Source organism: Oncorhynchus tshawytscha, linkage group LG11 (assembly GCF_018296145.1).
Source record: "Oncorhynchus tshawytscha isolate Ot180627B linkage group LG11, Otsh_v2.0, whole genome shotgun sequence".
NCBI lineage: Eukaryota > Metazoa > Chordata > Actinopteri > Salmoniformes > Salmonidae > Oncorhynchus > Oncorhynchus tshawytscha.
The window spans coordinates 56,468,816-56,540,904 of NC_056439.1; the positions used below are offsets into that span (position 1 = coordinate 56,468,816).

Here is a 72,089-nt window from a genome sequence, read left to right on the forward strand (position 1 = left end):
TTTTATCTATAAACTGCCATGGTAGGAAACTGAAGGCCCACTCTGGACACGAAGCATCTAATAACAAGCTAACTGTTATGTTGTAATCCATAAAGTTTCTTACACTAAACTTGATAGTAATGTTAAACGCATTTACGGTAACATAATGTACCTTTATTTACAGTAATTTACAGGTAACTGGCTGCCAGTAAATTATCGTAAAAACAATAGGATTTTTTTTACAGTGTATTATAACAAACTTTTGGGGCAATCTAATATTGACCACATAGTCCTAATCTAATCTCTAGAATAATATATATTCTAATCTATGGAATGACCAAATAGTTCTAATCTACATAATAATATATATTCTAATCTCTAGAATGACCTCATAGTTCTAATCTAATATTGACCACATAGTCCTAATCTAATCTCTAGAATAATATATATTCTAATCTATGGAATGACCAAATAGTTCTAATCTACATAATAATATATATTCTAATCTCTAGAATGACCTCATAGTTCTAATCTAATCTACAAGATAATATATAATCTAATCTCTAGAATAATATATAATACTTTTACACGTGTTAATATATCTATATATTCTAATCTATATAATGACCACATAGTTCTAATCTAATATTGACCACATAGTCCTAATCTAATCTCTAGAATAATATATATTCTAATCTATATAATGACCACATAGTTCTAATCTACATAATAATATATATTCTAATCTCTAGAATGACCTCATAGTTCTAATCTACATAATAATATATATTCTAATCTCTAGAATGACCTCATAGTTCTAATCTAATCTACAAGATAATATATAATCTAATCTCTAGAATAATATATAATACTTTTACACGTGTTAATATATCTATATATTCTAATCTATATAATGACCACATAGTTCTAATCTACATAATAATATATATTCTAATCTCTAGAATGACCTCATAGTTCTAATCTACATAATAATATATATTCTAATCTCTAGAATGACCTCATAGTTCTAATCTACATAATAATATATATTCTAATCTCTAGAATGACCTCATAGTTCTAATCTAATCTACAAGATAATATATAATCTAATCTCTAGAATAATATATAATACTTTTACACGTGTTAATATATCTATATATTCTAATCTATATAATGACCACATAGTTCTAATCTAATCTACAAAATAATATATATTCTAATCTCTAGAATGACCTCATAGTTCTAATCTAATCTGCAGAATAACATATATATATATATATATATATATATATATATTTACATGTGTTTATAATATATATATATATATATTCAAATCTATAAAATGACCAAATAGTCCTAATCTACATAATAATATATGTTCTAATCTATAGAATGACCACATATCTAATCTAATCTCTAGAATAATATATATTCTAATCTCTAAAATGACCTCATAGTTATTTCTATGTCCCATGCTAAAGAAGCAAAGGCCAGTCAATATATTAGATATATTACATTTGACTCATCTCAAGTCTATGGGACACTGCTGATAACAATTCCTAGATTTAATATGCACAATGATAAGCATTATAGTCTTCTAAATAAAGGAAACAAATTAAAGGATAAAATGAACAATTATCAGCATATGGTTTGAATAACCCTTTATTTTATCTAACTGACATGATAGCCTGCAACTACCCTTAGTGGGAGTTGTTTATAAGGGAATGAGCTAATTCAAATCTTCTTTTCCCATTGAAAACCAAATGTGGGAACTCCCACTCAGGCGTTTTGTTTTACGCCTCCTACGTAAGTTTAGCAACAGGCCTACACCAATTTGTTCAATCGGTTTTAGGCCCAAACTTTTACACGTGTTTTTATAGGATTTCTAACCGACAGCTGAATCACATAGCCTACCTGACTAATTAAAATCTATCTACACATGGCCCTAGATGTTACAAAGATAAAATAGAACAGGATCGGATAATACCTGGGTCGTCCTCATCGCGGGGGACCTTTTTAAAGCAGTCGTTGAGTGACAGGTTGTGTCGGATAGAGTTCTGCCACCCCGCCTTGCTCTTCTTGTAGAACGGGAAATTATCCGCGACATACTGGTAGATCTGACTCAGGGTCAACTTCTTTTCGTGTGCGTTCTGGATCGCCATGGCGATGAGCGCAGAGTAAGAGTATGGAGGACGGACCAGCTTTAGCAACTCTTCCTGACTGGCGATGGACAGCCAACCCAGGTCCGGACCCCCGAACCCGGGAGAGTTGGTAAGGAACTGCCGCTGGGTACCGTAGGAAGGTGGCATAAAGGATGCTGTGTTGTTTCCGTGCAGGTAGGGGGTGGAGGAGTTCACGGGGGGCCCGTTCAACCACAGGGATGACGCGTAATCTCCCAGGCCGTATCCAGACGGTCTCTGTGCGCTCTGGAGTCCAGGCTGGTGGTACATGCTGAAGTTATCGCAGTAGACAGCCATCTCCGGCGGCTCCTGGGTGCTCTTGGGCTGGGGTTGGAGAGAGCTTGCTGTTGAAGACGAGGTGTGATGTACTGAAGGGTCGATGGAGTTCATGCTCCACTCGGGAGGACAACCCCAACGGAATTAGAACACAACAGTAACGGTTCAAACGGACGACCTGATCCCAAGCGCGCAACGTCAGCAACAAGTGCCAGAATCCAAAATCTGAGTTTTAATTTTATAACTTCAGACCGACAGTTTCTCATCCAGACACTAGATCATCTCTAACAGCCAATAGACACTCACTAACTGGTTGGGGGTGTGGCCATTGCATTTAGTTGAGAATTGACAGGCAGAGGTGTGAAATAATAACTTCTCTATGTTTCATACTAACGGCAACATAAAACCCGACAGAAAGTGTTTACTTGAAATGTAATATTAATACAACAATTGAGTTTGTGAATTATTCAAATTTGCGCCAGTAGATAGGTCTAATAAAAAAAATACTTCCCACTTCCCCCTACTGTTCTCCAAAGGCTTTTAATATATCATATATTTTTTAAATTATGGTTGTTATAATTACTACCGTAAATACTATTATTATTATTATTATAATATACATTTACATATTAATCGTTTCTAATTATATGTATTCAATGCTAGTAAATTAGCTTTTTTAGGGTTGGGGGTGGGAGTAAATGGGAGATTAATGGGCCTATCTAATAAATATAAGGTAGCATATCTCTGTCTAAGACATTATTGTATTATTATATAAGGTAGCATATCTCTGTCTAAGACATTATTATATTATTATATAAGGTAGCATATCTCTGTCTAAATCATGATTATATTATTATATAAGGTAACATATCTCTGTCTAAATCATGATTATATTATTATATAAGGTAACATATCTCTGTCTAAATCATGATTATATTATTATATAAGGTAACATATCTCTGTCTAAATCATGATTATATTATTATATAAGGTAACATATCTCTGTCTAAATCATGATTATATTATTAAATAAGGTAACATATCTCTGTCTAAATCATGATTATATTATTATATAAGGTAGCATATCTCTGTCCAAATCATGATTATTGTTATCCATAATATTATGAATGTCATCCTTATTATTAGCAGTAGTAATATTGGTAACAGCAGAAGCCTAGATTCCCATTAGGCCTATTATAATGAGTAGCCTGCAAGTAGTAGTCCTATTCATTATTATATTAATTTCACTGGGCTTATGACAATAACTTATAAAAATAATAATATTAATAATTATTACATTTATACAAATATTTCTTATTTCATTATTCAATTAGATTTGCTTTGTGTGTGTGTGTGTGTGCGTGCGTGCGTGTGTGTGACTATACAAGTGTGTGGCCTAAACTAAGACCTGTGGGTGTATAATGCTATCAGCCTGTTGCCTCAGACTATCTATAAAATTAGAAAATACTTTAAATCTGATTTTATTGAGTACTGGATAAGACAGAATAAACAATGTGACCACATTCCTGTGTCAATTGAGTAAAAATCCTCATTAATCATAAACTAATAATCCAAACAATGGAAAACAACACAAACTGTTGATGTAGTGTAGCTCTTGTCCAGTTTCTAAAATAGCTTTTCTTCTTGTATAACAAGATCACATGAACAACTCTATGTGATGATCGATCATCATGTTCATATAGATGAGATAAAAAAAAGAAAGCAACTGCCTTGGAATCGTAAAAAGCAGCATGCTATTTTAACACCCCTACCAGTACAATCTCCTTCAGAAACACTGCTTGCAAATGACACCCGTCCATCACACAAGGTTCAGGTTTGGAAAAATGTCATGTATCAAATTCATAGACCTGCCCTACAAGCTCAGACTCTTTTTGTATCCCGCAATTTATAACATTGGCAAAGAATATTGGCCATTTTTTTAATCAATCATTTGTCGTTCACGTTTTAGAACGCTGCAAGTAATACATGTCCCAAACTCCTCTGATGGCCTACACCATCCGTGGGGCTATAGCGTCCTCTACTGTAGACAGACTGATATTGGAGAATATCAGTGACAGTGACGCAGTTCACAGATTAACCGAACGATAGCGCCGTGAGTTCAATTCAATTCAATTCAAGGGCTTTATTGGCATGGGAAACATGTGTTAACATTGCCAAAGCAAGTGAGGTAGATAATATATAAAGTGAAATAAACAATCAAAATTAACAGTAAACATTACACAGTGGCAAGAGAGTTCTCTCTCTCCTCCGCAACCAACACATCATGCAGTGTACGTAATAGCCACACGATGGCGACAAACGTCTGTGTTCCACTGGAGGAATTCATGAAACATGAAATTAGATGAAAAATGAAATGTTTTGCCAAAAATAACATACCCAAATCTAACTGCCTGTTGCTCAGGCCCTGAAGCAAGAATATGCATATTCCTGGTACCATTTGAAAGGAAAAACGTTGAAGTTTATGGAAATGTGAAAGGAATGTAGTAGAATATAACACAATGGATCTGGTCAAATATAATAGGACGAAAAAACCAACCGTTCTTTTGTACCATCATCTTTGAAATGCAAGAGAAAGGTCCTACAGGCCCTAGTTTCTACCTTCTTAACAGCACTATAAACAAGGCAGGTCCTACAGGTCCTAGTTTATACCTTCTTAACAACACTATAAACAAGGCAGGTCCTACGGGCCCTAGTTTCTACCTTCTTAACAACACTATCAACAAGGCAGGTCCTACAGGCCCTAGTTTCTACCTTCTTAACAACACTATCAACAAGGCAGGTCCTACAGGTCCTAGTTTATACCTTCTTAACAACACTATCAACAAGGCAGGTCCTACAGGCCCTAGTTTATACCTTCTTAACAACACTATAAACAAGGCAGGTCCTACAGGTCCTAGTTTATACCTTCTTAACAACACTATCAACAAGGCAGGTCCTACGGGCCCTAGTTTCTACCTTCTTAACACTATCAACAAGGCAGGTCCTACAGGCCCTAGTTTCTACCTTCTTAACAACACTATCAACAAGGCAGGTCCTACAGGCCCTAGTTTCTACCTTCTTAACAACACTATCAACAAGGCAGGTCCTACAGGCCCTAGTTTTGTCGCACCCTGACTACTGTTCAGTCATGTGGTCAGGTGCCACAAAAAATGACTTAGAAAAATTGCAATTGGCTCAGAACAGGGCAGCACGGCTGGCCCTTGGATGTACACAGAGAGCTAATATTAATAATATGCATGTCAATCTCTCCTGGTTGAAAGAGGAGGAGAGATTGACTTAATCACTACTTTTATTTATGAGAGGTATTGACATGTTGAATGCACCGAGCTCTCTGTCTAAAATACTGGCACACAGCTCGGACACCCATGCATAGGCCACAAGACATGCCACCAGAGGTCTCTTCACAGTCCCCAAGTCCAGAACAGACTATGGGAGGCACACACTACTACATAGAGCCATGACTACATGGAACTCTATTCCACATCAAGTAACTGATGCAAGCAGTAAAATTATATTTAAAAAAGAGATTAAAAAACACAATTTTATTTTTTTATTTAACCAGGTAGGCCAGTTTAGAACAAGTTCTCATTTGCAACTGCGATCTGGCCAAGATAAAGCGTAGCAATTCGACACATACAACAACACAGAGTTACACATGGAATAAACAAAACATACAGTCAATAATACAGTAGAACAAAAGAAAACAAAAAGTCTATATACAGTGAGTGCAAATGAGGTAAGTTAAGGAAATAAATAGGCCATGGTGGCGAAGTAATTACAATGTAGCAATTAAACACTGGAATGGTAGATCGGCAGAAGATGAATGTGCAAGTAGAGATACTGGGGTGCAAAGGAGCAAAATAAATAAATACCAGTATGGGGATGAGGTAGGTAGATAGATGGGCTGTTTACAGATAGGCTAAGTACAGGTGCAGTGATCTGTAAAATGCTCTGACAGCTGGTGCTTAAAGCTAGTGAGGGAGATGTGAGTCTCCAGCTCCAGAGATTTTTGAAATTCGTTCCAGTCATGGGCAGCAGAGAACTGGAAGGAAAGACGACCAAAGGAGGAATTGGCTTTGGGGGATGACCAGTGAGATATACCTGCTGGAGCGCGTGCTACGAGTGGGTGCTGCTATGGTGACCAGTGAGCTGAGATAAGGTGGGGCATTATCTAGCAGAGACTTGTAGATAACCTGTAGCCAGTGGGTTTGGCGACAAGTATAAAGCGAGGGCCAACCAACGAGAGCATACAGGTCGCAATGGTGGGTAGTGTATGGGGCTTTGGTGACAAAACGGATGGCACTGTGATAGACTGCATCCAGTTTGTTGAGTAGAGTGTTGGAGGCTATTTTATAGATGACATCACCAAAGTCGAGGATCGGTAGGATGGTCAGTTTTACGAGGGTATGTTTGGCAGCATGAGTGAAGGATGCTTTGTTGTGATATAGGAAGCCGATTCTAGATTTAATTTTGGATTGGAGATGCTTAATGTGAGTCTAGAAGGAGAGTTTACAGTCTAACCAGACACCCTGGTATTTGTAGTTGTCCAAGTCAGAGCCGTCCAGAGTAGTGATGCAAGCAGGGGCGGGCAGCGATCGATTGAAAAGCATGCATTTAGTTTTACTTGCGTTTAAGAGCAGTTGGAGGCCACGGAAGGAGAGTTGTATGGCATTGAAGCTTGTCTGGAGGTTAGTTAACACAGTGTCCAAGGAGGGGCCAGAAGTATACAGAATGGTGTCGTCTGCATAGAGGTGGATCAGAGAATCAACAGCAGCAAGAGCAACATCATTGATGTATACAGAAAAGAGAGTAGGCCCGAGATTTGAAACCCTGTGGCCCACCCATAGAGACTGTCAGAGGTCCAGACAATAGGCCCTCCGATTTGACACACTGAACTCTATCAGAGAAGTAGTTAGTAAACCAGGCGAGGCAATCATTTGACAAACCAAGGCTATTGAGTCTGCCAATAAGAATGTTGTGATTGACAGAGTCAAAAGCCTTGGCCAGGTCGATGAATATGGCTGCACAGTAATGTCTCTTATCGATGGCGGTTATGATGTCGTTTAGAACCTTGAGCGAGGCTGAGGTGCACCCATGACCAGCTCTGAAACCAGATTTCATAGCGGAGAAGTTACGGTGGGATTCGAAATGGTCGGTAATCTGTTTGTTAACTTGGCTTTCAAAGACCTTAAAAGACAAGGTAGGATAGATATAGGTCTGTGGCAGTTTGGGTCTAGAGTGTCACCCCCTTTGAAGAGGGGGATGACCGCGGCAGCTTTCCATTCTTTGGGAATCTCAGATGATACGAAAGAGGTTGAACAGGCTAGTAATAGGGGTTGCAACAATTTCGGCAGATAATTTTAGAAAGAGAGGGTCCAGATTGTCTAGCCCGGCTGATTTGTAGGGGTCCCGATTTTGCAGCTCTTTCAGAACACCGGCTATCTGGATTTGGGTAAATGAGAAATGGTGGGGGCTTTGGCGGGTTGCTGTGGACGGTGCCGGGCAGTTGACCGGGGTAGGGGTAGCGATGTGGAAAGCATGGCCAGCCGTAAAGAAATGCTTATTGAAATTCTCAATTATAGCGGATTTATCGGTGGTGACAATGTTTCCTAGCCTCAGAGCAGTGGGCAGCTGGGAGGAGGTGCTCTTATTCTCCATGGACTTTACAGTGTCCCAGAACTTTTTGGAGTTAGTACAACAGGATGCAAATTTCTGTTTGAAAAAGCTAGCCTTAGCTTTCCTAACTGCCTGTGTATATTTGTTCCTAACTTCCCTGAAAAGTTCCATATCACGGGGGCTATTCGATGCTAATGCAGAACGCCACAGGATGTTTTTGTGCTGGTCAAGGGCAGACAGGTCTGGAGTGAACCAAGGACTATACCTATTCCTAGTTCTAATTTTTTGAGAGGGGCATGCTTATTTAAGATGGTGAGGAAGGCACTTTTAAAGAATAGCCAGGCATCATCTACTGACGGGATGAGGTCAATGTCATTCCAGGATACCCCGGCCAGGTCGATTAGAAAGGCCTGCTTGCAGAAGTGTTTCAGGGAGCGTTTGACAGTGATGAGGGGTGGTTGTTTGGTCGCAGACCCATTACGGATGCAGGCAATGAGGCAGTGATCGCTGAGATCTTGATTGAAAACAGCAGAGGTGTATTTGGCGGGCGAATTAGTTAGGATGACATCTATGAGGGTGCCTGTGTTTACTGATTTGTGGTTGTACCTGGTAGGTTCATTGATAATTTGTGTGATATTGAGGGCATCATTCTGAACGTCTAGCACGTTCAGAACAGAGAGTAAAAGGGGCAGGTTTCTGGGCACGATAGCATAGATTCAAGGCATAGCGTACAGACAAAGGTAAGGTAGGATGTGAGTACATTGGAGGTAAACCTAGGCATTGAGTAATGAAGAGAGAGATATAGTCTCTAGAGATGTTTAAACCAGGTGATGTCATCGCATATGTAGAAGGTGGAACAACATGGTTGGTTAAGGCATATTGAGCAGGGCTAGAGGCTCTACAGTGAAATAAGACAGTAATCACTAACCAGGACAGTAATGGACAAGGCATATTGATATTAGAGAGAGGCATGCGTGGCCAAGTGAACATATGGGTCCAGTGAGTGGTTGGGCTGGCTGGGGACACGGGGACATTCAGACAGTTAGCAGGCTAACAAGCTAACAGTTAGTAGGCAGGAGCGAAACAAGCTAGCAGCTAGTAGACCAGGGCAAGCTAGCAGTTTGCAGGCCGGGTTAGCAAGCAAGCAGTTTGCATGGGCTAGCAGTTAGTAGACCAGGGCAAGCTAGCAGTTAGCAGACCAGGTTAGCAAGCAAGCAGTTAGCAAGAGCTAGCAGTTAGCATACCGTGCAGGCAAGCTAGCAGTTAGCAAGGGCTAGCAGTTAGCAGACCGGGTTAGCAAGCTAGCAGTTAGCAGACCAGGGCCCGGCAGTTTAGCCGTTAGCAGACCGGGTTAGCAAGCAAGCAGATAGCAGGGGCTAGAAAGTTAGCCTTTGGGGGCGTCGCGATGGGAGTAAGTCTGCTTTTGCCTCTTCGTGCGGTGACGTCGATAGACCAGTCGTGGAATTAGTAGGGTTTCAAGTAGCTCTAGGTAGCTAGCAGGCCGATTTTGTAGCCCAGGAGTATGCTTCAGTGGTAGCACAGGAGCCCTGGCTAGCTTCAAGCTAAATTGGTGCTTGCTTTGGGATGGAAACGCTAGCCAGGAGTAGTCATCCGGGATTGTGGTTAGCTAGTTGTGATGATCCAGATGAAAATGTTCAGTTTGCGGTAGGAATCCGGGGATAAAAATAACAGGTCCGTTATGCTCTGGTTAGAGTCACGTTGTTCGAACTGGCGAGAGCTTTCCGAGCTGAAGGTTAGCTGATGACCGCTGGCAATGGTTTGCTGACTGATATCTGGTAGTTAGCTGGCTAGCTTCAGTTGAGGGATTCCAGATCCAAAGTAAATATCAGAGAAATGACCGGACCAAAAGTGCAGCGTGTTGAGGGTACATTTTCTTTTAATGTTATAAATGCCACCAACAAAAACAACCGTGAAGCTTACTAGGGCTATACAGGCCACTAACACAGATAACTACCCACAACTAAGATGGCAAAACAGGCTGCCTAAGTATGATTCCCAATCAGAGACAACGATAGACAGCTGCCTCTGATTGGAACCACTCTCGGCCTGTCACGACTTCTGCCGAAGTCGTTGCCTCTCCTTGTTCGGGCGGTGCTCGGCGTTCGATGTCACCGGTCTTCTAGCCATCATTGATCCATTTTTCATTTTCCATTGGTTTTGTCTTGTCTTCCCACACACCTGTTTTCAATCCCATTCATTACCTGTTGTGTATTTAACCCTCTGTTTCCCCTCATGTCTTTGTCAGAGATTGTTTATTGTCAGTGTAGTGTTTTTGTTGTATAGGTGCGCAACGGGTCTTCGTACCCATATTTGTTTATGTTCTTTTTTCCTGTTTAGTGTTATGGAGCATGTTACTATGACATTATTAAAAGACTCCATTTTACACTCCGTTTGACTCTCCTGCGCCTGACTTCCCTGCCACCTAAACACATATGCCTGACACAGCCAAACACACAGAAATACAAAACATAGAATGCCCACCCCACAATTGACCCTGACCTAACCAAATAGAGAAATAAAATGGCTCTCTAAGGTCAGGGTGTGACAGCCTCATCACTCCTTTCTCATATAGATCCCCTACTGCATGCAGGCCTTGTCTAAGCCATACCTCCCAGAGAAATGAATGTTTTTCTATGTAAACCGATGGGTTGTGCCATACGGAAGAATAAAATCCAAACATCTAATGCATCTTAACCCATACCTCTTGGGAATGTTGTAGGATTGGGTTAGCCTCTTCAGTTGACTCTCTGAATACTTTTTTTGTGATAATGCCTCAGTAGGCTTAAACAGGGCTGTGCTAGACCTCTCAATCTGAGTCAATCCCAAATGGGAATCATAATTATCCCAGTGTCTGGATACAGGCATAGCCAATTAATCTTATAACCAGATATCTGTGAGAACATGTCAATTGTGTTCAAAACCAAAGAGATTGTTGTGGCCGGTTCCCTTAAGTAACAATATATTCTCAGCATATTATGCTGACAAGTTATGCTCTCTGGCACCTCCCATCACTCTTTTGAGTCCTGAATCAGCTCTGATTGCTGCTGCCAAGGGCTCGAAAAATACAGTAAAAAGTAGAGGTGAGAGAGGACTACCCTGCTGTGTTCCCCTCAACAGATTTTTAAAAAGGAAGAGATCATACCATTTGTGAGGACCGCTGCTCTTGGATTGGAGTATAATACCTTAACCCACCTGATAAATCCACCTTACAATCAACTCCAATTAAACTGAAAGGGCGAAAACTCCCTGGGTCAGTGGGGTCTCTATCCTTATTGAGAATTAATGAGATGAGTGCCTTATTAAGTGTAGCTGCTCCAGTTCCAGATCTCCTGCGTACACAGTTCCAGGTGTTGATAAAGGAGTTAATACATCACAATTCCTGTTACAGGACTCAACTGGAGAGCTGTCTAATCCTGGTGACTTTCTAGACTTCATTTAGGTGATGGCTGTTCTTATCTCAGATTCTAGTATAGGAGCATCCAACTGGGAAGCCTTCTAATCCAGTGTAAAGGGGTGAGTGACTGGTTGCCGGGAAGTCAGGCGCAGGAGAGCAGTGATGGGTGATAACAGGAGAACTTTAATATCCACCCTGGCCTAAAGGCACAGGAGAGCAGAGATGGGTGATAACAGCTTTATTATCCACCCTGGCCCAAAGGTACAGGAGAGCAGAGATGGGTGATAACAGCTTTAATATACACCCTGGCCCAAAGGTACAGGAGAGCAGAGATGGGTGGTAACAGCTTTAATATCCACCCTGGCCCAAAGGTACAGGAGAGCAGAGATGGGTGATAACAGGATAACTTTAATATCCACCCTGGCCCAAATGTACAGGAGAGCAGAGATGGGTGATAACAGGATAACTTTAATATCCACCCTGGCCCAAAGGCACAGGAGAGCAGAGATGGGTGATAACAGGATAACTTTAATATCCACCCTGGCCCAAAGGTACAGGAGAGCAGAGATGGGTGATAATAGCTTTAATATCCACCCTGGCCCAAAGGCACAGGAGAGCAGAGATGGGTGATAACAGCTTTATTATCCACCCTGGCCCAAAGGTACAGGAGAGCAGAGATGGGTGATAACAGCTTTAATATACACCCTGGCCCAAAGGTACAGGAGAGCAGAGATGGGTGGTAACACCTTTAATATCCACCCTGGCCCAAAGGTACAGGAGAGCAGAGATGGGTGATAACAGGATAACTTTAATATCCACCCTGGCCCAAATGTACAGGAGAGCAGAGATGGGTGATAACAGGATAACTTTAATATCCACCCTGGCCCAAAGGCACAGGAGAGCAGAGATGGGTGATAACAGGACAACTTTAAATATCCACCCTGGCCCAAAGGTACAGGAGAGCAGAGATGGGTGATAACAGCTTTAATATCCACCCTGGCCCAAAGGCACAGGAGAGCAGAGATGGGTGATAACAGGATAACTTTAATATCCACCCTGGCCCAAAGGCACAGGAGAGCAGAGATGGGTGATAACAGGAGAACTTTAATATCCACCCTGGCCCAAAGGCACAGGAGAGCAGAGATGGGTGATAACAGGAGAACTTTAATATCCACCCTGGCCCAAAGGCACAGGAGAGCAGAGATGGGTGGTAACAGCTTTAATATCCACCCTGGCCCAAAGGCACAGGCGAGGCAGCACAAAGCACAACCACGGTAACATGAAGCGGATTAAACAAAACAAACAAACCTAGGTTATAAACAAACCTAGCGCAAGTCAGCCTGTAGCGTAACACCCTACACAAAGAACAATTCCACACACAGACATGGGGGAAACAGAGGGTAATATACATTTAGTCTGATGAGGGAATGTAAACCAGGTGTGCGGGAAAACAAAACAATACAAATGGAAAATGAAAGGTGGAGTGGCGATGGCTATAAGACCGGTGACGTCGACCGCCGGTCTCTCTCCTTGCCCGAACAAGGAGAGGGACCGACTTCGGCGGAGGTCGTGACATCCAGGTGACTTTCCATACTTCATTTAGGTGATGGCTGTTGTCTCAGATTTTAGTAACAGAGCATCAAACTGGGAAGCCTAATAATCCTGGTGAGGGCTGTTCTTATCTCAGATTTTAGTATTGTAGCATCCACCTGGGTAGCTGTCTAATCCTGGTGAGGGCTGTTCTTATCTCAGATTTTAGTATAGTAGCATCCACCTCCTGTATTTGGCCCTCCGAAGCTATATCTTATAAAGAATGGCATTACATTTTGTAAGGGAACACCCCCCTGAAATGGACAAAAAATGAATGGGAAGTCATTGGCACTGGACAAACCATATACACGGTGTCCAATACCACTCAATTCGGCGTTGTTTCGTTCAAAGTTGATTGCAAATGCCATATGGCAAATGCCAGGCGTAACATTTTAAAAATCCAACAGGTGGCGAGCGCGCTCCGCTGTGGTTTTTCATATTGCAAATGCAACACAAGTCAACATCCAAAAGCAAAATTCTGAAAATGTGAAAATCTTTTCAAAAACTTATCACCCCCTTAAAAAAGTGCTTTCTGGACTGTTTTTCGAAATTCTTTAGATTTTTTTTGTCAATTACACATGTGTAAGAACTGTATGAATATACTTTTGTCCAATTTTATTATCATAATTCTTTTTAAATGTTTTACCTGCGCATATGTTTTGTCCATTTGCAATATGATTTCATAGGAAGTCAAAAGTCAAAGTCAAAAGTCACTTTTTTTTGGCCAAATGCCATAAGAAATGTCCAAATGCAATATGAAAGATTTGAAAGTGCTAAATCAGGATGTTATGTCCTTTTGCCATCTACCATCACGAATTTGACATGCTCAAAAATACTGCAGAAATGCAAAATTGACTGGCCTGATGAACACAGGATGGCCGGGCAGTGATAGTTGCTCCTTTCCATCACTTGTTGTGTTGATTTCATCATGTCCATTTGGTGATGTTTTTTTCACTATTGAATCATATTGCAAATGCACGTGCATTTAAAGGCACTTCCGGTTGGCACAGGAAGCTATAGGTAAACACATGTCTTGATTGAGATAGCCTCTTACATAATCCTGAGTTTTAAGTCTTTAAGTTAAGAATTGATTGATCTACACAGGGTTGAATGCAGTGATTTTCATAATGACAGGTTATGTGTTTCAAAACACTTTTAGGGTGAATTTAATCACCTTCCGGTTGCTCCAGGAAGCTTAGAATCAACACAGGTAGACCTCATAGTGGCCTGATGGACTGTCATCGAAGACAGGTTCATACGGCATTCATAACCCACATAGGCTTCAGGTTGAATTTAGGGGTGCAGGCAATGTATTCCTATGGGGAGAGAAGTCATTGTAATCTGCGAGAACAAAAAACCCTGTTTTACTGTTAAGGGTTAATGCCACATGGTCAATGTTAGGCTTGCACAGACCGGGAGGACCTCAGGAACGTACCTGAGGTCGAATTGTGCTTCTCATTCTAATGGTTCCCAAAAGCAAATGACATTTAGGGCCAGGCTTCATTTTGGGCCTTCTCCTTTTCAAGGTCGCTGCTATGGTGATGCCATTTTTAGTGTTGATTTCAGAATGCCATTTTGGTGATGGTCCATCTCTGTTTAAACATATTACAAATGTACAAAAGTCAACTAGCAAGTCAATGTCCATCAGTCAATTAGATGTCATTCTGACACCAAACTGATACCAATTAACACCAAACCCACTTTTTCCAACTAATTTAGAAGCCAACTATCACATATTTCAGAGCAGGCCCATAATTCACAGCGCCTTCAGTTTAAAACATAATAAAAACGTAACACATAGTTATGTTCTAGCTGCGGATCCAGTTCGGACATTATGTGTAGGCCTATGTGAGGCGACCCCAAATCCCGAGTTTCGGCTCGATAGGTCATTCGGTGCCCGAGCAAGACCCTAATTGGTGCTGAAAATCCTCTTTTTTCCATGCCTTGCTACGGGGTCCTTGAATGAGCTATCGGACAGAAACATTGGGGTCCGTTTTTATGGGCCGGGCCGGTTTCAATGCACCTAGTCTTGCGTCTCTGAGACTTTTCTAAATGTCGTCATTTTCGTAATGGTCCAAATGAATTGAAGTCATTGCAAATGTACGAGGCTGTTTCTCGGTCCGAGAACCTTCTAGAGCCAAGTAACTCACCACGCACTATCGACCTGAGGTCTAGAACAGGTTTCTAAAGTTTCAGAACTCTAGGTCTGACGGTTCTTTTTTTAGGTCTGACGGTTCTTTTTTAGCTCGAACAAAGCTAACTATTGCAGGCACTCTCTGTCTCTACACACCCCAATACATCCCTCCTTCCAAGCTGTGTGTGTGTGTGATGTAGTTGTTCTTAGAAATTTTATGGGAAAAATGACTGATTTACAGTTCATGGGGGTTGCCTAATCACACATATGAAGTTTTGGAAAGATCTGACTTTTTTAACCCTTCGAAACAGCCCCTGTGACTTCCGGTTGGCAGAGGAAGCTATAGGTAAACACATATCGTCATTGGGGTATGCCTTTACAGAATCCTGAGTTTTAAGTGTTTACGTTAAGAACTGACCGATTTACACAGGGTTGAATGCACTTTTTATCACAAACTGCTGGTTGGGTATGGAAAAACACTTTTAGGGTGATTAACCACTTCCGGTTGCTTCAGGAAGCTTAGAATCGACACAGGTAGACCTCATAGTGTCCTGATGGACTGTCATCGAAGACAGGTTCATAAGGCATGCATAACCCACATAGGCTTCAGGTTGACTTTAGAGGAGCAGGCAATGTATTCCTATGGGGAGAGATGTCATTGTAATCTGTGAGATCAAAAAAACCTGTTTTACTGTTAAGGGTTAATGCCACATGGTCAATGTTAGGCTTGCACAGATCGGGAGGACCTCAGGATCGTACCTGAGGTCGAATTGTGCTTCTCACCCTAACGGTTCTCTAACTGTCACCCAAAAGAAAATGACATTTAGGACCAGGCTTCATTTTGGGCCTACTTTTTTCCACGGTCGCTGCACTCAGAGCGAGCTACGGTCAAGCGGGGCATCTCGTTGAACTTGGCATGGCCTAGAGATTATGGAAATGCCATTGCAGGCTCTTTGTGTCTTTAAGCACCGCACTTTGTCACTCCATCCTTGCTGTGTGTGTGTGTGTGTGTGTGTGTGTGTGTGTGTGTGTGTGTGTGTGTGTGTGTGTGTGTGTGTGTGTGTGTGTGTGTGTGTGTGTGTGTGTGTGTGTGTGAGAGAGAGCTTTTCTTTGACATCTGTTGGGAGAAATGACTGACTTACAGTTCATGGGGTTTGCCTAATCACACATATGAAGTTTTGAAAGGATCTGACCTTTTTAACCCTTGGAAACAGCACCTACGACACCATTTTAAGGCGCTTCCGGTTTACACAGGAAGCTGAAAGTGAACACATATCCTCCTTGGGGTAGACAATTATAGAATTTTGAGTTTTAAGTCTTTATGTTAAGAACTGACTTATTTACGGAGGGTTTAGTGAGTGTGTGATATTTCAGAAAATCACAGAAAATCACAGAAATCCCACAGAGCTCCGAAGCACACTTTAAAAAGATTCGTATGAACACGCTGCAACTGGATCTGTAACTTTTTTTTTTTTTAAACACCTATTTTTGAACATCACCAATTTGACATTGTACGATTTCTCTTAAATGACGATAGATAAATGGCTGGTTCTTTTTTTATTGACACCGGAGGCTCCTTGACTTTGACGTGAAGCAGAAAAATTATTGCTCTATTTTCATTTTGGACCTTTAATCCTAGAAAAATGGTCATAACTCAAAAACCGTTGAGGCCTAGACGCCATCTTGTTCGGGGCCAACTGCCCATTATGCCAAACCTATGCTCACCAAGTTTCGTCTTCAAAGTCTTTTCCGTTTTGGAGATAAGGCCACGTCGTGATTCGTGATGTTTTGTACATTTGCAATATGATTCCATTCGCCCTCTTGTGGGATTTATCGGGACAGAGGAAAAATGACCAAAATTTGATTATTTTATAAAGAAAGAAAAAGTTTGTTTGATGACTTCCCGGTAGATCCGGCCCTGCCGCACGGCCTGAAGCTGTCCGCGAATTTTACAAACGTTTTCGGACGTCTGGTAAGGGACCGTACATTTGCAATATGGACTTTCTCACTAACCATATGGCGAATGTCAAAATGTTCCCTGAAGGTATGTTGGGTCTCAGTAACATTCAGACTTATAAAGAGCTGAATGAAAGTCACAAAACACATTGTTAATATCTTTTGTACCAAGTCATTACCTCCCACTTCCATTTTTGAAAGTAGGTATTATGAAACTGGTGTCTTTTTGTTTCAATTGTCTAGCCAATAATTTACAAAAAGAATTCGCCACTGTCAGTTTGTCCTCAGCCGAAACATTGCATATTCAGCCTTTTTGTTATAGATCTCTTGTAATTGAAACTTCAGATCACAGACTTGTTTCAACAGTGACTCAGCATTTTTCTTGGATAACTCTTTTTCCATTTTTTCCAGCTCTTTAATTTGAGACTCTAGTTTTTCAACTCTCTCTATCTTTCCTTTTCTTTCTACTGGTCTGTGCTATTATTTTGCCCCTAACATAAGCTTTAGTCCTCCCATACTGTACTCAATTTGTCAGTGGAACCAATGTTTGTTTAAAAAAAAAACTTGCCGTCGTCATTGAGGTGAAACGTGAAATGTTTTGTCTTGAAATAAGGATGCATTCATCCTCCATCTAATGCTTTCCTTAGCCATATCAACCTCAACTACTATACATAATCACACTGTTGTGTGGTCAGTCAAATCAATAACCCCTATTTTACTATCTATCACCTCTTTTGTCATACTCTTGTAAATTAGGAAGTCATCTATCCTGGAATGAGATGTATGGTTGTGTGAATAAAACATATGTTCCTTCTCTCTAGCCTCCATATAGCTATCTGACCCAGATCCCTCATTAATAGGTGTGTCGCTGCTCTGTCCCTTGGTACAGTTTTAGAATGACTAGTTTTATCAAGTATACCATCTTTAACCTGGTTAACTTAGGTCTAGACTTCCCGCCAGCGGGACACCTTTCGAAAACTTCCGGGGAAATTGGAGGGCATGCAATTCAAGTAAATAATCATAAAAATTATGGATATTAAACATTTAGGTACATACAAGTGTCTTATATCGGTTAAAATTTACATTCTTGTTCATCGAACGGCATTGTCTGATTTACAATAGACTTTACAGCAAAAGCATGCCATGAGATTGTTTGAGGACGGCGTCCCACATCAACATACAGTGGGGAGAACAAGTATTTGATACACTGCCGATTTTGCCGGTTTTCCTACTTACAAAGCATGTAGAGGTCTGTAATTTTTATCATAGGTACACTTCAACTGTGAGAGACGGGAAATCACATTGTAAATCCAGAAAATCCAGAAAATCACATTGTATGATTTTTAAGTAATTAATTTGCAATGCATGATAGCTTGCAGCCCTTCCAGGTCACCTCTCTCTTCTCCCGATACATTCCCTTCACAGCGACCAGTACTCTCTCTTCTCCCGATACATTCCCTTCACAGCGACCAGTACTCTCTCTTCTCCCGATACATTCCCTTCACAGCGACCAGTACTCTCTCTTCTCCCGATACATTCCCTTCACAGTGAACAGTACTCTCTCTTCTCCCGATACATTCCCTTTACAGCGACCAGTACTCTCTCTCTCTCCAGATCCCTGAGATGATGATCGATCTAGGCGGCTGATTCTCATGTGGTATTGGTGCTAGGGAACAGTGGACTCGTTGAACCTGAGATTCATCCAGATCCACCCCCAGAGCCTCCGAGATAATTAGTCTCTCGCAATCCCTCGGCTTGCAATCCTCCAAACCTTGACTCCTAAAAGTCTTAAATTGAGGCGCCTGTCTCGATTAGCTGCTCTGCCTCATCTAGCCTCTGTGATATGACAGATACATCTTCTTGCATATCCATCTGAGATTGTTTGACCTGAGAAACATCCGATTCAAGAGATTCAAGAATGGTGCTGAGTCTACCCATTTCCTCCATGCCCTTCTGTAGGGATGATTGCAAGGCCGACAACAAGCTGGGTTCTATGTTCTGCCCTTTTAAAGTCATGCTTGTTGAAGTGCTAGCAACAGAGCTAGACTTGTTAAGCGCTGCTCCAGCGATTGCTCCAGTGATTGTGCTATGTTGAAGTAAATAAAAGTACATTTCCCCTCAAACAATTATACTAAATGTACTATTCTATTGAGTAAATTGGGAGGGTTTTATCAGAAGGCTCCATTCGAAGAACCACCTTGCTTCGCAGCATCGCGTGGCTCCCCAGTTATGTACATTACTAACCACTGTTTCCCTAATAAATAAGGAGACTTGTCACTGGCAGTGTAATAAACCTGATGTTGAAGCCTGTGAGCTTTTTTTTATGTCTATGAGCCTTTGTTTGCCATTGAAATGCATTGGGAGTATATGATATTCAAGCAATACGAGTTGGGGCAGTCTGGACATTTGGAAACTGGTTTCGTGTTCATAGCTTAAATCATTTAAACTAGAGCAGGGTAAAGAAATCAAATAATAATGAGTATGTACAAAATCTAGAGTTATGCTTTGCATTCAGCAAGAACATCAAATAATAAAATTATGAGTATGTAAGAAATCGAAAGTTGTGCTTTGCCTTCAGCAAGCAAATCGGATAACAAGCATGCCCATAGTCCAAGGTCCGTGGTTAGCAACTACAGCGAAATATAAATACATGCAATTTAACAGGTGGAAAACGCTCCTTGTATTTCCTCTTCTGTCCATTTCTGCATTTTGTAAGTTTCTATCTCCATTTAGTGTTATATATTTATTTATTTTTTTACGGCAGAACGTACTGAGTTCCATTTATTTACCTTCCCCAGGAAATAACTATGACCTCATCCCATGACGTCACCCAATTGAAAATAACTGTCTCGCCCTGATCTGTTTCACCTGTCCTTGTGCTTGTTTCCACCCCCCTCCAGGTGTCGGCCATCTTCCCCATTATACCTTGGGTACTTATACCTGTGTTTTCTGTCTGTCTGTGACAGTTTGTTTTGGTCGTTCAAACCTACCAGTTGTTTCCCTTGCACCTGTCTTTGCTATAGTCCCTGTTTCCTGGTTTTGACCATTCCTGCCTGACCTGACCCAGCCTGCTGTTCTGGTGACTTACACCCTCTCTGGATTACCGACCTCTGCCTGACCTGAGCCTGACCCTGAGCCCGCCTGCTGTTCCGGTGCCTTACACCCTCTCTGGATTATTGACCTCTGCCTGACCCTGACCTAACCCTGACCCTGACCCCGACTGCTGTTCCGGTGCCTTACACCCTATCTGGATTATTGACCCCTGCCTGCCTTGACCTGTTGTTTGCCTTGACCTGTCGTTTGCCTGCCCCTGTTTAAAGAATAAACGTATGTTTCTTCAACACTGTCTGCACCTGGGTCATTGGGGGCGACAGGTAGCCTAGTGGTTAGAGTGTTGGCCTAGTAACCGGAATGTTGCAAGATCGAATCCCCGAGCTGACAAGGTAAAAATATGTCATTCGGCCTCTGAGCAAGTTTTAAGTTCCTCGGCATACACATCACAGACAAACTGAATTGGTCCACCCACACAGACAGCATCGTGAGGCTGAGGCTGAAGAAATTTGGCTTGTCACCAAAAGCACTCACAAACTTCTACAGATGCACAATCGAGAGCATGCTGGCGGGCTGTATCACCGCCTGGTACGGCAACTGCTCCGCCCACAACCGTAAGGCTCTCCAGAGGGTAGTGAGGTCTGCACAACGCATCACCGGGGGCAAACTACCTGCCCTCCAGGACACCTACACCACCCGATGTTACAGGAAGGCCATAAAGATCATCAAGGACAACAACCACCCGAGCCCACTGCCTGTTCACCCCGCTATCATCCAGAAGGCGAGGTCAGTACAGGTGCATCAAAGCTGGGACCGAGAGACTGAAAAACAGCTTCTATCTCAAGGCCATCAGACTGTTAAACAGCCACCACTAGCATTGAGTGGCTGCTGCCAACACACTGACTCAACTCCAGCCACTTTAATAATGGGAAATTCTGTAAAATATATCACTAGCCACTTTAAACAATGCTACCTAATATAATGTTTACATACCCTACATTATTCATCTCCTATGTATACGTATATACTGTACTCTATCATCTACTGCATCTTTATGTAATACATGTATCACTAGCCACTTCAACTATGCCACTTTGTTTACATACTCATCTCATATGTATATACTGTACTCGATACCATCTACTGCATCTTGCCTATGCCGCTCTGTACCATCACTCATTCATATATCTTTATGTACATATTCTTTATCCCCTTACACTTGTGTGTATAAGACAGTAGTTTTGGAATTGTTAGTTAGATTACTTGTTGGTTTTTACTGCATTGTCGGAACTAGAAGCACAAGCACTTCGCTACTCTCGCATTAACATCTGCTAACCATGTGTATGTGACAAATAAAATTTGATTTGATTTGAACAAGGCAGTTAACCCCACTGTCCCTAGGCAATCATTTAAAATAGGAATTTGTTCTTAACTGACTTTCCCGGTTAAAAATACCTAAAATCATGATAAAAATGTTAAATCATTTTCTGCTTTGGGCCAGAAGTTTACAAATGGGGAAATGAAATGAATCATATTGAGTAACCATGCCTATTGAAAGCAGTCTGATCTATGCATTTCACTACATGGTATTCATTTATTTTCTAAGTGCCTTCCACCATTATGTAATCAGATATAGTTGAGAACATCATATCGCTACTTTCTACAATAATGACTGCAAGGCAGACTTTGCCACATTATTAGTATTTATACAGCTGTGAGAAGGTGCACTCAAAGTCAATGATTCCAGATAACAGCTCATTTAAAACACTGTCCAGGGAGGGAACAGATCATGATTGCTACAGCCCTGTTTTCAGCCTGTATACTAGCCTGCTTTTGTGTTCATGGTAAGTACAGGTTGTTTTCCAGAGAGACCGTTATATTTATCAATACTTTAAGTTCCTGAAATGACAGAGCATCACATTATTCAAAGCTTCCATAGAATGTTACATGCACTCCATACAAAATTGCACATCAGTATGTACGTATGTATGTTTACTTTCTAATAATTTCTCTTCAAGGCAACGAAAGGTGGCAGGAGTCCAACCAGCCTCAGGATGAAGTGAAGGAGAATCTAAAGGTACTGTAGATTCACACATCCTCCACAAACATCGCCATAGCTACATCAGCTAATTCATCAGACATGTTTATTATTGTCTTGGTGTCCAGGAGTTCCCTGCGACCACAATACACCCTGTCTTTCACTGCCCAGACATGAGCCCCTCTCCCACGGTTCCCACCTCAGGTGAGTCTCTCCTTTCCTCCTGTCCTTTCCTCTCCTTCTCAACCTCGGGTGAGTCAAATCACAAAACGCTGTCCTTAATTCAACTGAGAGAAAAACACACCGGCCAAAGTTGTTTCTGAACACTGCAGCCAAACAGTCTTTGTGTTGTTAATGCTGCTGTCCTTTGATTCCAGTGGAGTTGGTGAAAGCTGCAGATATCAAAGTCATAGCAGCTCTGGGGGACTCTCTAACGGTGGGTGGAATTCACTGTCCACCATTAGTAGCTATTCATCTCAGTAAATATGTCACTTTCCTCCTTAACAAATGTAGTGAATATTGTCTATGATCAATGTGGTGAATATTGTCTCTGGCCAATGTAGTGAATGAATTGTGTGTCTCTGTTGCAGACAGCTATTGCTGCCAATGGCTCCACCATTCTGTCAGTCCCTGTTGAATATCGGCATGTTTCATGGAGGTGATTTTTACTTCAACAACAATTAAAGTTGAACTCAAATCAAATGTTATGTGTGACATGACCTTACAGTTAAATGCTTACTTACAAGCCCTTAACCAACAATGCGTTAATTAAGAAGTTAAGATAAAATTCAAATAAAAGTGTTAAGTAAAATACATCAGTAAAAAAAAGTAAATAAAAGTAATATAATGAAACTGCAGCAGTAAAATAACAAGCAAGTCTATATACAGGGTATTACGGTACAGAGTCAAGTGGAGGCTATATACAGGGTATTACGGTACAGAGTCAAGGTGGAGGCTATATACAGGGTGTTACGGTACAGAGTCAACGTGGAGGCTATATACAGGGTATTACGGTACTGAGTCAATGTGGAGGCTATATACAGGGTGTTACGGTACAGAGTCAATGTGGAGGCTATATACAGGGGGTACCGGTATAGAGTCAACGTGGAGGCTATATACAGGGTATTACGGTACAGAGTCAATATGGAGGCTATATACAGGGTATTACGGTACAGGGTCAATGTGGAGGCTATATACAGGGTATTTTTATTTATTTTTTATTTATTTCACCTTTATTTAACCAGGTAGGCTAGTTGAGAACAAGTTCTCATTTACAACTGCGACCTGGCCAAGATAAAGCATAGCAGTGTGAGCAGACAACACAGAGTTACACATGGAATAAACAAATTAACAAGTCAATAACACAGTAGAAAACAAAGGGGGAGTCTATATACAATGTACAATGTGTGCAAAAGGCATGAGGAGGTAGACGAATAGTTACAATTTTGCAGATTAACACTGGAGTGATATATGATCAGATGGTCATGTACAGGTAGAGATATTGGTGTGCAAAAGAGCAGAAAAGTAAATAAATAAAAACAGTATGGGGATGAGGTAGGTGAAAATGGGTGGGCTATTTACCAATAGACTATGTACAGCTGCAGCGATCGGTTAGCTGCTCAGATAGCTGATGTTTGAAGTTGGTGAGGGAGATAAAAGTCTCCAACTTCAGCGATTTTTGCAATTCGTTCCAGTCACAGGCAGCAGAGTACTGGAACGAAAGGCGGCCAAATGAGGTGTTGGCTTTAGGGATGATCAGTGAGATACACCTGCTGGAGCGCGTGCTACGGATGGGTGTTGCCATCGTGACCAGTGAACTGAGATAAGGCGGAGCTTTACCTAGCATGGACTTGTAGATGACCTGGAGCCAGTGGGTCTGGCGACGAATATGTAGCGAGGGCCAGCCGACTAGAGCATACAAGTCGCAGTGGTGGGTGGTATAAGGTGCTTTAGTGACAAAACGGATGGCACTGTGATATACTGCATCCAGTTTGCTGAGTAGAGTGTTGGAAGCCATTTTGTAGATGACATCGCCGAAGTTGAGGATTGGTAGGATAGTCAGTTTTACTAGGGTAAGCTTGGCGGCGTGAGTGAAGGAGGCTTTGTTGCGGAATAGAAAGCCGACTCTTGATTTGATTTTTGATTGGAGGTGTTTGATATGAGTCTGGAAGGAGAGTTTGCAGTCTAGCCAGACACCTAGGTACTTATAGATGTCCACATATTCAAGGTCGGAACCATCCAGGGTGGTGATGCTAGTCGGGCATGCGGGTGCAGGCAGCGATCGGTTGAAAAGCATGCATTTGGTTTTACTAGCGTTTAAGAGGAGTTGGAGGCCACGGAAGGAGTGTTGTATGGAATTGAAGCTTGTTTGGAGGTTAGATAGCACAGTGTCCAATGACGGGCCGAAAGTATATAGAATGGTGTCGTCTGCGTAGAGGTGGATCAGGGAATCGCCCGCAGCAAGAGCAACATCATTGATATACACAGAGAAAAGAGTCGGCCCGAGAATTGAACCCTGTGGTACCCCCATAGAGACTGCCAGAGGACCGGACAGCATGCCCTCCGATTTGACACACTGAACTCTGTCTGCAAAGTAATTGGTGAACCAGGCAAGGCAGTCATCCGAAAAACCGAGGCTACTGAGTCTGCCGATAAGAATATGGTGATTGACAGAGTCGAAAGCCTTGGCAAGGTCGATGAAGACGGCTGCAGTACTGTCTTTTATTGATGGCGGTTATGATATCGTTTAGTACCTTGAGTGTGGCTGAGGTGCACCCGTGACCGGCTCGGAAGCCAGATTGCACAGCGGAGAAGGTACGGTGGGATTCGAGATGGTCAGTGACCTGTTTGTTGACTTGGCTTTCGAAGACCTTAGATAGGCAGGGCAGGATGGATATAGGTCTGTAACAGTTTGGGTCCAGGGTGTCTCCCCTTTGAAGAGGGGGATGACTGCGGCAGCTTTCCAATCCTTGGGGATCTCAGACGATATGAAAGAGAGGTTGAACAGGCTGGTAATAGGGGTTGCGACAATGGCGGCGGATAGTTTCAGAAATAGGGGTCCAGATTGTCAAGCCCAGCTGATTTGTACGGGTCCAGGTTTTGCAGCTCTTTCAGAACATCTGCTATCTGGATTTGGGTAAAGGAGAACTTGGAGAGGCTTGGGCGAGGAGCTGCCGGGGGAGGAGCTGTTGGCCGAGGTTGAGTAGCCAGGCGGAAGGCATGGCCAGCCGTTGAGAAATGCTTATTGAAGTTTTCGATAATCATGGATTTATCGGTGGTGACCGTGTTACCTAGCCTCAGTGCAGTGGGCAGCTGGGAGGAGGTGCTCTTGTTCTCCATGGACTTCACAGTGTCCCAGAACTTTTTGGAGTTGGAGCTACAGGATGCAAACTTCTGCCTGAAGAAGCTGGCCTTAGCTTTCCTGACTGACTGCGTGTATTGGTTCCGGACTTCCCTGAACAGTTGCATATCACGGGGACTATTCGATGCTATTGCAGTCCGCCACAGGATGTTTTTGTGCTGGTCGAGGGCAGTCAGGTCTGGGGTGAACCAAGGACTGTATTACGGTACAGAGTCAATGTGGAGGCTAAATACTGGGTATTACGGTACAGAGTTCATGTGGAGGCTATATACAGGGGGTACCTGTACAGAGTCAACGTGGAGGCTATATACAGGGTATTACAGTACAGAGTCAATGTGGAGGCTATATACAGGGGGTACTGGTACAGAGTCAACGTGGAGGCTATATACAGGGTATTACAGTACAGAGTCAACGTGGAGGCTATATACAGGGGGTACCGGTACAGAGTCAATGTGGAGGATATATATAGGGGGTACCGGTACAGAGTCAATGTGGAGGCTATATACACGGTATTATGGTACAGAGTCAACGTGGAGGCTATATACAGGGGGTAACGGTACAGAGTCAATGTGCGGGGGGGGCGGTTAGTTGAGGTAATTGCGGTAATATGTACATGTAGGTAGAGTTAAAGTGACTATGCATAGATAATAAACAGAGAGTAGCAGCAGCGTAAAAGAGGGGTCTGGGTAGCCCTTTGATTAGCTGTTCAGTAGTCTTATGGCTTGGGGGTAGAAGCTGTTAAGAAGCCTTTTGAACCTCGACTTGGCGCTCCAGTACCACTTGCCGTGGAGTAGCAGAGAGAACAGTCTATGACTAGGGCGGCTGGAGTCTTTGACAGTTTTTAGGGCATTCCTCTGACAGCACCTGGTATAGAGGTCCTGGATGGCAGGAAGCTTGGCCCCAGAGGATGTATTTTTTTTCACCTTTATTTAACCTGGTAGGCCAGTTGAGAGCAAGTTCTCATTTACATCTGTGACCTGGTCAAAATAAAGCAAAGCAGTGTGACACAAAAAACAACACAGAGTTACACATGGAATAAACAAACATACACTTTTTTCTATTGTGTTATTGACTGTATGTACAGTGTGTGCAAAAAAGATGAGGGAGGTAAGGCAATAAATCGGCCATAGTGACAAAATAATAAAAATTTAGCAATATACCCACACGAGTCATAGATGTGCAGAAGATGAATGTGCAACTAGAGATACTGGGGTGCAAAGGAGAAGAAAAAAATAACAGTATGGGGATGCGGTAGTTGGATGGGCTATTTACAGATGGGCTATGTACAGGTACAGTGATCTGACAGCTGGTGCTTAAAGCTATGTACAGTACCCAGTGCTCTGACAGCTGGTGCTTAAAGCTAGTGAGGGAGATATGAGTCTCCAGCTTCAGTGATTTTTTTCTTGTTTTTTTTCCAGTCATTGGAACATTTCCAATTGTTCCAGTCATTGGCAGCAGAGAACTGTAAGGAAATGCGGCAAAAAGAGGAATTGGCTTTGGGGTGACCAGTGAAATATACCTGCTGGACCGCATGCTATGGGTGGGTGCTGCTATGGTGACCAGTTAGCTGAGATGAGGCGGGGCTTTACCTAGCAAAGACTTATAGATGATCTGGAGCCAGTGGGAATATGTAGCGAAGGCCAGCCAACGAGAGCATACAGATTGCAGTGGTGGGCAGTATATGGGGCTTTGGTGACAAAATGGATGGCACTGTGATAGACTGCATACAATTTGCTGAGTAGGGTATTGGAAGCTATTTTGTAAATGACATCGCCGAAGTCAAGGATCGGTAGGATAGTCTTTTACGAGGGTATGTTTGTCAGCATGAGTGAAGGAGGCTTTGTTGCAGAATTTTGGATTGGAGATGCTTAATGTGTGTCTGGAAGGAGAGTTTAGTCTAACTAGACACCGAGATATTTATAGTTTTCCACATATTCTAAGTCAGAACCGTCCAGAGTAATGATGGTAGGCTGTTGTAGAGCATGCATTTAGTTTTTCTAGCATTTAAGAGCAGTTGGAGGCCACGGAAGGAGTGTTGTATGGAAGCTCAGAAAGGTGAATGAATGGTGTTGTCTGCGTAGAGGTGGATCAGAGAATCATCAGCAACAAGAGCGACATCATTGATATACATACAGAGAAAAGAGTCAGCCTGAGAATTGAACCCTGTGGCACCCCCATAGAGACTGCCAGAGGTCCAGACAACAGGCCCACCAATTTGACACACTGAACTCTATCTGGGGCAGCAGGTTAGCCTAGCGGTTAGAGCGTTGGACTAGTAACCGGAAGGTTGCAAGTTCAAACCCCCAAGCTAACAATGTACAAATCTGTTGTTCTGCCCCTGAACAGGCAGTTAACCCACTGTTCCTAGGCTGTTATTGAAAATAAGAATTTGTCCTTAACTGACTTGCCTGGTTAAATAAAGGTAAAATAAAAATCTGAGAAGTAGTTGGTGAACCATGCGAGGCAGTAATTTGAGACCAAGGCTATTGAGTCTGCCGATAAGAATGCGGTGATTGACAGAGTTGAAAGCCTTGGCCAGGTCGATGAAAACGGCTGCACAGTACTGCTGTCTTATCTGTGGCAGTTATGATATTGTTGAGGACTTTGAGCGTGGCTGAGATCAGCTCGGAAACCAGATTGCATAGTGAAGAATTCGAAATGGTCGGTGATCTGTTTGTTAACTTGGCTTTCGAAATCTTTAGAAAGGCAGGGTAGGATAGATGTAACAGTTTGGGTCGAGAGTGTCTCCCCCTTTGAAGAGGGGGATGACTGCGGCAGCTTTCCAATCTTAAGGGATCTCAGATGATACAAAAGAGAGGTTGGACAGGCTAGTAATAGGGGTTTCAACAATTTGGGCAGATAATTTTAGAAAGAGGGGTCTAGGCCAGCTGATTTGTTGGGATCCAGATTTTGCAGCTCTTTCAGAACATCAGCAGTCTGGATTTGGGTGAAGGAGAAGGGTTGGAAAGTTGCTGCAGGGGGTTAGTGGGTGGGGTAGTGGTAGCCAGTTGGAAAGCATGGCCAGTCGTAGAAAAAATGCTTATTGAAATGATCGATTATCGTAGATTTATTGGTGGTGACAGTGTTTCCTAGCCTCAGTGCAGTGGGCAGCTGGGAGGAGGTGCTCTTATTCTCCATGGACTTTACAGTGTCCCAAGACTTTTTTGGAATTAGTGCTACAGGATGCAAATTTCTGTTTGTAAAAGCTAGCCTTAGCTTTCCTGACTGACTGAGCATATTGGTTCCTGACTTCCCTGAAAAGTTGCATTTCACGGGGGCTATTCGATGCTAATGCAGTACGCCACAGGATGTTTTTGTCCTGGTCAAGGGCAGTAAAGTCTGGAGTGAACAAAGGGCTATATCTGTTCTTAGATCTCAATTTTGTGGCATGCTTATTTAAGATGGTGAGGAAAGCACTTTTAAAGAACAACCAAGTATCCTCTACTGATGGGATGAGGTCAGTATCCTTCCAGGATACCCAGACCATGTCGATGAGAAAGGCCTGCTCACTGAAGTGTTTTAGGGAGCGTTTGACAGTGATGAGGGGTGGCCGTTTGACCGCAGGCCCATTACGGACGCCGGCAATGAGGCAGTGATTGCTGAGATCCTGATGAGATCCTGAAGACAGCAGAGGTGTATTTAGAGGGCAAGTTGGTCAGGATGATATCTATGAGGGTGCCCATGTTTATGGATTTGGGGTTGTCCCTGGTAGAATCCTTGATAATTTATGTAATCAATTCACATATGGTGTCCAGGGCACAGCTGGGGGTTGAGGGGGGGCGGTCTATAGCAAGCGGCAACATTGAGAGTCTTATTTCTGGAAAGGTGGATTTTCAACAGCAGAAGCTAGAACTGTTTGGGCACAGACCTGGATAGTTTACAGAACTCTGCAGGCTATCTCTGCAATAGATTGCAACTCCGCCCCCTTTGGCAGTTCTATTTTGACGGAAAATGTTGTAGTTAATGATGGAAATTTCAGATTTTTTGGTGGCCTTCCTAAGCCGGGATTCAGACTCAGCTAGGACATCAGGGTTGGCGGAGTGTACTGAAGCAATGAATAAAACAAACTTAGGGGGGAGGCTTCTGATGTTAACATGCATGAAGCCAAGGCTTTTATGGTTGCAGAAGTCAACAAATGAGAGCGCCTGGGGAATAGGTCTTATGCTGGGGGCTACAGGGGCTGGGTTAACCTCTACATCACCAGAGGAGGAGTAGGATAAGGGTTAGACTAAAGGCTATATGAACTGGTCGTCTAGTGCATTGGGAACAGATGATGAAAGGAGCAGATTTCTGGGCATGGTAGAATAGATTCAGAGCATAATGTACAGACAAGGGTAGGGTGTGAGTACAGTGGGGATAAACGTAGGCATTGAGTGACAATGAGAACTTGCATCTCTGGAGACACAAGCTAAGCCAGGTGAGGTCTCATGTGTGGGGTGTGTGACAAAAGAGCTATCTAAGGCATGTTGAGCTGGACTAGGGGCTCTACAGTGAAATAAAACAACTACCCTAAACAGCAGAAGACCAGGCATATTGACATTAGAGAGAGTTATGTGTAGCTCGAGTGATCATAGGGTCCAATGAGCAGCAATAGGTGAGTCCAGTAGTCACTAATATGCTAGGCGAGCGGAAGTCGCAGCATTCGGAAAGCTAGCGGGCCGGGGCTAGCAGATGGGTCTTCCGTGACATCGCAATGGAAAAGCCTGTTGAAACCACACCGGAAGATTATGTCGGCAGACCAGTCATGATGGATCGGCGAGGCTCCATGTCGACAATAAAGGGTCAAAGCCAATTGGGAAAAGAGGTATTGTAGCCCATGAATTAGTGGGTATACCTCTTCAGGCTAGCCGGGAGATGGGCCTAGCTTGAGGCTAGCTCAAGGCTAACTCAATGTGCTTGCTTCAGGACAGAGGCGTTAGCCAGCGGTAGCCACACGGTTGCAGCTAGCTAGTTGCGATGATCCGGTGTAATGGTCCAGAGGTTGCGGCAGGAATCCGGTGATGTGGTGGAGAAAAGCTGTCCGATATGCCCTGGGTTGCGCTGTGCAAACTGGCAGGTATTGACCGAGCTAAAGCTGGCTGGTCTCCGAGGTGAATACCTCTAGCCGTGGCTAACAGTGACAAATAGCTAGTAGCTAGTTAGCTGGCTAGCTGCTGATGGAGGTTCCAGCTATAACGTATAAAAAAGAGCAGATCCGTACCACATTGGGTAAAGCAGGTCACAGGAAAGTATATTTAGATCGTAGGTGGAAAGTGAGATGAAAATATATACGAAAAAAACGATGAAACCGACTATTTACATGGGACAAGAAGGGACAAGACAAACACACGTCCGACTGCTACGCCATCTTGGATCTTGACCCTTGACCCTCTTTGTGTTAGGATTAGGGGTTCTGGTTAAGGGTAGGTATCGGTGTCAGTTCATTGTCCCTTTTCTTTGTGTTATACAGTATTGGAGGTTATGGAACTTATCAAGATGTCATCACACTTGCAAGTAAGTTACAATATAAGTGTTACTGTTTTCATTACCAGAGATAAAATTGAATTGAAAATGAACACAACATACACGTTTAGAATGGCTCTTTCTTTGCATATTTCTTGTTTTCAGTTTTAAGGGGGGGGCAGTGCCCCTGTGACAACAATTTTGGACCCCCTTGTGGCCCCCCTAAATGTGGAGTATGAAATAATTTTTACATAACTAATTGTTGCTTATCGTTCTTTTTTTTACATCCGTTATTAGACAGTGGCAATGCGGAACATGGTATTTTGCCTGCTAATGCCTGCAATGCAGTGAAGAAAACGATATGACAACAATAACATCTAATGTAACTGGCCCCTCTAACAGTACAACTGGCCCCTCTAACAGTACAACTGGCCCCTCTAACAGTACAACTGGCCCCTCTAACAGTACAACTGGCCCCTCTAACAGTACAACTGGCCCCTCTAACAGTACAACTGGCCCCTCTAACAGTACAACTGGCCCCAGCTTGCCCCCCCCCCCAGTTGAAATGGTCTAGAACCGCCACTGACATGAGTAAGGTTCTATTTCTCTGTGGTTCCAGACATTTTCAAGCTGTTTAACCCCGAGCTACTGGGTCCGGCTCCACGGTGGACGCTCCATGGCTTCCCTGCTAGCATCAATGAGACAGGATTCAACTTTGCTGTGACAGGACACAACTCTCTGTGAGGGACTCTGACTAAATGGCTTGTGAAATAACAAGCAGTGTGTACTTTGGGTTCAAATGTTTGTTTATTAACTTTAATAACTATGATAACACTTTATTACTGACGCAAAACCAATGAACCTCAAAGCTTTTTCCAGATGTGTGTGTGTGTGTGTGTGTGTGCAACAAGAGAGAGCTAGATGGTTTGGTCTGAATATGTGTTAAATCATTAATATTTTATTGATGTTTTTTCCTCTCAGGAATGTCTCTGACCAGACCAGACATATGATCGACACGTTTAGGTCCTACCCAGTAAGCCTCATCACTATTCACAGACACCTTCCTATTGGCTAATTGTATTTATTATTGACTCTTCCTGGTGTCCAGCAAAATTAAGGCAGTTTATACAATTTTAAAAACATTACAATACATTCACAGATGTCACAACACACTGTGTGCCCTCAGGCCCCTACTCCACCACTACACCACATCTAGTGTGTGTGTGTGTGTGTGTGTTGCTTCACAGTCCCCACTGTTCTATAAGGGGTTTTATCTGTTTTTTAAATCTAATTTTACTGCTTGCGTGAGATACCTGATGTGGAATAGAGTTCCATGTAGTCATGGCTCTATGTAGTACTGTGCGCCTCCCATAGTCTGTTCTGGACTTGGGGACTGTGAAGAGACCTCTGGTGGCATGTCTTGTGGGGTATGTATGGGTGTCTGAGCTGTGTGCCTGTAGTTTAGACAGACAGTTCGGTTTATTCAACATGTCAATACCTCTCATAAAAAAAGTAGTGATGAAGTCAATCTCTCCTCCTCTTTCAGCCAGGAGAGATTGACATGCATATTATTAATATTAGCTCTCTGTGTACATCCAAGGGCCAGCCGTGCTGCCCTGTTCTGAGCCAATTGCAAGTAATTTTTTGTGGCTCCTGACCACATGACAGAACAGTAGTCAGGGGGCGACAAAACTAGGGCCTGTAGGACCTGCCTTGTTTATAGTGTTACGAAGGCAGAGCATCACTTTATTATAGACAGACTTCTCCCCATTTTAGCTACTACTGCATCAATATGTTTTGACCATGTTTACAATCCAGGGTTACTCCAAGCAGTTTAGTCATCTCAACTTGCTCAATTTCTACATTATTTATTACAAGATTTAGATTTAGTTGAGGTTGAGGGATTAGTGAGTGTTTTGTTCCAAATACAATGCTTTTAGTTTTAGACATATTTAGGACTAACTTATTTTATGCCACCCAATCTGAAACTAACTGCAGCTCTTTGTTGAGTGTTGCAGTCATTTCTATTTCTGTAGTAGCTGACGTGTATATCAAATCAAATGTATTTATATTTAACTCACTAGAAAGGCCAAAACCTAGGAAGAAACCTAGAGAGGAACCAGGCTATGCGGGGTGGCCAGTCCTCTTCTGGCTGTGCCAGGTAGAGATTATAGCAGAACATGGCCAAGATGTTCAAATGTTCATAAATAACCAGCATGGTCAAATAATAATAATCACAGTAGTTGTCGAGGGTGCAGCAAGTCAGCACCTCAGGAGTAAATGTCAGTTGGCTTTTCTTAGCCGGTCATTAAGAGTATCTCTACCACTCCTGCTGTCTCTAGAGAGTTGAAAACAGCATGTCTGGGACAGGTAGCACGTCCGGTGAACAGGTCAGGATTCCATAGCCGCAGACAGGAGAAGTACTCCAGATATAACAAACTGACCCTAGCACCCCCGACACATAAACTACTGCAGCATAAATACTGGAGGCTGAGACAGGAGGGGTCAGGAGACACTGTGACCCCATCCGATGATACCCCCGGACAGGGCCAAACAGGAAGGATATAACCCCACCCACTTTGCCAAACCACAGCTTCCACACCACTATCTTCAACCACTAACTTACCATCCTGAGACAAGGCCGAGTATAGCCCACAAAGATCTCCACCATGTCACAACACATGGGGGCGCCAACCCAGACAGGAAGATCACATCAGTGACTCAACCCAATCAAGTGATGCACCCCTCCTAGGGACGGCATGAAAGAGCCCCAGTAAGCCAGTGACTCAGCCCCTGTAATAGGGTTAGAGGCAGAGAATCCCAGTGGAAAGAGGGGAACCGGCCAGGCAGAGACAGCAAGGGCGGTTCGTTGCTCCAGAGCCTTTCCGTTCACCTTCACACTCCTGGGCCAGACTACACTCAATCATATGACCCACTGAAGAGATGAGTCTTCAGTAAAGACTTAAAGGTTGAGACCGAGTCTGCATCTCTCACATGGGTAGGCAGACCATTCCATAAAAATGGAGCTCTATAGGAGAAAGTCTTTAGCACTAACTGAAGTTTATTTAGTGCTTTATCGGGTTGCCGGGAAGTAGAGCATTGCAGTAGTCTAACATAGAAGTAACAAAAGCATGGATTAATTTTTCTGCATCATTTTTGGATAGAAAGTTTCTGATTTTTGCAATGTTGCATAGATGGAAAAAGCTGTCCTTGAAACCGTCTTGATATATTCGTCAAAAGACAGATCAGGGTCCAGAGTAACGCCGAGGTCCTTCACAGTTTTATTTGAGACAACTGTACAACCATTAAGATTAATTCTCAGATTCAACAGAAGATCTCTTTGTTTCTTGGGACCTAGAACAAGCATCTCTGTTTTGTCTGAGTTTAAAAGTAGAAAGTTTGCAGCCATCCACTTCCTTATGTCTGAAACACAGACTTCTAGCGAGGGCAATTTTGGGGCTTCACCATGTTTCATTGAAATGTACAGCTGTGTGTCATCCGCATAGCAGTGAAAGTTAACATTATGTGTTACGATCAACTAGGAGTGGTGGGTGGAATCAGGCGCAGAGAGCAGGGTTCAGTCTTTCTTTTCAAATTTATTCCCCAGCGCAACAAAACAGTCACGCCAACACACAGGGCGTATATAAGTTGCCAGTCCAAACAACAGGACAAAATAGTCAGGAGAATAAATACACGAATAAATCACACCATCAAACACAGAGTAACAAAAAACAAGCCCGCACAAATACCCAGCGGGCCTAGTGCCCTTAAATAGCCTACAAACAAACCCTAATACAAAACAGGTGTAACCAATAACCCAAAACAAACGGAAAGGGAATCGATGGCAGCTAATAGGCCGGCGACGACGACCGCCAAGCACCGCCCGAACAGGAAGAGGCACCATCTTCGGCGAGGTTCGTGACATTATGTTTTCGAATGACATCCCCAAGAGGTAAAATATATAATGAAAACAATAGTGGTCCTAAAACGGAACCTTAAGGAACACCGAAATTTACAGTTGATTTGTCAGAGGACAAAGCATTCACAGAGACAAACTGATATCTTTCCGACAGATAAGATCTAATCCAGGCCAGAACTTGTCCGTGTAGACCAATTTGGGTTTCCAATCTCTCCAAAAGAATGTGGTGATCGATGGTATCAAAAGCAGCACTAAGGTCGAGGAGCACGAGGACAGATGCAGAGCCTCGGTCTGATGCCATTAAAAGGTAATTTACCACCTTCACAAGTGCAGTCTCAGTGCTATGATGGGGTCTCAAACCAGACTGAAGCATTTCGTATAAAAGTGGAGGCTATATACAGGGGGTACCGGTACAGAGTCAATGTGCGGGGGGGGCGGTTAGTTGAGGTAATTGCGGTAATATGTACATGTAGGTAGAGTTAAAGTGACTATGCATAGATAATAAACAGAGAGTAGCAGCAGCGTAAAAGAGGGGTCTGGGTAGCCCTTTGATTAGCTGTTCAGTAGTCTTATGGCTTGGGGTAGAAGCTGTTAAGAAGCCTTTTGAACCTCGACTTGGCGCTCCAGTACCACTTGCCGTGGAGTAGCAGAGAGAACAGTCTATGACTAGGGCGGCTGGAGTCTTTGACAGTTTTTAGGGCATTCCTCTGACAGCACCTGGTATAGAGGTCCTGGATGGCAGGAAGCTTGGCCCCAGAGGATGTATTTTTTTTCACCTTTATTTAACCTGGTAGGCCAGTTGAGAGCAAGTTCTCATTTACATCTGTGACCTGGTCAAAATAAAGCAAAGCAGTGTGACACAAAAAACAACACAGAGTTACACATGGAATAAACAAACATACACTTTTTTCTATTGTGTTATTGACTGTATGTACAGTGTGTGCAAAAAAGGGAGGTAAGGCAATAAATCGGCCATAGTGACAAAATAATAAAAATTTAGCAATATACCCACACGAGTCATAGATGTGCAGAAGATGAATGTGCAACTAGAGATACTGGGGTGCAAAGGAGAAGAAAAAAATAACAGTATGGGGATGCGGTAGTTGGATGGGCTATTTACAGATGGGCTATGTACAGGTACAGTGATCTGTGAGCTTCTCTGACAGCTGGTGCTTAAAGCTAGTGAGGGAGATATGAGTCTCCAGCTTCAGTGATTTTTTTTTCTTGTTTTTTTTTCCAGTCATTGGAACATTTCCAATTGTTCCAGTCATTGGCAGCAGAGAACTGTAAGGAAATGCGGCAAAAAGAGGAATTGGCTTTGGGGGTGACCAGTGAAATATACCTGCTGGACCGCATGCTATGGGTGGGTGCTGCTATGGTGACCAGTTAGCTGAGATGAGGCGGGGCTTTACCTAGCAAAGACTTATAGATGATCTGGAGCCAGTGGGAATATGTAGCGAAGGCCAGCCAACGAGAGCATACAGATTGCAGTGGTGGGCAGTATATGGGGCTTTGGTGACAAAATGGATGGCACTGTGATAGACTGCATACAATTTGCTGAGTAGGGTATTGGAAGCTATTTTGTAAATGACATCGCCGAAGTCAAGGATCGGTAGGATAGTCTTTTACGAGGGTATGTTTGTCAGCATGAGTGAAGGAGGCTTTGTTGCAGAATTTTGGATTGGAGATGCTTAATGTGTGTCTGGAAGGAGAGTTTAGTCTAACTAGACACCGAGATATTTATAGTTTTCCACATATTCTAAGTCAGAACCGTCCAGAGTAATGATGGTAGGCTGTTGTAGAGCATGCATTTAGTTTTTCTAGCATTTAAGAGCAGTTGGAGGCCACGGAAGGAGTGTTGTATGGAAGCTCAGAAAGGTGAATGAATGGTGTTGTCTGCGTAGAGGTGGATCAGAGAATCATCAGCAACAAGAGCGACATCATTGATATACATACAGAGAAAAGAGTCAGCCTGAGAATTGAACCCTGTGGCACCCCCATAGAGACTGCCAGAGGTCCAGACAACAGGCCCACCAATTTGACACACTGAACTCTATCTGGGGCAGCAGGTTAGCCTAGCGGTTAGAGCGTTGGACTAGTAACCGGAAGGTTGCAAGTTCAAACCCCCAAGCTAACAATGTACAAATCTGTTGTTCTGCCCCTGAACAGGCAGTTAACCCACTGTTCCTAGGCTGTTATTGAAAATAAGAATTTGTCCTTAACTGACTTGCCTGGTTAAATAAAGGTAAAATAAAAATCTGAGAAGTAGTTGGTGAACCATGCGAGGCAGTAATTTGAGACCAAGGCTATTGAGTCTGCCGATAAGAATGCGGTGATTGACAGAGTTGAAAGCCTTGGCCAGGTCGATGAAAACGGCTGCACAGTACTGCTGTCTTTTATCTGTGGCAGTTATGATATTGTTGAGGACTTTGAGCGTGGCTGAGATCAGCTCGGAAACCAGATTGCATAGTGAAGAATTCGAAATGGTCGGTGATCTGTTTGTTAACTTGGCTTTCGAAATCTTTAGAAAGGCAGGGTAGGATAGATGTAACAGTTTGGGTCGAGAGTGTCTCCCCCTTTGAAGAGGGGGATGACTGCGGCAGCTTTCCAATCTTAAGGGATCTCAGATGATACAAAAGAGAGGTTGGACAGGCTAGTAATAGGGGTTTCAACAATTTTGGCAGATAATTTTAGAAAGAGGGGTCTAGGCCAGCTGATTTGTTGGGATCCAGATTTTGCAGCTCTTTCAGAACATCAGCAGTCTGGATTTGGGTGAAGGAGAAGGGTTGGAAAGTTGCTGCAGGGGGTTAGTGGGTGGGGTAGTGGTAGCCAGTTGGAAAGCATGGCCAGCCGTAGAAAAAATGCTTATTGAAATGATCGATTATCGTAGATTTATTGGTGGTGACAGTGTTTCCTAGCCTCAGTGCAGTGGGCAGCTGGGAGAAGGTGCTCTTATTCTCCATGGACTTTACAGTGTCCCAAGACTTTTTTGGAATTAGTGCTACAGGATGCAAATTTCTGTTTGTAAAAGCTAGCCTTAGCTTTCCTGACTGACTGTGTAAATTGGCTCCTGACTTCCCTGAAAGTTTAATTTCGCTGGGGCTATTCGATGCTAATGCTGTGGGGTACAGCATTAGCATCGATTTTTGTGCTGGTTAAGGGCAGTCAAGTCTGGGGTGAACAAAGGGCTACATCTGTTAGTTCTACATTTTTTTTGAATGGGTCCTGCTTACTTAAGATTGTGAGAAAAGCACTTTTAAAGAGCAACCAGGCATCCTCTACTGAAGGGATGAGGTCAATATCCTTCCAGCATACCCAGGCCAAGTCGATTAGAAAGGCCTGCTCACTGAAGTGTTTTAGGGAGTGTTTGACAGTGATGAGGGGTGGTCGTTTGACCAGGGACCCATTTCGGACACAGGCAATGAGGCAGTGATTGCTGAGATCCTAGTTGAAGACAGCAGAGGTGTATGTAGAGGGCAAGTTAGTCAGGAGGATATCTTTGAGGGTTCCCATGTTTACGGATTTAGGGTTGTTCCTGGTAGGTTCCTTGATCATTTGTGTGAGATTGAGGGCATCTAGCTTAGATTGTAGGATGGCTGGGGGGTTAAGTTTATCCCAGTTTAGGTCACCTAACAGTACGAACTCTGAAGATGGATGGGGGGCAATCAATTCACATATGGTGTCCAGGGCACAGCTGGGGGCTGAGGGGGTTTTATAACAAGCAACAACGGTGAGAGACTAATTTCTGGAAAGGTGGATTTTTTTGTTGGTTTAGGCACAGACCTGGATAGTATGACATAACTTTGCAGGCTATCTCTGCAGTAGATTGCAACTCCTCCCCCTTTGGCAGTTCTATCTTGACGGAAAATGTTGTAGTTGGTGATGGAAATTTCGGAATTTTTGGTGGCCTTCCTAAGCCGGGATTCAGACACGGCTAGGACATCAGGGTTGGCGGAGTGTGCTAAAGCAGTGAATAAAACAAACTTATACTAAATATTTTTTTTTTTTAAATAGGAAAAGGATATTTACACGGGACAGGACGGGACAAGACTAAACGTCCGACTGCTACGCCATCTTGGACTTGTAGCTGTAATTACTGCCAAAGGTGGCTCTGACTTTGGGGGGGGTGAATAGCAATGCACGCTCAAGTCTTCTGTTTTTTTGGTCTTATTTCTTGTTTGTTTCACACACAATTTTGGGGGGGGATCTTCAAAGTGGTGGGCATGTTGTGTAAATCAAATGATACAATCTCCCCAAAAATCCATTTTAATTCCAGATTGTAAGGCAACAAAATAGGAAAAATTCCAAGGGGAGTGAATACTTTTGCAAGCCACTGTATGTAAATGTGATATTTCCATTTTTTATTTGGAAATTAGCAAAATTACTAAACTTGTTTTGGCTTTGTCATTATGGTTATTGTGTGTAGATTGATGAGGGGGGGAAACTATTTAATACATTTTAAGGCTGTAACCAATGTGGGAAAAGGGGTCTGAATACTTTCTGAAGGTGCTGTGTGCACATCTGGCACAAAAGTGTTTCGTTATCGGAGAAATACGGGAAGTGTGGAGGGCTGTTACAAGGCTGGACACTTCCAGAAACTGTATGTTTTCGGACTTGTGCACTGGAGTGTTCAAGCCGTAAGTGTGCCTTTCCATGCAGAGATTAACTACAAAATGCATTTATATTACATAATATTACTATATTTCAGGGTCTGAACTACAAAGAAGATTGGAAGCTGGTGACAGTCCTTATTGGAATGAATGACATCTGTGATTATTGTAAAAACAAAGTAAGGCAATGTATTTTTTCATAGATTATTGGATATAAAGTCCCTCATACCTATTAGATAGTCACTCCTACACATTAGATACAGTCAATCCTACACAGTAGATACAGTCAATCCTACACAGTAGATACAGTCAATCCTACACAGTAGATACAGTCAATCCTACACAGTAGATACAGTCAATCCTACACAGTAGATACAGTCACTCCTGCCCAGTAGATACAGTCACTCCTGCCCAGTAAATGCAGTCACTCCTGCCCAGTAGATGCAGTCACGCCTGCCCAGTAGATGCAGTCACGCCTGCCCAGTAGATGCAGTCACGCCTGCCCAGTAGATGCAGTCACGCCTGCCCAGTAGATGCAGTCACGCCTGCCCAGTAGATGCAGTCACGCCTGCCCAGTAGATGCAGTCACGCCTGCCCAGTAGATGCAGTCACGCCTGCCCAGTAGATGCAGTCACGTCTGCCCAGTAGATGCAGTCACGCCTGCCCAGTAGATGCAGTCACGCCTGCCCAGTAAATGCAGTCACGCCTGCCCAGTAGGTGCAGTCACGCCTGCCCAGTAGATGCAGTCACGCCTGCCCAGTAGTTGCAGTCACTCCTGCCCAGTAGTTGCAGTCACTCCTGCCCAGTAGTTGCAGTCACTCCTGCCCATTAGCCTTTCTGCCCTACTTTAGATACACTGCCATGTTTGTTAACTAAACTCACCAGATTATCTGACAGAGTAATTAACGGTGTATATTAAACAGAGGAAAATACTGCACTGCTGTTCTCGCGGCTGTAAAACTGATACTGTTTATTAATATTCCAGACTCTCTTCTCAGCGGACAACTTCATCTACTACATGACAGAGATGCTTGACACGATGATGAACGAGGTATGACCGATGCTTGACACGATGAGAAACGAGGTATGACAGATGCTTGACACGATGATGAACGAGGTATGATAGATGCTTGACACAATGATGAACGAGGTATGACAGATGCTTGACACGATGATGAACGAGGTATGACAGATGCTTGACACAATGATGAACGAGGTATGACAGAAATGCTTAACACGATTATGAACGAGGTAGTCACATGACAGATGCTTGACACGATGATGAACGAGGTATGACAGATGCGTGACACGATGATGAACGTGGTATGACAGATGCTTGACACAATGATGAACGAGGTATGACAGAAATGCTTAACACGATTATGAACGAGGTATAGTCACATGACAGATGCTTGACACGATGATGAACGAGGTATGACAGATGCGTGACACGATGATGAACGTGGTATGACAGATGCTTGAAACAATGATGAACGATGTATAGTCAAGTTATTTTGTAACATTTTATTATGCACTGAAGGTGATTCTATTTTGTGGTCCTTTGTTCTTCACTGATTTCTCTTTCCGTCTCTTCTCTCTCTTCTCTCTCTTCTCTCTCTCTTCTCTCCTCTCTTCTCTCTCTCTTCTCTCTTCTCTCTCTCTTCTCTCTCTCTTCTCTCTCTCTTCTCTCTCTCTTCTCTCTCTCTTCTCTCTCGCTTTCTCGTTCTTTTTCTCTCGCTTTCTCGTTCTTTTTCTCTCGCTTTCTCTCGCTTTCTCTCTCTCTCTTCCTCTCTCTCTCTCTCTCTCACTCAGGTCCCTAGGATGATAGTGAACATCGTTCAGATCCTTCCCATGGAGACTCTCAGAGAAGTTCAGAGGCCCTCCATCGGCTGTGAGCTCCAAAAGTAGGACTGCTCTCCCTAACCTTGAAACAATTCCACTCAAGTGTCTTTAAATGTTGTAATCTCTACCACGAAGTTTCTGCTCCCACTTGGTGGTACCAGGGGATAAATCTACCGACCTGAAGGAACTAGGGTTAGAGGTTAGGAGTTGGGATTAAATTACTGAAATGTTGTAATCTCTACCAAGGAGGTTCTGCTCCTGCTTGGTGTTACCAGAGGATAACTCTACTGACCTGAAGGAACTTATAGAACTCAACTTTGAATTTCAGGTGTGTTGATACAGCCCTCTATCCAAGGGGTGGGCAACTACAGTTCTCAAGGGCCTGATTGGTGCCCACCCCTGCTCTATCCCAGCATGCAGCCTGTGTGTACACTTCCCTATCTTCCATTGTGTTTCCAGTCATGATACTCTATTGATACCTATCTCTCATTGTGTTTCTAGTGGAGGCTGGAGAAGCTTCTGGAAAGCGACCGCTTCTTCAAAGAGGACTTTGCTGTGGTTCTGCAGCCCTATCTTCAAAACGCCCAGCCACCAAGACTGCCTGTTCGTTCCCTACCCATGAACCTCTAACTCCTAACCACTAACCCCTAACCTCTAACCCCTACCTACAATACGCCCAAACACCAAGACCAACCGTTCATTCCCTAACCCCTAACCTCTACCTACAACAAGTTCAACCAGACTAATCGTTTGTTCCTTCAGGACAAAGAGTTCGATCTTGGTTTCATCAGACCAGAAAATCTTGTTTCTCATGGTCTGAGAATCCTTTAAGTGCATTTTGGTAAACTCCAAGCGGGCTGTCATGTGCCTTTTACTGAGGAGTGGCTTCCGTCTGGCCACTCTATCATAAAGGCCTGATTGGTGGAGTGCTGCAGCGATGGTTGTCCTTCTGGAAGGTTCTCCCATCTCCACAGAGGAACTCTGGAGCTCTGTCAGAGTAACCATCGGGTTCTTGGTCACCTCCCTGACCAAGGCCCTTCTCCCCTGATTGCTCAGTTTGGCCGGGCAGCCAGCTCTAGGAAGAGTCTGGGTGGTTCCAAACTTCTTCCATTGAAGAATGATGGAGGCCACTGTGTTATTGGGGTCCTTCAATGCTGCAGGCATTTTTTGGTACCCTTCCCCAGATCTGTGCCTCGACACAATCCTGTCTCAGAGCTCTACGGACAATTCCTTCAACCTCATGGCTTGTTTTTTCTCTCTGACATGCACTGTCAACAGTGAGACCTGTTATAGGATGCACCTGAGCTCAGTTTCTAGTCTCATAGTAAAGGGTCTGAATACCAATGTAAATAAGGTATTTAATTTTTTTTAAATGTTTATTTCTAAAAACCTGTTTTCGCCTTGTCATTAAGGGATATTGTGTGTAGATTGATGAGGATTTATTTAATCAATTTTAGAATAAGGCTGTAACGTAACAAAATGCAGAACAAGGGAAGGGGTCTGAATACTTTCTGAATGCGCTGTAAGTAACTCTAAATTAAGCATATAGGAGTACCTGTAACTCTAAATGAAGCATATAGGAGTACCTGTAACTCTAAATGAAGCATATAGGAGTACCTGTAACTCTAAATGAAGCATATAGGAGTACCTGTAACTCTAAATGAAGCATATAGGAGTACCTGTAACTCTAAATGAAGCATATAGGAGTACCTGTAACTCTAAATGAAGCATATAGGAGTACCTGTAACTCTAAATGAAGCATATAGGAGTACCCGTAACTCTAAATTAAGCATATAGGAGTACCTGTAACTCTAAATGAAGCATATAGGAGTACCTGTAACTCTAAATGAAGCATATAGGAGTACCTGTAACTCTAAATGAAGCATATAGGAGTACCTGTGTCTATACTATAAACATACTATAAATAATGCCATGGAATTCTGAGCAACTCTTGCCTGCTAAAAGAGCTAGTGTAGCCCACAGCCATTTGGATTAGCCAGATCAGGACCTAACATAAAGACAACTCTGAGTATGCTATTCTGTTCTTCTGTAATAGACTACATTTTCTTCATATCATGCTTCTTTAGACCTTTCTAAAATAAATAATGGATTTATTGTGAATGTGTAGGCTATATTACATGGGTTTATTAGACTTTTTACATAACCCATTAAATCCAATCAAGTGTTATTTGTCACGTTCTGAATACAACAGGTGTAGTAGACCTCACAGTGAAATGCTGAATACAACAGGTTACCAAGAAATGTTTACTTACAAGCCCTAAACCAACAATACAGTTCAAGAAATAGAGTTAAGAAAATATTTACTAATTAAAGTAAAAAATAAAATAAAAAGTAACACCTGGAGAACCGGTACATAGTCAATGTGCAGGGGTACGGGTTAGTAATGAGGCTATATACAGGGGGTACCAGTACAGAGTTAATGTGCAGGGGTATGGGTTAGTAATGAGGCTATATACAGGGGGTACCAGTACAGAGTCAATGTGCAGGGGTACGGGTTAGTAATGAGACTATATACAGGGGGAACCGGTACATAGTCAATGTGCAGGGGTACAGGTTAGTAATGAGGCTATATACAGGGGGTACCGGTACAGAGTCCATGTGCAGGGGTACAGATTAGTTGAGGTAATTTGTACATGTAGGTAGGGGTAAAGTGACTATGCATGGATAATGAACAGCGAGTAGCAGCACTGTAAAAACAAAATAGTCCACGTGGCCATTTGATAAATTGTTCAGCAGTCTTATGGTTTGGGGGTAGAAGCTGTTAAGGAGCCTTTTTGACCTAGACTTGACGCTCCAGTACCGCTTGCCGTGAGGTAGCAGAGAGAACAGTCTATGACATGTGTGACTGGAGTCTTACCCCCTAAACCCTAACCTCTAACCCTTACCTACAACACGCCCAACCACAAAGATTTACACAGTATTCGTTTCCTTACCCCTAACTCATACCTACAACAAGCCCATCCACCAAGATGAAATGTTTGTTCCCTAACCCTTACCCCCTAAACCTTAACCTCCAACCCCTACCTACAACAGGCCCAAACACCAAGACTAACTGCTCCTTCCCTAACCCCTACCCCCTAAGCCCTACCTACAACATTCCCAACCACCAAGACTACCTGTTTTTGTTCCCTAACACCTACCTACGCTACAACAGACTGCCTATTTGTTCCCAAACCCCTACCTACGCCACACCCAACAACCGATACTTTCTATTCGTTCCCTACCTACGCCACAATCAACCTCAGACTGTCTATTCATTCCCTAACCACTACCTATGCTACAACAGACTGCCTATTCGTTCCCTAAACCCTACCTACGCCACACCCAACAACCGAGACTGTCTATTCGTTCCCTAACCCCACCTACCCTCCAACCGAGGCTGCCTGTTTGTTCCCTACCCTCTGACCTCTAACCCCTGATCACTAACCCCTTCCTACAACATGCCCAACCGCCAAGATTTACACAGTATTCAATAAATCAAGTCGATCTGCTACATCTATGATTTACTAAATAACTGAATCACTTAAAAAATCATATGTTTTAGCATAGTACCCTTGATAAATTAATGACCGTCTGTTATTGATTTTCACTTTAGGATGGAAAAATAGATCTCAGCTTTTTCACCGCAGACTGTTTCCACTTCAGAGTGAAGGGCCACGAGGAGCTGGCCAAGGGTTTATGGAACAACATGGTGAGTTAGGGGTTAAGGTTAGGAGCTGGCCAAGGGACAATGAAACCACATGGTGAGTTAGGGGTTAAGGTTAGGAGCTGGCCAAGGGACAATGAAACAACATGGTGAGTTAGCGGTTAGGGGTTAAGGGGTTAGGATTTAGGGGTTTGGGTTAGCAGTTGGGACTATGAAACAACATGGTGAACCCTCTTAACCTTTCTATGTTAAATAACGGTATGGGAAAATATTGCATACATTTTTTTGCGAAGAGAACACCGAGTTGTGTTTTGTTAATTTGAGCATGTCCTCCCATTTTTTTCCAGTTCCAACCGGAGGGACAAAAAGAGTTGGTGTACACATTCTCAAACCCTGTCAAACTCATCTGCCCAACCAAGGTACTTGTATTGTATTTATTATGGATCCACATTAGTTCCTACTGAGGTAGCAGCTACTCTTCCTGGGGTTTATTATGGATCCCCATTAGTTCCTGCCAAGGCAGCAGCTACTCTTCCTGGGGTTTATTAAGGATCCCCATTAGTTCCTGCCAAGGCAGCAGCTACTCTTCATGGGGTTTATTAAGGATCCCCATTAGTTCCTGCCAAGGCAACAGCTACTCTACATGGGGTTTATTATGGATCCCCATTAGTTCCTGCCAAGGTAGCAGCTACTCTTCCTGGGATCCTGCAAAATTAAGACAGTCCTATACAATTTTAAAACCAACAGATTTCACAACAAATTAAGTGTTCCTCTACTACCACCTATCTACAACACAAAATGTGTACGTGTGTATAGTGCATATGTTATTGTGTGTGGCGTGTACAGTATGCATGTGTCTGTGTGTGTGTCTCTAAGATGGCGCAAACAGACATGGCCGCTCTGCTTCTGGCTCCAAAGCAACTTTGCAGTATTTATTTTTATTTTTCTGTCTAACATAATTGGCCCAGAACGTTTTTTGCATTATTACATTCAACCAGAAATAACTTTTGGATATCAGAGCGATGGTAATTCACCAACATTCCGACCAGAAGTTCGACCGAATTGTTCGTACCACCCCCCCGCCCCATGCAATTGAACTTATCTCAAACACTGCTCCAAAATGCAGCCTTCGGAGAAGAGGTTTTCGGAGTGGACTTCTAGTTCGACTCAGGAGGCGTGCACACCATCCACCGCTTCCGAGTATATTACTCACTAATGTTCAGTCTCTGGAAAATAAAGTAGATGAACTCAGGGCGAGGATCTATATCTATATCCGGAGACAGCCAGCTGTGTTCTCGGTACATTGCGCAGACAGCAATAAAGAACTCTCCAGGAAGAAGAAAGGTGTATGTTTCATGATTACCTACTCATGGTGTGATTGTCGTAATGTACAGAAACTCAAGTCCTTTTGTTCACCTAGAATACCTCACAATCAAAGGCTAACCGTGTTACCTCCCAAGAGAATTCTCTTCGGTTATATTAACAGCCCATGTATATTCCCCCTCAAGCCGATACCACGACGGCCCTCAAAGAACTACAGTGGACTTTGTGTAAACTGGAAACCACATATCCCGAAGCCACAATTATTTGTAGCTGGGAACTTTTAATAAAGAAAATCTGAGGAAAACTCTACCGAAGTTCTATCAACACATTGCCTGTAGTGCTTCAAAAACTCTCAACTATTGTTCCATTCCCTTCCGGGATGGCTGCGAGGCACGACCCCAACCTGCCTTCGGGAAATCAGATCACGACTCCATTCTGCTCCTCCCTTCTTATAGGCATGAGGATTGTTTTTATCACATGGACTGAGATATCAATCAATCAGTCAAATGTATTTATAAAGCCCTTCTTACATCAGCTGATGTCACAAAGTGCTGTACAGAAACCCAGCATAAAACCTTAAACAGCAAGTAATGCAGGTGTAGAAGCACAGTGGCTAGGAAAAACTAGGGGAGGGAGAGAGAGAGAGAGAGAAGGTGTATTTTTTTAAATCTGATTTTACTGCTTGCTTCAGTTACTTGATGTGGAATAGAGTTCCATGTAGTCATGGCTCTATGTTGTACTGTGTGCCTCCCATAGTCTGTTCTGGACTTGGGGACTGTGAAGAAACCTCTGGTGGCATGTCTTGTGGGGTATGCATGGGTCTAACCCTAACAAACAGCTCAGTGAATTCAACATGTCATTACTTCTCACAAAGACCAGCAGTGGTGAAGTCCATCTCTCCTCTGCTTTGAACCAGGAGAGATTGACCTGCATATTATTCATGTTAGCTCTCCGCGTATATTTTAGGGCCAGTCGTGCTGCCCTGTTCTGAGCCAATTGTGATTTTCAGAGGTCCCTCTTTGTGGCACTTGACCACACGACTGACCAGTAGTCCAGGTGCTACAAAACTAGGGCATGTAGGACCTGCCTTGTTGACAGTGCTGTTAAGAAGGCAGAGCAACGCTATATTATAGACAGACTTCTCCTCATCTTAGCTGTTGTATCAACATGTTTTGACCATGACAGTTTAGAATCCAGGGTTACAACAAGTAGTTTAGTCACCTCAACACGCTCAATTTCTACAATGAGTTGTCATAATGCTGCATCAAATGTACATTATCCTATGGGCATTGGGAGACACAATGTAATTAACTTAATTTATGTCCCTCTAACTGCCCTTCATGGCTCTGTTGATCCTGCAGCTATTGAATGAGGTAATCATGTGCCTATGAACCAGAGATACAGTGGGGAGAACAAGTATTTGATACACTGCCGATTTTGCAGGTTTTCCTACTTACAAAGCATTTAGAGGTCTGTAATTTTTATCATAGGTACACTTCAACAAAAATAAAAAAAATCACATTGTATGATTTTTAAGTAATTATTTTGCATTTTATTGCATGACATAAGTTTTTGATCACCTACCAACCAGTATGAATTCCGGCTCTCACAGACCTTTGTCTTTAAGAAGCCCTCCTGTTCTCCACTCATTACCTGTATTAACTGCACCTGTTTGAACTCGTTACCTGTATAAAATACACCTGTCCACACACTCAATCAAACAGACTCCAACCTCTCCACAATGGCCAAGACCAGAGGGCTGTGTAAGGACATCAGGGATAAAATTGTACACCTGCACAAGGCTGGGATGGGCTACAGGACATTAGGCAAGCAGCTTGGTGAGAAGGCAACAACTGTTGGCGCAATTAATAGAAAATGGAAGAAGTATAAGGTGACGGTCAATCACGCTCGGTCTGGGGCTCCATGCAAGATCTCACCTCGTGGGGCATCAATGATCACGAGGAAGGTGAGGGATCAGCCTAGAACTGCACGGCAGGACCTGGTCAATGACCTGAAGAGAGCTGGGACCACAGTTCAAAAATAAAAACAGTAACACACTATGCCGTCAATGACCTGAAGAGAGCTGGGACCACAGTTCAAAAATAAAAACAGTAACACACTATGCCGTCATGGAGCCAGCACATGTCCAGGCCCGTCTGAAGTTTGCCAATGACCATCTGGATGATGCAGAGAAGGAATGGGAGAAGGTCATGTGGTCTGATGAGACAAAATTTGAGCTTTTTGGTCTAAACTCCACTCGCCGTGTTTGGAGGAAGAAGAAGGATGAGGACAACTCCAAATAACACCATCCCAACCGTGAAGCATGGAGGTGGAAACATCATTCTTTGGGGATGCTTTTCTGCAAAGGGGACAGGACGACTGCACCGTATTGAGGGGAGGATGGATGGGGCCATGTATCGCGAGATCTTGGCCAACAACCTCCTTCCCTCAGTAAGAGCATTGTCGTGGCTGGGTCTTCCAGCATGACAATGACCCGAAACACACAGCCAGGGCAAAGAGTGGCTCCGTAAGAAGCATCTCAAGGTCCTGGAGTGGCCTAGCCAGTCTCCAGACCTGAACCCAATAGAACATCTTTGGAGGGAGCTGAAAGTCTGTATTACCCAGCGACAGCCCCGAAACCTGAAGGATCTGGAGAAGGTCTGTATGGAGGAGTGGGCCAAAATCCCTGCTGCAGTGTGTGCAAACCTGGTCAAGAACTACAGGAAACGTATGATCTCTGTAATTGCAAACAAAGATTTCTGTATCAAATATTAAGTTCTGCTTTTCTGATGTACCAAATACTTATGTCATGCAATATAATGCAAATTAATTACTTAAAAATCATACAATGTGATTTTCTGGATTTTTGTTTTAGATTCCGTCTCTCGCAGTTGAAGTGTACCTATGATAAAAATTACAGACCTCTACATGCTTTGTAAGTAGGAAAACCTGCAAAATCGGCAGTGTATCAAATACTTGTTCTCCCCACTGTATACTGTTAGCACTGAGGTGGTGTGCACTAGTGGGAAGTCCACTGTGTGCAGCTCACCCTGCACTATCAGCTCCAATATAAATATCATGAGTCAGTGTACTTCTGATAAGTTTCCCAGTAAAGCATTAAACACAATCAAGCAACCCAGAAAAGTGCTAAAAAATAGCCCATATTCAAATCAAATCAAATTTTATTTGTCACATACACATGGTTAGCAGATGTTAATGCGAGTGTAGCGAAATGCTTGTGCTTCTAGTTCTGACAATGCAGTAATAACGAACAAGTAATCTAACTAACAATTCCAAAAAAACTACTGTCTTATACACAGTGTAAGGGGATAAAGAATATGTACATAAGGATATATGAATGAGTGATGGTACAGAGCAGCATAGGCAAGATACAGTAGATGATATTGAGTACAGTATATACATATGAGATGAGTATATAAACCAAGTGGCATAGTTAAAGTGGCTAGTGATACATGTATTACATAAGGATGCAGTCGATGATATAGAGTAGGGTATCTACGTATGCATATGAGATGAATAATGTAGGGTAAGTAACATTATAGAAGGTAGCATTGTTTATATATTTACATCATTTCCCATCAATTCCCATTATTAAAGTGGCTGGAGTTGAGTCAGTGTCATTGTCAGTGTGTTGGCAGCAGCCACTCAATGTTAGTGGTGGCTGTTTAACAGTCTGATGGCCTTGAGATAGAAGCTGTTTTTCAGTCTCTCGGTCCCAGCTTTGATGCACCTGTACTGACCTCGCCTTCTGGATAATAGCGGGGTGAACAGGCAGTGGCTCGGGTGGTTGATGTCCTTGATGATCTTTATGGCCTTCCTGTAACATCGGGTGGTGTAGGTGTCCTGGAGGGCAGGTAGTTTGCCCCCGGTGATGCGTTGTGCAGACCTCACTACCCTCTGGAGAGCCTCACAGTTGAGGGCGGAGCAGTTGCCGTACCAGGCGGTGATACAGCCCGCCAGGATGCTCTCGATTGTGCATCTGTAGAAGTTTGTGAGTGCTTTTGGTGACAAGCCGAATTTCTTCAGCCTCCTGAGGTTGAAGAGGCACTGCTGCGCCTTCTTCACGATGCTGTCTGTGTGAGTGGACCAATTCAGTTTGTCTGTGATGTGTATGCCGAGGAACTTAAAACTTGCTACCCTCTCCACTACTGTTCCATCGATGTGGATGGGGGTGTTCCCTCTGCTGTTTCCTGAAGTCCACAATCATCTCCTTAGTTTTGTTGACGTTGAGTGTGAGGTTATTTTCCTGACACCACACTCCGAGGGCCCTCACCTCCTTCCTGTAGGCCGTCTCGTCGTTGTTGGTAATCAAGCCTACCACTGTTGTGTCGTCCGCAAACTTGATGATTGAGTTGGAGGCGTGCGTGGCCACGCAGTCGTGGGTGAACAGGGAGTACAGGAGAGGGCTCAGAACGCACCCTTGTGGGGCCCCAGTGTTGAGGATCAGCGGGGAGGAGATGTTGTTGCCTACCCTCACCACCTGGGGCGGCCCGTCAGGAAGTCCAGTACCCAGTTGCACAGGGCGGGGTCGAGACCCAGGGTCTCGAGCTTGATGACGAGCTTGGAGGATACTATGGTGTTGAATGCCGAGCTGTAGTCGATGAACAGCATTCTCACATAGGTATTCCTCTTGTCCAGATGGGTTAGGGTAGTGTGCAGTGTGGTTGAGATTGCATCGTCTGTGGACCTATTTGGGCGGTAAGCAAATTGGAGTGGGTCAAGGGTGTCAGGTAGGGTGGAGGTGATGTGGTCCTTGACTAGTCTCTCAAAGCACTTCATGATGACGGATGTGAGTGCTACGGGCGGTAGTCGTTTAGCTCAGTTACCTTAGCTTTCTTGGGAACAGGAACAATGGTGGCCCTCTTGAAGCATGTGGGAACAGCAGACTGGTATAGGGATTGATTGAATATGTCCGTAAACACACCAGCCAGCTGGTCTGCGCATGCTCTGAGGGCGCGGCTGGGGATGCCGTCTGGGCCTGCAGCCTTGCGAGGGTTAACACGTTTAAATGTCTTACTCACTTCGGCTGCAGTGAAGGAGAGACCGCATGTTTCCGTTGCAGGCCGTGTCAGTGGCACTGTATTGTCCTCAAAGCGGGCAAAAAAGTTATTTAGTCTGCCTGGGAGCAAGACATCCTGGTCCGTGACTGGGCTGGGTTTCTTCCTGTAGTCCGTGATTGACTGTAGACCCTGCCACATGCCTCTTGTGTCTGAGCCGTTGAATTGAGATTCTACTTTGTCTCTGTACTGGCGCTTAGCTTGTTTGATAGCCTTGCGGAGGGAATAGCTGCACTGTTTGTATTCAGTCATGTTACCAGACACCTTGCCCTGATTAAAAGCAGTGGTTCGTGCCTTCAGTTTCACACGAATGCTGCCATCAATCCACGGTTTCTGGTTAGGGAATGTTTTAATCGTTGCTATGGGAACGACATCTTCAACGCACGTTCTAATGAACTCGCACACCGTATCAGCGTATTCGTCAATGTTGTTGTCTGACGCAATACGAAACATCTCCCAGTCCACGTGATGGAAGCAGTCTTGGAGTGTGGAGTCAGCTTGGTCGGACCAGCATTGGACAGACCTCAGCGTGGGAGCTTCTTGTTTTAGTTTCTGTCTGTAGGCAGGGATCAACAAAATGGAGTCGTGGTCAGCTTTTCCGAAAGGGGGCGGGGCAGGGCCTTATATGCGTCGCGGAAGTTAGAGTAACAATGATCCAGGGTCTTTCCACCCCTGGTTGCGCAATCGATATGCTGATAAAATTTAGGGAGTCTTGTTTTCAGATTAGCCTTGTTAAAATCCCCAGCTACAATGAATGCAGCCTCCGGATAAATCGTTTCCAGTTTGCAGAGAGTTAAATAAAGTTCGTTCAGAGCCATCGATGTGTCTGCTTGGGGGATATATACGGCTGTGATTATAATCGAAGAGAATTCTCTTGGTAGATAATGCGGTCTACATTTGATTGTGAGGAATTCTAAATCAGGTGAACAGAAGGATTTGAGTTCCTGTATGTTTCTTTCATCACACCATGTCACGTTGGCCATAAGGCATACGCCCCCGCCCGTCTTCTTACCAGAAAGATGTTTGTTTCTGTCCGCGCGATGCGTGGAGAAACCCGCTGGCTGCACCGCTTCGGATTGCGTCTCTCCAGTGAGCCATGTTTCCGTGAAGCAGAGAACGTTACAGTCTCTGATGTCCCTCTGGAATGCTACCCTTGCTCGGATTTCATCAACCTTGTTGTCAAGAGACTGGACATTGGCAAGAAGAATGCTAGGGAGTGGTGCACGATGTGCCCGTCTCCGGAGTCTGACCAGAAGAAGGTTGCATGTTCATACCCCCCAGCTGACAAGGTACAAATCTGTCGTTCTGCCCCTGAACAGGCAGTTAACCCACTGTTCCTAGGCCGTCATTGAAAATAAGAATTTGTTCTTAACTGACTTGCCTAGTTAAATTTAAAAAAATACCAAGGTACAGACACATACATACGCAAACAAACATTGTGATATTGTTGTATGGTGGTATTAAATATTGTGTAATAATGTCATATGATGTACTGCTTTATCTTTTATTTTATATGTAATGTAAGTGCTTTAATATGTTTGGTACCCAGGAAGAGGAGCTACTGCCTTGGCAATGGGGATCTCTAATAAATGCAAACCCGATATATTTTACAGTAGACCCTATGTCAGCTCTGTTTTCCACAGTAGGCCCCATGTCAACCCTATGTCAACCCTATATATTTTGCATAGGCCCCATGTCAACCCTGTCAGTCCTATATATTTTACATAGGCTCAATGTCAACCCAATGTCAGCCCTATATATTTTACAGTAGGCCCTATGTCTACCCTATGTCAGCCCTATGTGTTTTACAGTAGCACCCATGTCACCCCTATGGCAGGTCTATGTATTTTACAGTAGGCCCTACGTCAACCCTATGTCTTCCACAGTAGGCCCCATGTCACCCCTATGTCAGCCCTATATATTTTAAAGTAGGCCCTATGTCATCCCTGTCTTCCACAGTAGGCCCTATATCAACCCTATGTCAGCTCTGTGTTTTACGGTAGCCTCCATGTCATCCCTACATCAGCCCTATACATTTTAAAGTAGGCCCCATGTCACCCCTATAACAGCCCTATATATTTTACAGTAGGCCCCCATGTCAATCCTACGTCAGCTCTATTTTACAGTAGGTTCCACGTCTTCCACACTAGGGCTGATGTAGGGGTGAGATGGGGCCTATGTATCTTACAGTAGGCCCCATGTCAACCCTACGTCATCCCTAAATATTTTACATAGGCCCTATGTATTTTACATAGGCTCTGTCTTTGAATCTCTAATTAGTCTTAAGTGAGATGTATGAACTAATGAATTGAAGACATTCACAACTGTTTGTTAATGGGGATGTTTTGTGATTTAGGACCATCCTTACATCTACACAAGACCCAGAGCTGTGTCTGCAGGACCACCACTGACCCTCCACATGCCCATGATCATCTCCCTTCTACTCCTTACAATGTCTGCAATCTACTGATCTACATGACTGTTTCCAATGGGAACAAAGTGAGGAGCAGACAGATATAGAGGGGTAATCAGGGGGTAATCAGGGGGTAATCAGGGGGTAATCAGAGGGGTAATCAGGGGGTAATCAGGGGGTAATCAGGGGTAATCAGAGGGGTAATCAGAGGGGTAATCAGAGGGTAATCAGAGGGGTAATCAGGGGGTAATCAGGGGTAATCGAGGGGTAATCGGGGGTAATCGGGGGTAATCAGAGGGGTAATCAGAGGGTAATCAGAGGGGTAATCAGAGGGGTAATCAGAGGGGTAATCAGAGGGGTAATCAGAGGGGTAATCAGAGGGTAATCAACAAAGTAATGGAGTCCAATATTGCGCAGCTGCGCATAATGATGGTGACAGGTGTGTGTAATGAAGGGCAGCCTGGTGCCCTTGAGCGCCAGAGAGGGGGAGCGGGAGCAAGCGTGACACAGATCAGCTTTGCAATAAATAACTTCAGCCAGACCCCCTTTCACTCGCAGAGGGGAACTGGTGGGGTGTTGACAGCTCACACCCTGTTGTAAATCAAAGACAAGAACATTCAACTATCTCCCTCTTCAAATTCACCAAAGGAATGGAATGTGCCTTTGTCTACACAGACATTTTCCCGCCAAAACTTGAACACGTTCTAAAGTGAATACTGGAACATTATTTCTAACAGAGAATGTGGGGTCAGAGGTGATCTAAAGAATAATAATGTGATTTGGTTGTTATTTTGTGATGTCATTAAAAATATTATAGAGGAAATACTGTAAATTGAAAAGTATACACAGTACATGTATGAAGTTTCCATCCTCTATGTTGTGTACTAAATATGAAAAATTATGAAAGTGTTTTTGCTAAGAGAGGGATGTGACTGGTAGTGTATTGTAGCCCTGTGCATGGACAAAATATAAAATTAGGCCTTACTGTTGAATTCAGTCTACATTAATGAAGTAGTAAATTACGTTATACACCAATTGAGCTGTAGGCAGGATTATCGTTGAGACTCTGTGACTCTATGTCTGTGTGTTTCCTTTTGACCCAGATAGCAGGGAAAGATTGACTCCGGTGTTGTATACCTGACAAAGGGTCAGAGTGTGTAGGATGAATTATTACGTTTCCAGAGCTAGGGCATGAGAAAAGATATTTGTCAAGTAGTCTCAGCGAGTATTAATTTCTAGAGCTAGGACAAAAAGGTCAGCCGATTAAGGAAATTTGAGAAATATATTTGTTTGGCCAAAGCGAAGTATTATCTCTCTGTCTATCTCGCTTCAGGAGCGTGAGTAACTTAGACATGGCAAGTATTTCTTTATGTTACTGAGTGTTCTGGTAACGTTGCTAGCAAGAAACGCTGATTGGGTTGAGTGTGAGGCGTTGTTAGTCAACCCCATTCCCAAATTGACCTTTTTGTGCTTGAAGTAAACATTCTGGTACAAGAACGGCTAGCTTTGCATTAGAGGCTAAGCTAACAAAGAGAGAGAAGCCATTCTCCTTTGTTTACAGCGAAATCCCGCACCTTGTGCGACAGAAGTCCTGCCTTTGCTGGAATCCCGTGTGATTTCAGCTTTCAGGGGTAAGTGACCCCTTGTGGTGAAGTAATTATTTTTGGAGAAAAAAATCTATTGTGAGGGCAAATGTATTCTCACATCGGTAACAACTGGTTACACTACATAATATCCAACGAACCTCAACTGATTGGATATCATTGTCTTGTTCGATTCAACAAGGAAATTTAAATTGCCAAACAAACCTTTTACCAGGTTGATCACTCATAAGTTAATTTGTTCCTACGAATGAGACATTTTAAACTTGTCAATCTTAACTTAGATACAGCGACGCTTCCAGGTTAATTAAAGTTGAATTCCCTGAGAGCCTATACGGGTATGACTAATCATGAACATTACATTGGTAAGAAGTATTGACAAGCTGAATGCACCAAGCTGTCTGCACTGGGCACCCATGCATACCCCACAAGACATTCCACCAGAGGTCTCGTCACAGTCTCCAAGTCCAGAACAGACTATGGGAGGCACACAGTACAAAGAGCCATGACTACATGGAACTCTATTCCACATCAAGTAACTGATGCAGCAGTAGATTCAGATTTTAAAAATACACTTTATGGAACAGCGGGGACTGTGAAGAGACACACACAAAGGTACAGACACATGCATACACACGCTAGACATGCCAATGTCAATGAGATGAGTTTGGATTGGTCTGTCATGTAGCATGCTTCTGTCTATAACATGAGCTGCTCAGTATGTGTAGGTAATACTTTCTAACACAGCTTTTTTGAAAGATGTCACAAAGAACTGCAAAAAACCTCTGTCTCCAGATTACATCTTCAAACGAAGGCAACCAGGACATGCATGACAGAGAGGGAAAGGCGTTCACCCATGTATACGGGTAAGAGAGTCTAGCTAGCTACATTTTCAGATATTATGCATTTCTAATTTTGTCAAGAAGTTGTTTTCATTGCAAGTTAAAGCATACTGTTAGCTAGCTAGTAGCCATTTCACTTTACCGTTTACACCTTCTGTATCCTGTGCATGTGACAAAATAAACTTAGATTTTATTTGATATAGTGTGTGTTTACCAGAGACGGTAATGTGAAGAAAAACATGACCTGGTTGCTGACGTCATGTAGCCTGCAGTTTTTGTGTTTACACTTTTTCATTAGGACAACGACAACTTTGATGTCGGACGACAATATAATGTTCATGATTTTTTAATTTTTAATTTTATTTCACCTTTATTTAACCAGGTAGGCTAGTTGAGAACAAGTTCTCATTTGCAACTGCGACCTGGCCAAGATAAAGCATAGCAGTGTGAACAGACAACACAGAGTTACACATGGAGTAAACAATTAACAAGTCAATAACACAGTAGAAAAAAAGGGGGAGTCTATATACATTGTGTGCAAAAGGCATGAGGAGGTAGGCGAATAATTACAATTTTGCAGATTAATAACACTGGAGTGATAAATGATCAGATGGTCATGTACAGGTAGAGATACTGGTGTGCAAAAGAGCAGAAAAGTACAGTGCCTTGCGAAAGTATTCGGCCCCCTTGAACTTTGCGACCTTTTGCCACATTTCAGGCTTCAAACATAAAGATATAAAACTGTATTTTTTTGTGAAGAATCAACAACAATTGGGACACAATCATGAAGTGGAACGACATTTATTGGATATTTCAAACTTTTTTAACAAATCAAAAACGGAAAAATTGGGAGTGCAAAATTATTCAGCCCCCTTAAGTTAATACTTTGTAGCGCCACCTTTTGCTGCGATTACAGCTGTAAGTCGCTTGGGGTATGTCTCTATCAGTTTTGCACATCGAGAGACTGAAATCTTTTCCCATTCCTCCTTGCAAAACAGCTCGAGCTCAGTGAGGTTGGATGGAGAGCATTTGTGAACAGCAGTTTTCAGTTCTTTCCACAGATTCTCGATTGGATTCAGGTCTGGACTTTGACTTGGCCATTCTAACACATGGATATGTTTATTTTTGAATCATTCCATTGTAGATTTTGCTTTATGTTTTGGATCATTGTCTTGTTGGAAGACAAATCTCCGTCCCAGTCTCAGGTCTTTTGCAGACTCCATCAGGTTTTCTTCCAGAATGGTCCTGTATTTGGCCCATCAATTTTAACCATCTTCCCTGTCCCTGCTGAAGAAAAGCAGGCCCAAAACCATGATGCTGCCACCACCATGTTTGACAGTGGGGATGATGTGTTCAGGGTGATGAGCTGTGCTTTTACGCCAAACATAACATTTTGCATTGTTGCCAAAAAGTTCAATTTTGGTTTCATCTGACCAGAGCACCTTCTTCCACATGTTTGGTGTGTCTCCCAGGTGGCTTGTGGCAAACTTTAAACGACACTTTTTATGGATATCTTTAAGAAGTGGCTTTCTTCTTGCCACTCTTCCATAAAGGGCAGATTTGTGCAATATACGACTGATTGTTGTCCTATGGACAGAGTCTCCCACCTCAGCTGTAGATCTCTGCAGTTCATCCAGAGTGATCATGGGCCTCTTGGCTGCATCTCTGATCAGTCTTCTCCTTGTATGAGCTGAAAGTTTAGAGGGACTGCCAGGTCTTGGTAGATTTGCAGTGGTCTGATACTCCTTCCATTTCAATATTATCGCTTGCACAGTGCTCCTTGGGATGTTTAAAGCTTGGGAAATCTTTTTGTATCCAAATCCGGCTTTAAACTTCTTCACAACAGTATCTCGGACCTGCCTGGTGTGTTCCTTGTTCTTCATGATGCTCTCTGCGCTTTTAACGGACCTCTGAGACTATCACAGTGCAGGTGCATTTATACGGAGACTTGATTACACACAGGTGGATTGTATTTATCATCATTAGTCATTTAGGTCAACATTGGATCATTCAGAGATCCTCACTGAACTTCTGGAGAGAGTTTGCTGCACTGAAAGTAAAGGGGCTGAATAATTTTGCACGCCCAATTTTTCAGTTTTTGATTTCCACTTCATGATTGTGTCCCACTTGTTGTTGATTCTTCACAAAAAATACAGTTTTATATCTTTATGTTTGAAGCCTGAAATGTGGCAAAAGGTCGGAAAGTTCAAGGGGGCCGAATACTTTCGCAAGGCACTGTAAATAAATAAAAACAGTATGGGGATGAGGTAGGTAAAAATGGGTGGGCTATTTACCGATAGACTATGTACAGCTGCAGCGATCGGTTAACTGCTCAGATAGCAGATGTTTGAAGTTGGTGAGGGAGATAAAAGTCTCCAACTTCAGCGATTTTTGCAATTCGTTCCAGTCACAGGCAGCAGAGAACTGGAACGAAAGGCGGCCAAATGAGGTGTTGGCTTTAGGGATGATCAGTGAGATACACCTGCTGGAGCGCGTGCTACGGATGGGTGTTGCCATCGTGACCAGTGAACTGAGATAAGGCGGAGCTTTACCTAGCATGGACTTGTAGACGACCTGGAGCCAGTGGGTCTGGCGACGAATATGTAGCGAGGGCCAGCCGACTAGAGCATACAAGTCGCAGTGGTGGGTGGTATAAGGTGCTTTAGTGACAAAACGGATGGCACTGTGATAAACTGCATCCAGTTTGCTGAGTAGAGTGTTGGAAGCAATTTTGTAGATGACATCGCCGAAGTCGAGGATCGGTAGGATAGTCAGTTTTACTAGGGTAAGTTTGGCAGCGTGAGTGAAGGAGGCTTTGTTGCGGAATAGAAAGCCGATTCTTGATTTGATTTTCGATTGGAGATGTTTGATATGAGTCTGGAAGGAGAGTTTACAGTCTAGCCAGACACCTAGGTACTTATAGATGTCCACATATTCAAGGTCGGAACCATCCAGGGTGGTGATGCTGGTCAGGCGTGCGGGTGCAGGCAGCGAACGGCTGAAAAGCATGCATTTGGTTTTACTAGCGTTTAAGAGCAGTTGGAGGCCACGGAAGGAGTGTTGTGTGGCATTGAAGCTCGTTTGGAGGTTAGATAGCACAGTGTCCAAGGACGGGACGGAAGTATATAGAATGGTGTCGTCTGCGTAGAGGTGGATCAGGGAATCGCCCGCAGCAAGAGCAACATCATTGATATATACAGAGAAAAGAGTCGGCCCGAGGATTGAACCCTGTGGCACCCCCATAAAGACTGCCAGAGGAACGGACAGTATGCCCTCCGATTTGACGCACTGAACTCTGTCTGCAAAGTAATTGGTGAACCAGGCAAGGCAGTCATCCGAAAAACCGAGGCTACTGAGTCTGCCGATAAGAATATGGTGATTGACAGAGTCGAAAGCCTTGGCAAGGTCGATGAAGACGGCTGCACAGTACTGTCTTTTATCGATGGCGGTTATGATATCGTTTAGTACCTTGAGCGTGGCTGAGGTGCACCCGTGACCGGCTCGGAAACCAGATTGCACAGCGGAGAAGGTACGGTGGGATTCGAGATGGTCAGTGACCTGTTTGTTGACTTGGCTTTCGAAGACCTTAGATAGGCAGGGCAGGATGGATATAGGTCTGTAACAGTTTGGTTCCAGGGTGTCTCCCCCTTTGAAGAGGGGGATGACTGCGGCAGCTTTCCAATCCTTGGGGATCTCAGACGATATGAAAGAGAGGTTGAACAGGCTGGTAATAGGGGTTGCGACAATGGCGGCGGATAGTTTCAGAAATAGAGGGTCCAGATTGTCAAGCCCAGCTGATTTGTACGGGTCCAGGTTTTGCAGCTCTTTCAGAACATCTGCTATCTGGATTTGGGTAAAGGAGAACCTGGAGAGGCTTGGGCGAGTAGCTGCGGGGGGGGCGGAGCTGTTGGCTGAGGTTGGAGTAGCCAGGCGGAAGGCATGGCCAGCTGTTGAGAAATGCTTGTTGAAGTTTTCGATAATCATGGATTTATCGGTGGTGACCGTGTTACCTAGCCTCAGTGCAGTGGGCAGCTGGGAGGAGGTGCTCTTGTTCTCCATGGACTTCACAGTGTCCCAGAACTTTTTGGAGTTGGAGCTACAGGATGCAAACTTCTGCCTGAAGAAGCTGGCCTTAGCTTTCCTGACTGACTGCGTGTATTGGTTCCTGACTTCCCTGAACAGTTGCATATCGCGGGGACTATTCGATGCTATTGCAGCTATTTCACTATGACAACTGTCCACAGACATGTCGATAGATGTAGTATAAGCAGTCTGGAAATCTTTGGTTGTTTAGTACACACCCGTACTCACTTTGTTTAGCTCATGGCCTCACGTGAATCCTTAAAGAGATGGGTGGGGATAAGGCGTAAGTGGGTGTGAAAAATACTGAATGGGTGTAGACAAAGAAGAGCTCTCCAGTAGGTATACCCAAAAAATTCAAGGGCCATTTTCTCAAACGTGGGTTTACAAGTTTATCAACTTTCAAAGCAGAATTACTTTCCCATTGTTCCTTAACTGTAGTGTATGATATACCATTTTCTCTAGCTCTGAGCCTCTACTTTTATCCAATGTAAAAAATATTTTAAAAATATAAAAAAATTAAAATTTTGCTACATAAGACCGAATCGAGGCAGTCGGTCACATATGAATGCCATCTGTTACTAGCAAGTTATTTATTTAATGAACCTTGTTTGAGGTCGGGGCTCTGTGCAGGCCAGTCAAGTTCTTCCACACTAATCGACAAATAATTTCTGTATGGACCTCGCTTTGTGCACAGGGGCATTCTCATGTTGAAACAGGAAAGGGCCTTCCCCAAACTGTTACCACAAAGTTAGAAGCACAGAATAATTGAGAATGTCATTGTATGCTGTAGCTTTAATATCTCCCCCTCACTGGAACTAAGGGGCCTTTCCCACAACATGAAAAACAGCCCCAGACCATTATTCCTCCTCCACCAAACTTTACAGTTTGCACTATGCATTGGGGCAGGTAGCAGGTGGAAACGGAGAAAAAGGGGCCTGATCCCTAAGAAGTTTTAAATATATCATTCACAAATGATAGGCTAATATTATCACACATCAGACAATTCTTGATTGAATCTTGTCTTTACATATACTAAATAATATACAGTACCTACTCATTCAAGGATTTTTCTTTATTTTTTACCATTTTCTACATTGTAGAATAATAGTGAAGACATCAAAAATGAACTAACACATCATGTAGTAATCAAAAAAGCGTTAAACAAATCAACATCTATTTTATAGCTCTTCCACATTGGCATCAGTTCCACATAGATAACTATTAGACATGATGTTCTGACAGTCTGCCGGTAGTGAGGAATTCTTCCATTTCACTGGTTGCACTTCACCAGTGATCTTGTATCGTTTCAGGAACAGTCCTTGAATCGAAGGATATTGCTGCAGCCTCAGACGATAGATTCAGGTACAGTCAAGGGATATTGCTTCAGCCTCAGACGATAGATTCAGGTACAGTCAAGGGATATTGCTTCAGCGTCAGACGATAGATTCAGGTACAGTCAAGGGATATTGCTTCAGCCCCAGACGATAGATTCAGGTACAGTCAAGGGATATTGCTTCAGCCTCAGACGATAGATTCAGGTACAGTCAAGGGATATTGCTGCAGCCTCAGACGATAGATTCTCATAGCCTGTAATGAAGGAAACTAAAAAGTGAAATGAGTGACATGTATCCATCGTGACTTTCCCTGGACTTTTACTGCTGACCTCGTTATGAGCTAAACTTGATAAGGACCTTCCCATTTTGGCCCTAATGTGTCTGTCACATATTTCTTTACCATCACCCATTGTCCTGGCACTACGTCATGTCCCCCCTCTGGAGTTATTCCCCATTAGAGAGTTGTTTGCAATAGTTAAGTTTGTCACTCATAAAGTGAACGTCTGCTTTTCTCAAATCTAACGTGCCTGGTATTATCACCTTGTCCATTGTAGTAACTACCGATGCCCAGCCTGCCTCAAACCCCCCCTCCACAATGCTTGAACCGTCTGTGTATAAGATAAACTCAGGGTTTTCCAACGAATGACTCTATAAACCCATCAGAGAGCTGATCCAAAACCAACTCACAACAGTCGGGTTCAAGTAATGTGGTATCTGGAGGATACATCAGAGTAAATGGATTACATGGTGTCTTTTCAACTATACCCATGTCCCATAGATCTTTAATCACTACTTTAGTAGAGTCCATAGCTTCCTGTTCAACTATACCCATGTCCCATAAACCTTTACTCACTACTTTAGTAGAGTCCATAGCTTCCTGTTCAACTATACCCATGTCCCATAGATCTTTAATCACTACTTTAGTCAGCTGGCCCTCGCTACATATTCGTCGCCAGACCCACTGGCTCCAGGTCATCTACAAGTCCATGCTAGGTAAAGCTCCGCCTTTTCTCAGTTCACTGGTCACGATGGCAACACCCATCCGTAGCACGCGCTCCAGCAGGTGTATCTCACTGATCATCCCTAAAGCCAACACCTCATTTGGCCGCCTTTCGTTCCAGTTCTCTGCTGCCTGTGACTGGAACGAATTGCAAAAATCGCTGAAGTTGGAGACTTTTATCTCCCTCACCAACTTCAAACATCTGCTATCTGAGCAGCTAACCGATCGCTGCAGCTGTACATAGTCTATCGGTAAATAGCCCACCCATTTTTACCTACCTCATCCCCATACTGTTTTTATTTATTTACTTTTCTGCTCTTTTGCACACCAATATCTCTACCTGTACATGACCATCTGATCTGTTTATCACTCCAGTGTTAATCTGCTAAATTGTAATCATTCGCCTACCTCCTCATGCCTTTTGCACACAATATATATAGACTCCCCCTTTTTTCTACTGTGTTATTGACTTGTTCATTGTTTACTCCATGTGTAACTCTGTGTTGTCTGTTCACACTGCTATGCTTTATCTTGGCCAGGTCGCAGTTGCAAATGAGAACTTGTTCTCAACTAGCCTACCTGGTTAATTAAAGGTGAAATAAAATAAAAATAAAATAAATAGTAGCGTCCATAGCTTCCTGTTCAACTATACCCATGTCCCATAGATCTTTACTCACTACTTTAGTAGCGTCCATATCTTCCTGTTCAACTATACCCATGTCCCATAGATCTTTAATCACTGCTTTAGTAGCGTTCATAGCTTCCTGTTCAACTATACCCATGTCCCATAGATCTTTAATCACTACTTTAGTAGCGTCCATAGCTTCTTTGCTAATGGGATATTGTTTTGTGCAAGGTGGGGCAACACCTGTCAATCACACTGGTTCCAAATCCAGAGTTCCACCCTCATTTTTCTTCATAGTCCAAATAGCATGGTTCTGAACTGTAGATTCCTGCATCAATCTTCATTGGACCAATATAAATTGATAATGGTTTGGTTGGTTTCATATCTGTCTCCCCCTCACTCCTGTTGCTCTCATCTTCTTGCCCGTGTACTGAGGACATATATGTTTTGCATAAGATATGGGAAATACAGTGACTTCAGCACCTGTATCTACTAAAACAAACCTGCTGCAAAGTTATTAACCATCATGTTCACATATATTCCATCCGATTTCATATGTACCAGCTGAGATGGGACGTAAGAGGGGGTCTGTTAGTTTACCTCCACAGCATCCAGCAAACTCTGCTGCTGAGCCAGAGAGAGCTTCTTACATGTCTGCACCAACATTGTGTCATTAGGGCTGTTGTCCTGTTTCCATTTTCCTTTAGACGGACCCTTCTTATCCTGGCCACTTCTCATTAAATCACGTTTTCTTTTCCCACGTTCTCGTTGCCAGTGACCAGAAATGCAATCATGACATGCACCAGGTTTCTCTTCTACTGAATGAATAATGTTGTTGGTTTCACTCGGAACCTGCACAACTCTGATAACCACGTCTTAAACGTTTTTGACCATTCATCCAACTGTTTTGGAGATGCTGATTTATGTGTGATCACTATCTCTAAAGGTGTGTCTTTACTTCCTTTTACAGCCTGTGTTCTGGTCGGCCTAAGACATCATTCGTCACTGCTGTCAGAATCTGTTGACTCAAAGCCAGACAGTGTCGACCAGTTGCTTGAAACCTTTTTTTATTTTTTATTTCACCTTTATTTAACCAGGTAGGCTAGTTGAGAACAAGTTCTCATTTGCAACTGCGACCTGGCCAAGATAAAGCATAGCAGTGTGAACAGACAACACAGAGTTACACATGGAGTAAACAATTAACAAGTCAATAACACAGTAGAAAAAAAGGGGGAGTCTATATACATTGTGTGCAAAAGGCATGAGGAGGTAGGCGAATAATTACAATTTTGCAGATTAACACTGGAGTGATAAATGATCAGATGGTCATGTACAGGTAGAGATATTGGTGTGCAAAAGAGCAGAAAAGTAAATAAATAAAAACAGTATGGGGATGAGGTAGGTAAAAATGGGTGTGCTATTTACCGATAGACTATGTACAGCTGCAGCGATCGGTTAGCTGCTCAGATAGCAGATGTTTGAAGTTGGTGAGGGAGATAAAAGTCTCCAACTTCAGCGATTTTTGCAATTCGTTCCAGTCACAGGCAGCAGAGAACTGGAACGAAAGGCGGCCGAATGAGGTGTTGGCTTTAGGGATGATCAGTGAGATACACCTGCTGGAGCGCGTGCTACGGATGTTGCCATCGTGACCAGTGAACTGAGATAAGGCGGAGCTTTACCTAGCATGGACTTGTAGATGACCTGGAGCCAGTGGGTCTGGCGACGAATATGTAGCGAGGGCCAGCCGACTAGAGCATACAAGTCGCAGTGTTGGGTGGTATAAGGTGCTTTAGTGACGAAACGGATGGCACTGTGATAAACTGCATCCAGTTTGCTGAGTAGATTGTTGGAAGCAATTTTGTAGATGACATCGCCGAAGTCGAGGATCGGTAGGATAGTCAGTTTTACTAGGGTAAGTTTGGCGGCGTGAGTGAAGGAGGCTTTGTTGCAGAATAGAAAGCCGATTCTTGATTTGATTTTCGATTGGAGATGTTTGATATGAGTCTGGAAGGAGAGTCTAGTCTAACCTGATCTGCCTTGCACAACTCAGTGTGAGGATCGATAGATTGGAGAACAGAGAGGCCACAGGTGGGGGTCACGTTTCCTCCTCTACTTTGAAATGGTTCTATATATCACTAGACTGTGACAGTGATACTAGACAGTAAAATCACTAGACAGTGATACTAGACAGTAAAATCACTAGACAGTGATACTTAGACAGTAAAATCACTAGACAGTGATACTAGACAGTAAAATCACTAGACAGTGATACTTAGACAGTAAAATCACTAGACAGTGATACTTAGACAGTAAAATCACTAGACAGTGATACTTAGACAGTAAAATCACTAGACAGTGATACTTAGACAGTAAAATCACTAGACAGTGATACTTAGACAGTAAAATCACTAGACAGTGATACTTAGACAGTAAAATCACTAGACAGTGATACTAGACAGTAAAATCACTAGACAGTGATACTAGACAGTAAAATCTCTTTCATGTTCACATCCAGAAGAGCTGTTCCGCCCTTTTCCAGAGTGGTTTTCTCACATAACAATGACATTACATTATCGTCAAAGTTGTAGAATATATATCTCTATATTTATATATTTATTTAACCGCCCCCAAATAATATATATAGCCCCTTTTGAGGACTCAAACCTCTTCTAGAACACAAATTGTTTCAGTAGGGCCTGGCTACCCATAAAACATATGTTCACTTCAAAAAGCTTGTTGAAGGCTTACATTAACCACACGTGTAAAAATTGCTACTCAACTAACAACTCACTTCTATGCAAGCAACAAGAAGGTTTCACAAAAACAGAGGCCTCAAACCTTTTAATAGAGAAAGGACTCCAACCTTTCAATAGAGTAACAAATTACTAAACTCTGTAATAAAACAAAGGACTTGAACATTTACACGTCACAGATACATATCACTCATTGCATGCACTATTTTAACCTGATTTGGTTCTTTTAAAGTGATATTGGTCTAGACTCACCCAGCAATTCTGCCATCAATCAGGAGATTAAGAGTTGACTCCCCAAAGTGGGTTGCGCGCAGCCTTCTCTCTTTCCTCTGGATCAACACACAGTTGATACGTTTTTCTTGTTGTCATTCAGATCAATTCATCTGGGTCACGGCACCAATTGTTAGCATTTGATGTTATTCTTCAATAACACAAACTCCAAAGCAAATCAGGTGGAGAAAAAATAGATTTATTTGAAAAGGACAAGTCATAGATGTTATGCTGGGAGTTAGATGTTCAACCTCCCCTGTCCTCAGCCTTTCTCCACAGAACAAAGGAACAGGATGCCATTTATAAACCCCCACCCTAGCCTGGGGTTGACCAATCAGAAATCCTTGCAGTACAACTGGGCCAATGGCCAAATAACAAGTGTCCTGCTCCTGACTCAATGTACAGACCAATAAAAACGTGGGACACATAGCTCTGAGTTCAGGAGCGACATTCCACAGATTCTAAACAGATGTTAAACTGAACCCCAACTCCTATTTACAATTCCCTATTGACCATTAGTACTCTAGCTTTTAATCCTCTCATCCTCTGCGTTGTGTATTTATCTTCAAAATATGACTGCCAACGTGCCTGTTTTTACTTATAGCCTGTGAGAAAAACCCAATCATGTGATGGAGAGCCGTGTGAGTGAGAGGAGCGTTGGAGCGCCCAGTTGGGAGGAGGGAATTATAATTATTATTTTCAGCCCAAGGGCATAAATCAAATCAAATCCAAATGTATTTATATAGCCCTTCGTACATCAGCTAATATCTCAAAGTGCTGTACAGAAACCAAGCCTAAAACCCCAAACAGCAAGCAATGCAGGTGTAGAAGCACGGTGGCTAGGAAAAACTCCCTAGAAAGGCCAAAACCTAGGAAGAAACCTAGAGAGGAACCAAGCTATCATGAAGCCTTAAGAATGTATTAAAAATCAAAACATATAGTCCAACATTTGTAGAACAACAAAAACAACATAAATAACTCTAAATTAAGCATAGAGGAGGACCTATTTCTTTGTTAATTAACCACTCAACACAGAATAGCTGCTTTTGCGCACTTCCCCAAATCATTTGGAGAAAATAACTGTTCCATTTTATTCAGCTATGTTCAATTGAATTCTTCAAACTATAAAATAATATAAAATAATGCCACGGAATTCCAAGCAAATCTTGCCTGCTAAATGAACTAGTGTAGCCCACAGACATATGGCATATCTAGATCACGGCCTAAGATAAGGACAACTCATTCTATTCTGTTCTTCTGAAAAAGACTACATTTTCTTCATATCATGTTTCTTTAGACCTGTCTAAAATAAATAATGGTTTAATTAGACTTTTTTAAATGTAGATGTTCCAAATGTGTGGCTTGTAGGCTATGCATGGAAGCCAGGAGATGCACAATATGTTTATGTTAATTAACGGTCAATTACCATGAGACCGGCAATTATTTGGTTGACAATCACCGGCTGACAAAGTTTCATGACCTCCACAGCCCTATTTGTAGGTAAAAGCAACTGGCTTAGGAATGGGAACAAAGGAGGTTTAGGGTAAGAAAGGCCTCAGGAATGGTTAGGGTTGTCTCTTGCGCCTCGCTGTGGCCATCTGTGAGTACTACATACCTCTGTCGCTACACTCGCTGGGCTCATAATCGGAGGTAGCAACTGCTTCAGATCTCCAAATCACCATAAACTGCCTAGCAATGCGCTAGATAGACCCACTCAGTGAACTGCAGCAGCATACTCTCAACTCGATGTCTATGCATATCAAATTACACAGCAGCCATGTAGAAACAAAAAAATCGTAGTATAGTTTATTTGCAAAAAAATATATATTATTGCGGTTTAAATTGGCCACATCTTAAAAAGGAGACAAGGACTTGTGTGTCGATAAGATTATATTCCTTTTTCTGAAAATAGTATTGTTAACCATGACCAGAAAATGTTTAACATTTGATGGATAGGGCAGAACATGCAAGGAATTCGTCACCTGATCAATAACTCCATTGGCCTTTTTACTCCTTTTATAACAACGCACCTTTTTGTACACCTTTGGCAAATGGTTATGTCTACGTAGTCCACTCTGTTCCTAACAGATTCTAGTTTTGGAAACAAAAAACTATATTGAGATCAAATGTTTCACCGATGAGAAAATTAGCAGAATGTTGGCCAAAATCCATCTCGTTCCATCTTCTCTCACGGCCGGCCACTGGGCTTCCTCTCACTACCATATTTGGTAGAGAGCGGAAACGCCAACCGGACGCTTCACATTTAAACATCTGGTGAAATATCTCTCATTGTTATATCTGTGGTTTCACCAAGTGGCTGTGTTAATGTCAAGTTACTTGAGGTTAACCCACAAGGTTTACGCTAGTAAATGTCATTGCTACAAACAGCGAAGCTAGCATTCAATGGGTTGGGAAAAGACTGTTCAGAACTCGAGTTGGTGCACCGCGCTCAAGAACTGCCAGGGTGAAAAATGCCCTAAAATAAGTCTTGTTTTCCGATTTTACTTCAAAATTACGGAAAACAACTAGGATAGAAGGTAATATTATGAAACTGGACTCCATGGCGGATGCAATAAATTGATTTGCATCAGGGAAAAAAAGCGTTGTTAAAAATGCCTACAAACGATTATTTATTTCACAAGAATGACCTGTCCTTAATCGTTACTCTAAATGGCTAACTGTGTTTATTGACCTTAAGAAACTGCTAATTGCATTCCCTTGCCTAAAAACACACAAGTTGTCATTATCACTTCAACAAATAGTACATTTCTCGCTTGTGTTTGTCCGCAGTGGAGCGTGAGCTCCCTGAATGATTGCAGCAGGGCCAATCATATCTGACGAGGAGCCCCAGGTGGGCGGGTCTTTGTGGTAGGCGCTGTTGACAATATGGCGGATGACGGAGACAGGTCGACTGGAGCTGTTGATACTAGTGGCGGACCGGGGACTTCAGAGGAGTCTGACGGGTTCAGTCTTGGCGGGATGTTGTTAAATTTAAGTATTTTAGTTGTAGTGGTTACGATCTGCTATGTTATTTATCGGCGATGGGGTAAACGGATTGGTGCTGACGCGGCCCAGGGAAGCGAGGCCTCGTCTCTGCCGAAGATGAGAAGACGTGATTTCACTTTGGAGCAACTTGGGGAATACGATGGACTGCAAAACCCCCGGATCATGATGGCAGTCAATATGAAAGTATTCGATGTTACCACCGGCAAAACGTTTTATGGCCGAGGTAAGGATCCGTTAATGGTAAATAACACACTGGATGATATCGGTTGTTTGGGCGCAATAGTTAGCCTCGACTAGCTTGGTAAAGTTAGCCGGATAACTGACTCCATTAGCAGCTAGCCACACAAGCAGTTATTTTAGTGTTTTCATTTAGCACGTTAGCCAACTAACTTAGCTAGTTAGTCTGGCACTTTGCAATGTTAGCATTGCAATGGCTTGTTAGCTAACGTTAGTTTATTCTAGGTTGTAGTTAGACACGTGTGCATGTTTACTGTACTAATTTAGGTAGGTTGGCTACAAAAACAACGCATGTTAACTAGGTAACGTTACAATGTCCACAAAAAAACGGCATCAGGTTGTTTTAAAAAACTATAGACCTACCCACTAGCTAACGTTAGCTAGCTGGTGATTTTAATGTAACTAGCTAGCCCAAGTAAACTAGATAATTTAACGTTAACATTTGCGTAACTTGTTGTTACATAGGTAACGTACAAATGCAGATTAACTCGCTAGCTAAACAGACTGATTAGCTATTGCTTAAGCAGGGACCAAGAGTAACGTTAGTTAATTAACGTGAGCTATCTAGCTAGTTATTCCCAAAAGCGTGTCGAAACCGAGCCCCTGTGTGAGTTGTTAATCGACTCCCAATTCTGGGTGTCAAAGCTTGGAATCGACTCCTAAGATTCAGTATTTTTGCAACAGAGGAAACCGTAGTCTACTTCGAAAACACCCATCTTTCAGCAAAGAAAGAGCAAGCTAGCGAGAGAGACGGGAGGGGCATGTAGGCCACCAGGCAGACTGTCATAACCGGTCATCAAAAGTGGCTCCCGTTTGGCGCAGCGGTCTGAAGGCACTGCATCTCAGTGCTAGAGGCCTCACTGTAGACCCTGGTTCGATCCCGGGCTGTATCACAACCGGCCGTGATCGGGATTCCTATAGGGCGGCGTACAATTGGCCCAGCGTCGTCCGGGTTAGGGGAGGCCTGTTAGGCCATCATTGTAATTAAGAATTTGTTCTTAATGTTCTTAACTGACTTGCCTTTTTAAACAAAAAAACATATAGGGTATCGCAATGCTGTATTTTGCAATTTCTTGACTTGCAATGACTTGTGCAAGTTCACTAAAGTAGGGGCTATCAATGAGTAGGCTGAGCTATTCTACACACAACAGTCAGAAGACCAAACTAGTGCTTGCCATGGTGAAGAGAGAGCGGAGCAGGTGAGGGAGAGACAGTCAGAGCGGAGCAGGTGAGGGAGAGACAGTCAGAGCGGAGCAGGTGAGGGAGAGACAGTCAGAACCGTGCAGGTGAGGGAGAGACAGTCAGAACCGTGCAGGTGAGGGAGAGACAGTCAGAACCGTGCAGGTGAGGGAGAGACAGTCAGAACCGTGCAGGTGAGGGAGAGACAGTCAGAACCGTGCAGGTGAGGGAGAGACAGTCAGAACCGTGCAGGTGAGGGAGAGACAGTCAGAACCGTGCAGGTGAGGGAGAGACAGTCAGAACCGTGCAGGTGAGGGAGAGACAGTCAGAACCGTGCAGGTGAGGGAGAGACAGCCAGAACCGTGCAGGTGAGGGAGAGACAGCCAGAACCGTGCAGGTGAGGGAGAGACAGCCAGAACCGTGCAGGTGAGGGAGAGACAGCCAGAACCGTGCAGGTGAGGGAGAGACAGCCAGAACCGTGCAGGTGAGGGAGAGACAGCCAGAACCGTGCAGGTGAGGGAGAGACAGCCAGAACCGTGCAGGTGAGGGAGAGACAGCCAGAACCGTGCGTATAAGCTATATCTTGGTAATCTAGCAATGCCTCGTAAACTCAAAGTATATTAAAGTATATATTAGGCTATCAATGAGTGTGGTTAAGCAATTCTTCATAGTGCCAGTGAATTGAAGTTGAACGTCACCAAATACATCAGTTTAATTGGGCCTAAATGCTGCAATAAAGTATTGCATAAAGCTTATTTAATGAAACCCTGGCTGTCTGTTGGTGTCCTAGGTCAAGGCTCTCCTACCCAGTTCCTGGAAAGCTACCTTCCTGTAGGTTTTCACTACAACCCCCGTTGTAACTAACCTGATTCAGTTTATCAACCAGGTAATTATTTAGTGTTGGAGTGAACCTACAGGATGGTGACGCTACAAAAACAGGGTTGGAGAGCCCTGTCCTAGGCAATAGATCACAAAGCAGCATACCGCTAAACTTTTGGGTAATGGCAAGTTCACTTTCTCATCTATAAACAGTCAAGTGCAAATACTGTTCAGCTGCTCAAATACATTGAGGGGCATTGTTATTAGGAAGGACATCTATGGATGGATCGCTAAAATTATGATTATGATCACACTTTTTAAAATATTATGGGGAGACCTATACAGTACATTTGGCAGCCAAGCACGAGTTGTCAGTGTAGCGTATTGTCTAGACATGAGGTATACAATAAAAACATCCAGGCTTCCGTC

The 72,089-nt window shown here is 43.2% G+C and overlaps 3 protein-coding genes across 3 annotated transcripts in view; 2 read left to right on the forward strand and 1 right to left on the reverse strand.

Annotated features, from left to right (window-relative positions):
• Nucleotides 1-2,638, reverse strand: part of LOC112222922 (forkhead box protein I1c-like) — a 5,041-nt gene extending 2,403 nt beyond the window's left edge. The window contains exon 1 of the mRNA XM_024385788.2: nt 1,967-2,638. Within this exon, the coding sequence (XP_024241556.1) occupies nt 1,967-2,549 (583 nt within the window). The 5' untranslated portion in view covers nt 2,550-2,638. The remainder of the gene's footprint in view (nt 1-1,966) is intronic.
• Nucleotides 2,639-21,936: 19,298 nt separating this feature from the next.
• Nucleotides 21,937-54,049, forward strand: LOC112222909 (phospholipase B1, membrane-associated-like). Its single transcript, XM_024385773.1, has 16 exons — nt 21,937-22,062; nt 22,237-22,295; nt 22,385-22,460; nt 22,634-22,692; nt 22,847-22,914; nt 31,067-31,110; nt 31,679-31,799; nt 32,041-32,092; nt 39,687-39,767; nt 40,574-40,639; nt 41,401-41,492; nt 41,677-41,758; nt 41,932-42,033; nt 45,047-45,142; nt 45,445-45,516; nt 53,855-54,049. Exons 1-16 carry the CDS (start codon nt 22,008-22,010, stop codon nt 53,966-53,968), a joined length of 1,239 nt encoding a protein of 412 aa, XP_024241541.1. The 5' UTR covers nt 21,937-22,007; the 3' UTR covers nt 53,969-54,049.
• Nucleotides 54,050-69,274: 15,225 nt separating this feature from the next.
• Nucleotides 69,275-72,089, forward strand: part of LOC112222916 (membrane-associated progesterone receptor component 2-like) — a 13,746-nt gene continuing 10,931 nt past the window's right edge. Inside the window, exon 1 of the mRNA XM_042330414.1 lies at nt 69,275-69,648. Within this exon, the coding sequence (XP_042186348.1) occupies nt 69,306-69,648 (343 nt within the window). The 5' untranslated portion in view covers nt 69,275-69,305. The remainder of the gene's footprint in view (nt 69,649-72,089) is intronic.

Bases quoted from the DNA above. Each gene is read 5' to 3' on its own strand.
- LOC112222909 (XM_024385773.1), top strand. From the start codon at position 22,008: ATGATTGCTACAGCCCTGTTTTCAGCCTGTATACTAGCCTGCTTTTGT. The intron at 22,915-31,066 runs GTGATTTTTACT...TGTGTTATACAG, and splicing joins TATCGGCATGTTTCATGGAG to TATTGGAGGTTATGGAACTT. The intron at 41,759-41,931 runs GTGTGTTGATAC...TTGTGTTTCTAG, and splicing joins AACTCAACTTTGAATTTCAG to TGGAGGCTGGAGAAGCTTCT.